General features: G+C 42.7%; 1 protein-coding gene across 1 annotated transcript; it reads left to right on the forward strand.

Moving 5' to 3' along the window:
- Positions 1-2,989: 2,989 nt before the first annotated feature.
- LOC115658237 (tropomodulin-3-like) lies at positions 2,990-57,601 on the forward strand. The gene is given in 12 exon segments (XM_030576788.1): positions 2,990-3,068; positions 21,442-21,638; positions 22,891-23,047; positions 41,417-41,539; positions 44,193-44,282; positions 44,831-44,852; positions 44,854-44,959; positions 47,041-47,148; positions 49,018-49,161; positions 51,384-51,439; positions 51,441-51,529; positions 54,273-57,601. Coding segments are annotated over 11 exon segments (1,056 nt in total). The 5' UTR covers positions 2,990-3,068; positions 21,442-21,512; the 3' UTR covers positions 54,308-57,601.
- Positions 57,602-72,089: the final 14,488 nt, after the last annotated feature.

Consider the following 72,089-nt stretch of genomic DNA (forward strand, 5'->3'; position numbering starts at 1 on the left):
CCTACTTAAGCCAGCAGCGGGAACAGGAAGTGGTCTACACAAGTGAGCTTCAACCTTTTCTGGGCTGTATGACTTGTGCTTCCTGCTTCTCTGGCTTGATTTCCTGGCATCTATTTGTGGTTCTGATCTCCTGGTATGCTGACTCCTGTCTGTAACTGTGTAAAAAGCTTTACTAAAATCAAGATATCACATCTACTGCCTCTTCTCTATCCACTAGGCCAGTAACCCTGTCAAAGAAGGAAATTAAATTGGTTTGGCATGATGTGTTCTTGACAAAAACATGCTGGTTATTTCTTATAACCCTATCATCCTCTAAGTCAGTGTTTCCCAAACTTGGGAAGCTGCTTGTGTAGAGAAAGCCCCTGTTGGGCCAGGCTGGTTTGTTTACCTGCTGTGTCTGCAGATCCGGCTGATCACAGCTCCCACTGGCCGCAGTTCACTGCTCCAGGCCAGTGGGAGCTGCTGGAAGTGGCACGGGCCGAGGGGTGTACTGGCTGCCATTTCCAATAGCCCCCATTGGCCTGGAGCAGTGAACCGCGGCCAGTGGGAGCTGCAATCGGCCGGACCTGTGGACGCAGCAGGTAAACAAGCCGGCTTGGCCAGACAGGGGCTTTCCCTAAACAAGCAGCGTCCCAAGTTTGGGAAACACTGCTCTAAGTGCTTATAAATTGATTGCTAAATTGTTTGTTACAGTATCTTTCCAGGTACTGAAGTTTGACTGGTCTATAATTCCCTGGGTCCTTTTTATCCCACTTTTCTCCCCTTAACTTTTAAAGATAAGTACCAAGTTTTCCCTTCTCTAGTTCTCTGGGAGCCTCTTGAAGTTAATTGCTAATGGTTCCAAGATTGCTTCAGCCAGTTTCTTAAGTATCCCTAAATATCAAACATAACATTCTGAGAGAATATGGACTGTATATCAAGGGAGCCAGGGCTAAACTGTTTTCAATAGCAGATTCTTCACTAACACATGAAACTGATCTCAGCCTGAGCTTAGCACATTTCAGAAAAGGTTGTAAGGCACATCTATTTGTCCAGCTCTTCTTTCTACAGATACCTAGTCTACTGACAATATTCTTCCTGTCTCTATCCTTGTAAAGCCATGATGCTTACAGGAGTCATTGTGTATAAGTTCCCTATAAATGAAAATTGGTTTTGCCTTAGTCTCAACTATATACATTGAACCCAGATAGTATAGATCAGTTCCACACAAACGACTGTAATAAATAAATAAATAACATATTTAGCTCAGGCTTTGCATATTCCTTTTATTTCTATAGGCTGTATAATGCTATGAATGAAAGTGTGACTGTATTGTACAGTATTTGCTGTTTGTCTTTGTGTGCATACAAATCATTTCAGAGAGGGTACAAATCCCAGTACTGCACAGACCTCCCCGTGCTACACTTTCCACACAGACGTATAATAGTCTTTAAAATATTGTTTATTTCAACCATTGAAAAAGAAATTACACTAATCCCTTTGAGGACGTTATATTTGACTTCTGACACATGCACTAGGCTGTCAGCTTGGAAGAGGCCTGCATTCTAAGGACTGAAGGATTATAATCTATTGCTAAATATTTGTGGGAGTACTCTTGTGATTATAAAAGTCTCTTGACTCACCCTTTGGCTGGGTGCCAGAACTACTGAGCTTTGCTTTGTGGGTCTCTCAGCCTGAGCATTCACAAGTGAAACTCCCAGCTATTATAAAATCCAGTCAGATCACTAGCTGAACACTCTTAACCTCATAGTTATCTACACAAAGGGTGTTTCATACTGTGAAACAAAGCACCCTTAGATTGTTCCATTTTACATATTCAAGTGTTCCATTTTAAGTTCACACCAAAGAGAAGAAACATTCTTAATTTTAATAACATGCAGTGGGTAAAATTCAGCTCTTATTAAAGTCCATGTGAGTTTTGACATTGATTTCAACAGATCTAGGTTTCCATCCCCTATATCACATTAATTTAATGATTATTTTAGCTATTTAAAGTCAAGTAATTTATAATAAACTATTACATATGCCCTTTTACACTGGATATGTCTTATGAAGCTGGAAGATCAGAGGTTAATCCTGATCCTGTTGAAGTCAACAGCAAAACTCCCATTAACTTCGGTAAGGCCAGGATTTCACCCCTTGTTTCTATTGCTGGAATTGCAACAAATTTCCTATGGCAACTTGTGCAAATCATGTAAGAACTTGGTTCCTCAGTCTCCTCATCCATAAAATGGAGATAATACTGCTGTATCCTCTAGGCAGAAAAGAAGACAAATAATTTTGTTAGAAAGATTATCAGAGAGAAGTCAGTATTTCTGTCAGAAATCAACCATGTCCAAGGAAACTAGAAAGATAAAATTCAGGGCCTTAACATGTCATTTACCAGTCTAGTATACACCAGGCCTTCAGGACAATAAATAAACAGAATAAGATCAGTATCTATAATCACCCTATACAAAACACCTTTATACCAGAATAAAGCTTGGTCAATGTCTAAAAAAAATTAGCCCTCAACCAACATAACCATGCTAACAAAACCATCAGGATAGATGCAGTTATACTGACAACACAGTTCTTTTACCAGCATAGCTTACTTTATTCAGGGAACTGGTATAAAGTATGCTGGCAAGAAGGCTCTTTTGCAGTAGGATTGCTGATATTGTTTGGACATATTCCTGCAGGTTTCATCACAGAACATAACCTTCCATTCCTGGAGACTCCAGGACTATCCTGGAGGGTTGGCAACCGTAATTTTTCAGGTATGTGTGGCATCTCCACTGTGAAAGTTGCCGGGTATGGCTATCGTAGGAAACGCTTTTTAGTGTAGACAAGGCATGAGCGTCTCCACACAGAGGAGGCTGCACCGCTTTAACTGTACCAGTAGAATCAAAACGGGACAACTTCTGGGTATCCCGCAAGCTATTCCGCTCACCTAGGACTACAACTCCCACGATGCCTGTGACTGCCCTGGGCTCAGAGAGAGGGTGCGCAGGCGCAGTGACTGGGGAGGGAGAGGAGCCGTTTTGCTGAGGAGAGGTGGAGGACGCTCAGTGCCTGCCGGTGCCGGGGTGAGTCTGTGGGGGCAGGTGGTGGCGGGCGCGCGGGCTGTCTCTGGGCTGGGCCCTGGCGCAGCCCGCGGTGAGGAGAGGCCCGGCTGGGGGCAGCGGGCAGAGCCTCCCCGGAGACGGCGTGGGGCGGGGTGCGCCGAGCCGCGGGTGCGGGTCTCGGGGAGGCGCCGCGCGCCCCGCGCCCCGCAAGGGGGCACGAGGCTCCCCGCTGGGCGCGAGGCTGCTCTGCTCCAGGTGTCCCCAGGAGCAGGGGGAGGTTTGGTCCAAGGGGCTCTGGCAGCGTCACAGCTCCACGCCCCGGGAAACTTCCTCCTTCCTTTGTCGCTGCGCTCAGGGCCCCCCCCCCGCTCCCGCCCTCGGGATTCCCTGCCGCGCTGCCTTATCTGCCCCTGGCGTGAACAGCTCATTGGCGTCTCACCAAGGGAACCCCCTCCTGAAACTCGCTGTCCTCTGGCTCTGGGAACAGCAACTTTCCCACTCTCTGCTCCCGCCCCCACCCCTGCCCATCGCTCTGCGGCTTGCATAGTAATTTGCTCTGTTAGAACATGCAGCCTTCAAGAGCCTTGGGGTGGTTTCTCATTTCTTAAGCCATTCGGCCCATCTCCCGGCCCCAGATATGTTCTGGCTTGGGGCCTTGGTCTGTTGCTTTGAGATCTCCAGCCGAGTTTTGTTAACTACCGGAAAATAAATGCCCTGTCTGAAAACTTTCTTCATTCATGTTGATTAAGTATTCGATAATCAAGATATTTGCAAACAAAGGTTTGGTGTTACAGAAATTATGATCAGGTCTCACCCACACCTGCATTGTAAATCAACAGATTGGAAGTGTACTGCTTTTCTTTGTTAGTCTTGGAAGCATATGTTTGTAAAACAGCTGTACTTAAAATGTAATAGAATAATCATCACGGATTACCTACAAAAAGGAGAAAAAAATAGTCGTGACCTGTTGAGCATTTTTCTGAGGTATAAAGAAGGCTTTGAAATGGCTTTCGCCTCCCCACCAAAAAAAAAGGCTGTGGGGTGACTTTTTTTTAATGTGTGTGGTTTTTTTTTAACATTAGAAGTGTTTGACTCCTTCTTTATGTTCTGAAATTCTTGATTTTTTTAAAATAACATCTATTTAGCTTAGTAACATTTTGGAGAAAGGAAGCCTTTGTTAAAAATTCAGCTCCCCCCATCCCTTCAAGTGAAGCATGCAAACTAACAATGTATGTCTTCTGAAACCCAGAGCCTCTCCTCCACCAAAACCCTGGAAAGGACACATCACATTTTTTTAATAATCTTCTTCAGGTCATCTTTAATATATGTGAGTACCAGTATTGCACTTAGCTTTCTTATGGTTTTGAAGACATGAATTCAAGCATTTATTTTTCTATCTTCCCAAGTAGTAGATATGTGTTAACCTTTCTATCATCAGTCTGACTGATCATATAAAATAGCTACAATTTATACTTTAAAAACTTGGCCTGCAGAATCAGAGCTCTCTCTTTCTCTCCTCAGCTTTGACACAACTCTCTAAATTTGTTTTGTACGTGTTCTACAACTTAAAAACTGCTTATAAATAATTTTTAGAAGGCTACTTGCCAAGGAATGCTTTTCTGGCATACCTATGTTTAACAAAAGGATTTGTACTATATGGAGTGTTAATGTAGAAATCTTCCGGTAATGAAAACTGCATGTCTCGTGAGGCTGTGTTCAAACAGGAAATAGGCCCATTATAAAGAGATGTTTACGTCAAGACATGTAACTTGAATGACAAGGTTCAGTGGGCCCCTTTGCACTGTAAATGTGCATATACTTGTCTGTTTCCGTGTGCTCTGAGGGCTTGTCTACATCAGAAAGTTGCAGCGCTGGTGAGGGAGTTACAGCGCTGCAACTTAGGAGGTGTACACATCTGCAGGGCACCACCAGCGCTGCAACTCCCTGTTTGCAGCGCTGGCCGTACTCCCGTTTTGTCTCGGGTGTAGAGGATCCAGCGCTGGTGATCCAGCGCTGGTAATCAAGTATAGACACTTACCAGCGCTTTTCTTGACCTCCGTGGAATAAGCAGGTATCCCAGCATACCTGAGGAAGCCTCTGGTAATCAAGCTGGTCTCCTTCCCCGGTTTGCTCTCTCGTTCCCCGAACCCCCGAGCAAGCAGGTCTCCTTCCCTGCGGTTTGCAGGGTGGTTCGGGGAACGCGAGAGCAAACCGCAGCGAAGCTGGTCTCCTTTCCCGGTTTGCTCTCTCGTTCCCCGAACCCCCAAGCAAGCAGGTCTCCTTCCCTGCGGTTTGCAGGGTGGTTCGGGGAACTCGAGAGCAAACCGCGGCGAAGCTGGTCTCCTTTCCCGGTTTGCTCTCTCGTTCCCCGAACCCCCGAGCAAGCAGGTCTCCTTCCCTGCGGTTTGCAGGGTGGTTCGGGGAACGCGAGAGCAAACCGCAGCGAAGCTGGTCTCCTTTCCCGGTTTGCTCTCGCGTTCCCCGAACCCCCCTTGAAGCCGCCTAACAGCGCTGCAGTGTGGCCACATCTAACACCACTTGCAGCGCTGGTTGCTGTAAGTGTGGCCACTCTGCAGCGCTGGCCCTATACAGCTGTACTAATACAGCTGTAACAACCAGCGCTGCAAAATTTTAGATGTAGACATGGCCTGAGATTCTCATGAACAAGCTTGCTGTGTTGGCCTCTGAAAGGTAAACTCTGACCTAATGTATTCTAAAACATGGTGTTGTGTTCTTTAATCTAGAAAAAATAACTCTAGAGGAAGGCAGAAACAAATATTTTACAAATATATGTTTTTAAATAATTGCCATGTTATCAGCAGTTGCAAAATTAGAAGATAGTTGGGTAATCCTGGAATGTAATTTAAAACAGGAAAATAGAGAGCAGGCTATTTCAGTAAAAAAAATTCCTCTCGTAGATATTCAAACAGCTATGTTTACAATACCCTGTTGCAGTAGACAAGAAAAGAAATAGTATCTGTGGAAACAATTATTCTAGCTGGGGTAATTTCATGTTAATATGCCTTAAAGCAAATTTACTTTAACACAGTTAATGTATCCTATACAATTACATTTTGCTAACTGATTGTGTATATAGATTTTTAATACACAGAAGCTTTAATGGGGTGAATGATTTGGCATGGACTAGTCCTTTAGAACTTGGAAACGTTTAGTCTTTTGCTTTTCTTTCCATTGTTAGACTACCAAGTATGTGGGATGAATTTAAAATGGTTTGGTAACTGCTAAAACTTGTTTTGATATTCTAGATGAAAAGATAAAAGGGGAGCATCTTAAAGTGAAGTTTTCCTTTCTCCTTTTTGTTTCAGGCCATTAGTGGGTTGTCGCTGCTAAATAAGCAAAAAAGAGAATGCAACATAATTTCTCCATCTGGAGAATTATAACTAAAGCATACTTTGGCTTTTCTGTTTTTGTTAGAGGATAACAAATCACTTTTGAAAATGCTACATGTGTGCAGTGTATGTCCTTAAGTGTGCGCACACCTGTAACCTTAGCAAGGAATTTCTGCCACAGGCGCTCTCACCTCCCCAGGCCACCTGATAACTGCAGGGTTGTAGCTAGTTTGAATTAGTGTGTGTTATGGCTTTATTATTATTCTGGTATGCTTATCTTTCTGTTCTCCAGTTCAAGGTCAGGCATTTATCTATGATCGTAATACCTACCCTTCAGCTAGCAAGGCTTACAAATCTGGAAATGCCTTTAAGCTGTTGTGCTGAAGAGCACAGCTCATTCACGTGCTGTCCGCTGAAGCTCTGTGTCATTGCTACAGTGCTTTCAGCCCAATAAATGAAAAACCCAGTGTTCTTGAATCAGTCTCCTGTGGGAAATTTCATAATGTTATCTACTAGGTTATTTTGCTGTTCAGTCCTATTTGTATGATTCTATGGAATGAGTGATTGCATTTTTAAGAAATAAGCATCCAGGTATAGGATCTTATTGGACAAGATTATCTGGAATAATGTAACCATCTCGTAAAACAACCCAGTACTGTACTCACTCTGCATCTTTATTAATGCTATGTATTTATGGACTAAAAGTATAAGCACAAAAAGTAAACATGGCTAAGCTGAAAAGAATCAGTGGCTCTTACTGATGTAGTGGGAAAAAATAGCAGGTATTGGGCAATGTAGGTGCTTCCAAATGTAATCTTTGGTGGAAATGTTTTTTTCTTTGCAGGTATGTGGAGGTGCAAAACTGTAACATCTGAGTTTGTGATTACGTGTTAGGGATTCCAGTTGCCCACACAGACATCTGTTAGTTTGATCAGAAAAGGGCTCATGGTTGATTGTGGTCATTTGACAGAACAATTGGCATAATGTATGTAAGTTTCATTATAAGGTGAACTGCATTTTCTCCAACTATATCAAAATTTACAGTGAGAAAAATCTACAACTTTTCACTGTAGAAAAACTAGAGTGGTGTAACCCAAGATGGGAATCCATCTAATGGATATATAACTCTTTAGGACTGGATTGGTTATGAAGAGAAAACGGTTGCCCTTTTGGGGCCAAGCACATGAAACAAATTGGTGGGGTCATGTTAGTTCTTAGTAGTAGGTGGCCCTATCACAAAATTACCATAACTCTCCAAAACTGGTACTCTGATTGGATGATTCAGCAGAAATGCCAAGGATTGAATGGCTGTAAATCAGTGGTCACCAACTGGTACATCGTGATCAACTGGTCGATCTTGGAGTCTCTGCCAGTCAATCATGATCTCTGTCTGCTTAAAGTCCAGCGAGGCTAAGGCAGGGACCCCACGCTGCCCTGGGAAGTGGCCAGCACACCCCTGAGGCCCTGGGGGAAGGGCAGGGGTCACTACACACTGCTCCCACCTGCAAGCACCACCCCCGCAACTCCTGTTGGCCGGGAATGGGGAACTGGGGCCAATGGGAGCTGTGGGGATGGTACTTGCAGAGAGGGGCAACATGCAGAGCCATGTGTAACCTCCTCCCTCTCCCAGGCTGCTTCTGGGAGTGGTGTGGGGCCAGGGCAGGCAGGAAGCTTGCCTTAGCCCTGCTGTGCCGCCACCTGAGGTAAGCACCACCTGGCGGATGCCCGCATCCCGCCTGGACCCCAGCCCTGAGCCCCCTCCCGGAACCAGCACCCCAAATCCCCTCCTGCTCCCCAACCCCCTCTCGCACCCCAGCCCTGAACCCCATCCTGGAGCCAGCACCCCATACCCCTCCTGCACCCCAACACTCTGCCCCAGCTTGAAGCCCTCACCCCCTCCTGCACCCATGCCCCAGGCTCAGCCCAGAGCCCCCTTCCACATGTCAAACCCCTCAGCCCCAGCCTAGCGCCCACAGCCCTTCCCACACCACAACCACCTGCCCCAGCCTGGTGGGAGAGGGTGAGCGATGGAGGGAGGGGAGCAGGGTCTTGGGGAAGGAGTGGGGTAGATCCTGGGTTGCATTTAAATTCAAAGAGTGATCTTGTGCTTAAAAAGTTTGGGGACCACTGCTCTAAGTAGTAGTGCATAGTACTATTAATGAGGGATCCCACAACGAGAATCTTAAACTAAGAATGTGCTGGTATTCATATTGCCTTTGTGTCTCTTTAAAATGGAGTTCTTATTTCTTCTAGTTTTGATAAATGAAGATACTTTAATAAGTCTTGTTTAAAGAGAATGTGGAGTTCACAAATGGTGACATGTATTCTTGTACATTGAGGGTTAAAGTTGCTGGCATTGTAAGACTTCCTTTGGGGAAAACTTCAGATTAGCTCCATTAAGCAGCTGGAACTGTTTCAGTCTCTAATTGATGGTGGAATGCTGATAAAATCTGCCCGTAGACCCTCCTCTCCCTGCCAATTTAGATTCATCCAGGGGCTGATTGGAAGAAGACTCTGGAGTAACAAATGAGGGTATAGTGAACTCTGTAAGCTTGCTGGCCAAAAACAGCTCCATTTGTTTTTATGATGTCACTTCTATTTTAAAATCTGAACTAAAAAAAAACAAATAACAGTTTAGTGACTTCAGTAAAGCTTAAGATTTCAGTTTCAACTCTCCCCCCACAAAACTATGATTAAAGAAATATTAAGGCCCTGAGAAACTGTCCTTAAAGGTACTGGAGGTAAATTTCTCAGAGATGTCTTTGAAGGAAAAAAAAATAGGTCTTGTTAAACATTCAGTTCCAATCCACACTTTAAGAGAATACACTTACAGAATAATTCAGGTGTTGGGGTGAGATGTATGAATGTAGCTGAGGTTGATGACTCACTCAGCTAATATAAGCAGCATAACATAAGAATATTTATCTCCAGTGCTTTTATTTCTGTTGTTGCTCATCATTTTCCCAGGCAGCAGCAGAGTGACCTGATTCTTGTTTTTTTCACTCTTGTCCACAGTGTTCTAACCAGTCTCATGTTTTAACTCTCCTGATGCTTACTAAACCTAGGACTAGCAGAGGAGACATTGAAGTTGTTTGAATGCAGACTGGGACAGCACTGCATTAATTCATATTTGGAATGCAATACTTTAGTGATGATGACAACTAAAAACTATTTTTAAATGAAAGGTCAAATTTATCAAAAAATCATGGCTTTGTCCTCCTCCCTCCCTTGCGCCCCCCCCCCCCTTAGTACAGTTTTCTATTTGACTGGCAAATAGGAGAATAAATTCCTCAAGTCCAGCTATATTTGTTCTAGTATCTTAGTTATATATACTCTGAAGATAGTGACCTTTCAGACTTCTACGTGCAAAGTTTAAGCTATAAACTATAAAGTTAGATCAGTGGAAAACACTGGATCCTAGATTGACAGGGGAACTTTGAGATGTGGTTTGGAATGATTAATTCAAATAACAATGGCATTAACATGGCTGTAATGAAAGCTTCTGTGAAAATGAATTGTTTAGCGTAGTAAATTGGATGCTGCTTTGCAGAAAGGGCACTATGTGCCCCAAACAGCGTACAATCTAAATACCTTTCTGCCTCCTGTGATGGAGTGGGAATTTTCTGTAATATTTTGTATGAATATTATGTGTACCTCAGTTTCCCCTATATGCTATATTGCTAACTAGGTAGCGTGAAAAGATTGTTTACGCTCTGCAGAGGCCCAGAGATACAGGTGTGATTCACGCCTACTATCTGGGGCCTGGGCCACATGTGACAATGGTTGCCTGGGAACAAGAACAAAGGACTGGGGAGGGACAAGGTAGGGGGTTGTTAAGTGTAAGCTACTGGAAGCGGGACACTCTCCTAAACTAGCACAAAAGAGAGGCTCTGGGCTGACCAAGATGGACCATGCTGTAACTTTCTGTTCTATATGCTAACTAAGGACTTTCTGTGCTGTGTTCCAGACAGCTAATAAACTTTTCTGCTTTTACGATGCTAGCTGAGAGTCACTGCAGTGGCCGAAGTTGAGGGTGCATTGCTCCCTTTGGATGTTCAGTTCTCTCTCAGGTGGATTAGCTGAAGGGAGCTCATGGTGTGAAGCAGGGGTGCTGAAGGCTCTGAGGTTTGGTCTAAGAAGGCAGTGAAGCCCAGTGTCTTATCCTAGTGAAAGAGTGAGACCCTAAGGGGGCCTGGCACACTAAAGGGGTTCTCCAGAGACTGTTCCAGAGCACTGGACCTGTGGATCTGTGGCACCAATATTTTGTAGTGAATCAAATAGGGCACAAACACATTTTTAAAAACTAGTTGTTTGTACTGAATGATGGAAAGCAAATAAGTGCCAAATTTAACAGTAAATTATAGCACCTTAGTATGGTTAATGGGAGGTGAAGGCTTCTAGCTTAGCAGGAATAACTGTATAGAACTGCTATTTGCCCTATACTAAGAGTACTGGAAACCCTGACAGCTTTTGGAGCTGGGTATGTTTCATATAAATCTTAATCTTCTTTTGCAGACCACATTCTGCAGATAGTCCGCATGGTCAGGGACTCTTTGTTCTGTTTGTACAGCGCCTAACACAATGGAGCCCTGTTTCATGACTAGGGCTAAGAACATAAGAACGGCTGTACCGGGTCAGACCAAAGGTCCATCTAGCCCAGTATCTGTCTACCGACAGTGGCCAATGCCAGATGCCCCAGAGGGAGTGAAGCTAACAGGCAATGATCAAGTGATCTCTCTCCTGCCATCCATCTCCATCCTCTGATGAACAGAGGCTAGGGACATCATTCTTTATCCTTCCTGGCTAATAGCCATTTATGGACTTAGCCACCGTGAATTTATCCAGTTCCCTTTTAAACATTGTTATAGTCTCAGCCTTCACAACCTCCTCAGGTAAGGAGTTCCACAAGTTGACTGTGCGCTGTGTGAAGAACTTCCTTTTATTTGTTTTAAATCTGCTACCTATTAATTTCATTTGGTGACCCCTAGTTCTCGTATTATTGGAATAAGTAAATAACTTCTTCATATCCACTTCCTCCACATCTCTCATGATTTTATATACCTCTATCATATCCCCCCTTAGTCTCCTCTTTTCCAAGCTGAAGAGGCCTAGCCTCTTTAGTCTTTCCTCATATGGGACCCTCTCCAACCCCCTAATCATTTTAGTTGCCCTTTTCTGAACCTTTTCTAGTGCTAAAATATCTTTTTTGTACTATCTGTACATAGTATTCGAGATGTATCCCCTTTTTATTGATTCCTAACATCCTGTTTGCTTTTTTGACCGCCTCTGCACACTGCGTGGACATCTTCAGAGAACTATCCACGATGACGCCAAGATCTTTTCCCTGACTCGTTGTAGCTAAATTAGCCCCCATCATATTGTATGTATAGTTGGGGTTATTTTTTCCAATGTACATTACTTTACATTTATCCACAGTAAATTTAATTTGCCATTTTGTTGCCCAATCACTTAGTTTTGTGAGATCTTTTTGAAGTTCTTCACAATCTGCTTTGGTCTTAACAGTCTTGAGCAGTTCAATGTTGTCTGCAAACTTGGCCAACTCACTGTTTACCCCTTTCTCCAGATCATTTATGAATAAATTGAATAGGATTGGTCCTAGGACTGACCCTTGGGAAACACCACTAGTTACCCCTCTCCATTCTGAGAATTTACCATTAATTTCTACCCTTTGTTCCCTGTCTTTTAACCAGTTCTCAGTCCATGAAAGGACCTTCCTTTTTATCCCATGACAGCTTAATTTACATAAGAACCTTTGGTGAGGGACCTTGTCAAAGGCTTTCTGGAAATCTAAGTACACTATGTCCACTGGATCCCCTTTGTCCACATGTTTGTTGACCCCTTCAGAGAACTCTAATAGATTAGCAAAACACGATTTCCCTTTACAGAAACCATGTTGACTATTGCTCAACAGTTTGTTTTTCTATGTGTCTGACAATTTTATTCTTAACTATTGTTTCGACTAATTTGCCCGGTACTGACGTTAGACTTACCGGTCTGTAATTGCTGGGATCACCTCTAGAGCCCTTTTTAAATATTGGCGTTACATTAGCTAACTTCCAGTCATTGGGTACCGAAGCTGATTTAAAGGACTGGTTACAAACCTTAGTTAATAGTTCTGCAACTTCACATTTGAATTCTTTCAGAACTCTTGGGTGAATGCCATCTGGTCCCAGTGATTTCTTAATGTTGAGTTTATCAATTAATTCCAAAACCTCCTCTAGTGACACTTCAATCTGTGACAGTTCCTCAGATTTGTCACCTACAAAAGCCAGTTCAGGCTGGGAATCTCCCTAACATCCTCAGCCGTTAAGACTGAAGCAAAGAATCCATTTAGTTTCTCGCAATGACTTTATCGTCTTTAAGTGCTCCTTTTGTATTTTGATCGTCAAGGGGCCCCACTGGTTGTTTAGCAGGCTTCCTGCTTCTGATGTACTTAAAAAACATTTTGTTATTGCCTTTGGAGTTTTTGGCTAGCCGTTCTTCAAACTCCTCTTTGGCTTTTCTTCTTAGGCCATGTCTACATCTAAAATTTTGCAGCGCTGGTTGTTACAGCTGTATTAGTACAGCTGTATAGGGCCAGCGCTGCAGAGTGGCCACACTTACAGCAACCAGCGCTGCAAGTGGTGTTAGATGTGGCCACACTGCAGCGCTGTTAGGCGGCTTCAAGGGGGGTTCGGGGAACGCGAGAGCAAACCGGGAAAGGAGACCAGCTTCGCCGCGGTTTGCTCTCGCGTTCCCGGAGCCACCCAGCAAACCGCAGGGAAGGAGACCTGCTTGCTCGGGGTTCCGGGAACGAGAGAGCAAACTGGGAAAGGAGACCAGCTTCGCCGCGGTTTGCTCTCGCGTTCCCGGAGCCACCCAGCAAACCGCAGGGAAGGAGACCTGCTTGCTCGGGGTTCCGGGAACGAGAGAGCAAACCGGGAAAGGAGACCAGCTTCGCCGCGGTTTGCTCTCGCGTTCCCCGAACCACCCTGCAAACCGCAGGGAAGGAGACCTGCTTGCTCGGGGTTCCGGGAACGAGAGAGCAAACCGGGAAAGGAGACCAGCTTCGCCGCGGTTTGCTCTCGCGTTCCCCGAACCACCCTGCAAACCGCAGGGAAGGAGACCTGCTTGCTCGGGGTTCCGGGAACGCGAGAGCAAACTGGGAAAGGAGACCAGCTTGATTACCAGAGGCTTCCTCCTTCCATGGAGGTTAAGAAAAGTGCTGGTAAGTGTCTACATTGGATTACCAGCGCTGGATCACCAGCGCTGGATCCTCTACACCCGAGACAAAACGGGAGTACGGCCAGCGCTGCAAACAGGGAGTTGCAGCGCTGGTGGTGCCCTGCAGATGTGTACACCTTCAAAGTTGCAGCGCTGTAACTCCCTCACCAGCGCTGCAACTTTCTGATGTAGACAAGCCCTTACACTCTTGCACTTAAGCTGGCAGTGTTTGTGCTCCTTTCTATTGCCTCACTAGGATTTGACTTCCACTTTTTAAAGGAAGTCTTTTTATCTCTCACTGCTTCTTTTACAAGGTTGTTAAGCCACTGTGGCTCTTTTTTAGTTTTTACTGTGTTTCTTAATTTGGGGTATACATTATGGTGTCTTTTAAAAAGGGCCCATGCAACTTGCAGGGATTTCACTTTAGTCACTGTACCTTTTAACTTTTGTTTAACTAACTCCCTCATTTTTGTATAGTTCCCCCTTTTGAAATTAAATGCCACAGTGTTGAGCTGTTGAGGTGTTCTTCCCCCCCCAGGGATGTTGAATGCTATTGTATTATGGTCACTATTTCCAAGCAGTCTTGCTATAGTTACCTCTTGGACAAGCTCCTGCGCTCCACTCAGGATTAAATCTAGAGTTGCCTCTCCCCTTGTGGGTTCCTGTACCAGCTGCTCCATGAAGCAGTCATTTAAAGTATCGAGAAATTTTATCTCTGCATTTTGTCCTGAAGTGAAATGTTCTCAGTCAATATGGGGATAATTGAAATCCCCCACTATTATTGGGTTCTTAATTTTGATATCCTCTCTAATTTCCCTTAGCATTTCATCATCACTATTACTGTCCTGGTCAGGTGGTTGATAATAGATTCCTAATGTTATACTTTTATTCAAGCATGAAATTTCTAAACATAGCGATTCTATGGAACATGTGGATTCGCTTAAGATTTTTACTTCATTTGAATCTACATTCTCTTTCACATATAGTGCCGCTCCTCCCCCTGCACGACCTGTTCTATCCTTCCGATATATTTTGTACCCCGGAATGATTGTGTCCCCTTGATTGCTCTCAGTCCACCAGGTTTCTGTGATGCCTATTATATCAATATTCTCCTTTATCACAAGGCACTCTAGTTCACCCATCTTATTATTTAGACTTCTAGCATTTGTGTACAAGCACTTTAAAAACTTGTCCCTGTTTATTTGTCTTCCCTTTTCTGATGTGCCAGATTCTTTTTTATGTGACTGTTTATCATCTGATCCGGCCCTTACATTATCCTCTTCTGTCCTATGTTCCTTACTATAACCTGGAGATTCCCTATCATCAGACTCTACCCTAAGAGAAGTCTGTGTCTGATCCAAATGCTCCGCTGCAGCAGTCGGCTTTCCCCTATCTCCTAGTTTAAAAACTACTCTACAACCTTTTTAATGTTTAGTGCCAGCAGTCTGGTTCCCCTTTGGTTTAGGTGGAGCCCATCTCTCCTGTACAGGCTCCCCCCATCCCAAAAGTTTCCCCAATTCCTAATGAACGTAAATCCCTCCTCTCTACACCATCGTTTTATCCACGCATTGAGACTCTGAAACTCTATCTGCCTACCTGGCCCTGCGCGTGGAACTGGGAACATTTCTGAGAATGCCACCATAGAGGTCCTGGATTTCAGTCTCTTCCCTAGCAGCTTAAATTTGGCTTCCAGGACATCTCTCCTACTCTTCCCTATGTCATTGGTACCTACATGTACCGTGACCACCGGCTCCTCCCCAGCACTACACATAAGTCTGTCTAGATGCCTCCAGAGATCCGCAACCTTCATACCAGGCAGGCAAGTCACTCCTAGACATTACAGTAGTACATATAATTGTCACAACAATCAATGTTACATGGTAATCTTTTTTGGAAGATACCTTTTATTAAAAATGAAAAGTGTACTTTTAAAACTAGTCTAATACTGATCCGTAGGTATTTACACAGTGAACCCCAGAACGATTTTAAATGGTAGGTTCATCTCAAATCTTGAAAGGTGACTCTCACTTGTTTTAAGTAAGAGTGTGTGTCGGGGATGCTTAACTTGCTAAGGAGAAGATTCAGGATATTACTCAAGTGTCCTGTTATAGTTTCCAATTTTATTTTAGTAAGCTTTAAAAAAAATAAAAAAGTATTCTATCCCACATCCTGTACACCCGAAATTGCAACTGTGTCACTAAGCCCACGTCCAGACTAACCCGCGGCATCGGCGGGTTAAAATCGATTGCTCGGGGATCGATATATCGCGTCTAGTCTGGACGCGATGTATCGATCCCCGAGCATGCTTACATCGATTCCGGAACTCCATCAACCCGAATGGAGTTCCGGAATCGACACGGAGAGCTGCGGACATCGATGCCGCGCCATCCAGACGGGTGAGTACCTCGATTTTAGAAATTCGACTTCAGCTACATTATTCCCGTAGCTGAAGTTGCGTATCTAAAATCGATTTTAATACCTAGTCTGGACGTGGCCTAAGTCCGCAGTGAGTAGGGCTGCTGGTTTCCCACTGTATTCTCTAACAGGTGTCTGTAGGTTTTGCAAATGGATGGGAAGCTTAACATTTCTTCTATACCCTGGAAACCTGCAGGCTTCTCTGATGACCTAATAATTTGGGAGCCTTGATTGGTTTATGATGTGCTATCAGTAGATCCATCAGGCCAGCTAGAACAGCTTCTGAGATCAATATAGTGACTATATGGCATCATATATAAGACAAATGAGGTCCATGGACTGCAAGTGGAATCTTAATATATTACCAATATTTATCTTGTGTAACTTCCAGATTATTTTCTCAAGGCAGAAGTGCTAAAGACAGTAAGTGGAAGGGAGTTGTGGGAGACTGTGTTGTTTGAGAAGTAGCACAAAGCCTGGTTGAAGAAGGCATATGGTACTGAAGCTGATAATATTGTTTTGGTGGAGGGGTTAGTTACTGAGCCACATCAGGGCATTTTTTTATAGATTCGAATCACTGACAGCATTGCAGATTGTTTGAAATTATAAATCGCTTTGTGATATTTGAATGCAAACACTCTCGCAAAGTTGAAAAACAGCTTAACTTGGCACTCAGAGTATGCAGCTTGGTGGCTGACAATGCTGTGTAATTAGCTGCAGGAAATGTTTTCCTTTAAGATACGATACTGAATGGCTTCAATTGAAAGGAAGGGGAAAATCTTCTCTGTTCTAGTGTCAGAAGTTAGTTTGTATACATATTGTGTGGGATGCACTGTAGTTACGTTAATTACTATGCAGATAGTGTGAATCCTTAACAAACATTTCAGAAATACCATAAGGTAGTCGAGCACAGACTGTAGCAGTCTGTGCTAGACTATAAGGTACAGAATTTAAGTTGATGATCTTTGTTAATTTTGAGTCACCAATTTTAAGCACATACTTAAGTAAATCTGTACATTCATAGAATCATAGAAATGTAGGGCTGGAAGAGACCTCAAGAAATCAAGTTCATCCCCCTGCTCTGAGGCTTGACCAAGTAAACTTAGATCATCCCTGACAGGTGTTTGTCCAACCTGCTCTTAAAAACACTCCACAACCTCCATTGGAAGCTTACTGCAGAGTTTAACTACCCTTATAGTTAGAATTTTTTTCCTAATATATAACCTAAATCTCTTTTGTGGTAGATTAAGCCCATTACTTCTTGACCTACCTTCAGTGGACATGGAAAACAATTGATCACAGTCCTCTTTAGAACAGCGCTTAATGCAGGGGTGGGCAAACTTTTTGGCCTGAAGGCTGCATCGGGATATGGAAATATGAATGCTCACAAAATTGGGAGTAGGGGTGCGGGCTCCAACTGGAGGTGCAGGCTCTGGGGTGGGGCCAGAAATGAGTTCAGGGTGCAGGAGAGGACTCCAGGTTGGGGTCCGGGGTGTGTGTGCAGGGCTGGCTCCAGGGTTTTTGCTGCCCCAAATAGCCCCCCCCCCCCCAAAAGCTGCAGTCTGCAGCTCTACCACTGCCGCTTCAGTCTTCGGCGGCAATTTCATGGCTGGTCCTCTGCTCCGAGAGGGAGTGAGGGACCTGCAGCCGAATTTCCGCTGAAGACCCAGAAGTGCTGCCCCTCTCTGTTGGCTGCCTCAAGCAGCTGCTTGCTGGCCTAGTGCCTGGAACTGGTCCTATGTGTGTGAGAGGGCTCTGGGGTGGGGCTGGAGTACAGAAGAGGGCTCCAGGCTGGGACCGAGAGGTTCAGAGGGCGGGGGAGGGGGATCAGGTCTGGGGCAGAGGGTTGGGATATGGGGGAGGGGTGTGAGGGCTCCGATTGGAGGTGTGGGCTCTGGGGTGGGGCTGGGGATGTTGGAGTGGGGCAACCCCCTGATCCCACTCCCAGCGAGAGCTGAGGGCTGGATTAAATGGTCTAATGGGCAGGATGTGGTTCATGGGCTGTACTTTGTCCACCCCTGCCTTAATGCATTTGAAGACTGTTATCAGGTTCTCTCCCCGCCCCCGTTCCGCAGTCATCTTTTGTCAAGACTAAACATTCCCAGTTTTTTTAATCTCTCCTCATAGGTCAGAATTTCTAAACCCTTTATTATTGTTGCTGCTCTCCTGTTTGTCCACATCTTTTCTAAAGTTTGGCGCCCCGAATTGGGTACAGTATTCCAGCTGGTACCTTACCAGTGCCAAGTAGAATGGTCTTTTAAGCTTGTGGGAGATCTGGAAGAAGCCACTTAATTTAACTTTACTGACACTGGTTCTGTGACATTTTTGCAGTCTCTTGAGAATTTAGCTTGTGTTTGGTCATAGTAGCTCAGCATCTGGATGTCCTAGTAATACCAAACATGCAGTCACAGAAGTAACCGTGTTACAACTGGTAATAGTTTTCTTTAGTAAAATGGAATAGTTGTAACTATTTGAAGCATTATGTACCTGTACACTTTGTTTGTCTCTTCTAGGTTGGCAGACATAAAAAACTGTCATTGTTAGAGCAATTGAAGAGAAAATCTGGCTTAACAGAACTTGCTTGTAGTACTGTTGTGAACTGTTATCTATAACAATGGTTCTCAACCAGGAGTCTGGGGTCCCATGGTGAGCTGCTAGCAGGTTTCAGGGGGTTAGACTCATTACATCTCAGGGCAGAAAGCCAAAGCCCTGCAGCACAGTACTGCAGCCTGGGGCCCTGAGCCCTACCTTTGGGGCTGAAGCGAAGCCTGAGCATGGGACCCCAGGCAGTTGCTCTGCTTACTACCTTTTAATGCCGGCCCAGCAGGAGAAAAACAGTTGTGGCACAGCAGGGCCATGGAGCTTTTATAGATGTTGTGGGGTCCTCAAAAAGAAAATGGTTGAGAACCTCTGATCTATAAAGTATATGAAGTGTGCACCATAGAAATCTTAGCCTACATTCCCACTGTTTGCTCAGTCTCTGAGTGCAAAACAACACGCTGACTAACAGTGACACATTCAGTGAACAAATAATCACCATGAGACTTCCATTACTGTACACAACTGAGATGAAGGAATTCAGTAAACAGAGCTGTAGACTAGCCAGGAGATAGGGTTGTTTTTTCTAATTTATTTTTAATTTTGTTTGGGGTGTGTGTGTGGGGAAACAATGACATTTTTGGCCTGCCAAAGATCACGTGGCCTGGAATTGACTATAATTTCAGAAATGAAAAAATGAATGCAGTGTGTTATGTAAGCACCTGCAATGGCACTTTGTGCATGCATCGGACATAAAACCAACATTGACAGGTTGACTCTGGCTGCATGCACAGCCTCTCTGTAGATTATTCCTGCTGGAAGTAGTAGTGGGGTTCAAGTCAGGCCAGTGGTCTTGGCCCTGTTTCCAAAGTCTACTATGGATACATCTCTATGACTTTACTCCTTTGGAAAAAATCAAGTACTGTGTCCTTCTCTCCTTCCACCTTCAGCTGTTGTGTTTTGCATATGTATGTGTGCACAGCGTGAGCCAAGAATTTGGCCAAAAGACAGCAGCATCTCAGGCCATCCAATTTTTTTTTTTTAAAGAGAAGGAAATAAACAAGCCTGTCCCCTTTTATATTCCTTAATGCACTAAAAAATGTGGTCACTAGAATGTGTGTGTGTCTACTTTTGAATGCTACATTGACATGGCTGCTGCACTGCTGTAATATAGACACTTGCTACAGGCCTGGTCTACACTACAGCTGCCAGTCAATCTAAGCTTCGCAATTCAATCTACTTATCGCGGGGCCCAAACTACGCTATGTCGGTGGGAGACACTCTCCTGCCAACAGTGCTTCTGCCACTTGTTGAGGGGGAGTACAGAAATCGATGGGAGAGCGCTCTTCCATCAATTGAGCGTGTCTTCAGTAGACCCGCTAAATCGAGCCGCTGCAGCACAGATTTAGCTCCGTAGTGAAGACAAGCCCACAGTGATGTAAGAGGTTCTTCTGTCACTGCAGTAACTCCACCTCTGCAAAAGGCAATAGCTCCCACCCAACCTAGCAATGTCTACACCAGGGATTATATTGGCTTTATATTGCACAGTGCATGAAATTTTTCACAGTCTTGAGTGATGTAGTTAAGATGACCTAACTTTGTCATGTAGACCAGTCCTGTATCTCATACCCAAGCTTTGTTTATATTTCATGAGAAACAGTAGCTCCTTATTATATGAGGTAGTAAGTAACTCTCGTTAGTTATAATGGAAAGTTCTGCAGCTTGCTCAAAAAATCTCTTGTTTTCAGAGTATGAAATTGAGATTAAATTCTGTCTGTGGTATGCAATTTGTTCAACTGTCAGATTATGTAGTATATTCTTGACCATTTTTACTGTTGTGCTAGGCAGATGCTTTTTTATAACTACTTGCTCTATTTAAACTTTTTACATTAATTTTGAGCTAGGGCTTGTTGTATTAAGTCAGTCCATGGGATTTTTTAAATTCACAACTAACACATACTTGAGTCAAAATGAAGTGAGAGAGATTGCAATGTTAGTCACTGGGTGTAAATTGGCCTCTTTTAAGTTATAGGAAGGAAAAAGCCTGACCTGGGGAATGTTTAATTCCTGATTTTCTATATATTTGGCCTCCAGCTGGCATCTAGGAAGTAAAAATTGAATAGGCATCTCTTGATCATCTGTCTACTAATATTTAGGAAACGTAAAAAGAAAAAGTTGTTAAGCATTTTGACTATGCATTTATCTTTAATTTGATAGAGTCAAATGTTACTTATCAGTATATAACTCACTCCAGCAGAAGTAGATGGCTAACTTCCTTTGCAATTATTGCTGACTCATGTCCTTGTTTATTACCTAATTAGTTTGTCTCTACTGTGCCTCTTCTAATCAAGCTGTAAATATGACCTCGAACAAGAAAAATATAAAAGATCATTCTCAACTACCTACAGAACACTTTTGACGTCAGTTGCTTGCGGAAACTAATGGCACTAGGAGGGCTTAGACTAGAGAAATACTGATCATAACTATTTTTGCTTTTTTCCAATCCTTTAATATTGTAGCTTTGAGCATCCTATTGATGTCAATAGAATAAGTAAAATTGGCACTATCAACATTATAAGCCAAAACTTGACTTTTCTGTGATGCAGAATGATTTGGTCTGGGGGTTGGAGAGTCTTTTAAATTGCTACTAGGAGCCTAGCAGTGCTTAGATAGCATGGCGATGGACCCTTTATAAAAACCAGAGGGCACTTACGATATGTGCTACTGTAGAACAGCAAAAATTGATGTGTACATGTGATGGAGGGGAAGACTTTCCCTGGGAAAATGTACTTGTATGCTTGGAAGCTTGAAAACACAGTGATTTTGAGAAAATGTCCTTAATTGTGCTCCTTTTTTGTTCTTTCTAGAGCTTCATTTAAGAACAGAAATCAGTCTCTATTGGAAGTTTGAAAACTTAGTGACTTTCTGCTACTAAGATATGACGCTTCCATTCCGAAAAGATTTGGACAAGTACAAGGATCTTGATGAGGATGAAATTCTTGGCAAGCTGTCAGAAGAAGAACTGAAACAACTGGAAACTGTTCTGGATGACCTTGACCCTGAGGTGGGAATTGGGCCGCAAACAGCCCTCTTTGGTGGCACTGGTTCAGCAACTATACTGACAAACTCATGCAGCTTTCTTTAATTTATTTTATATGCACAGAACACGTATTCTAATCTGCTAAAGAAACAATACAAAAAATAAGACTCGTATCTCAAAGCTGTTTATTTCCTGTTTGCAACAGGAAAACAACCCATTTAAAGTTAAATGACCATGAAGACCTTTTTGGGAATGATTTATAATTAGAGAGAGGAAAAATTACAGTTGATGCTGTTCCTGAAGGAAATTTTTTGTTTGAAAATGTTTCTAGCTTTATTATCCTGTTTCCAACATGTATTGATCACTGTCCTTTTGTACTCCTGGTGGCCTTCTCTGTTGCATGTACTGATATATTATGATGAGGGGAAGGGTAGACTTCTTCTGCCTCCCTGTTCTTTAGCTAGATTTGGGTTCTAGTCCCAGCTGTCAATTTAGGCTTAAATTTGATATAATCTCTGTAGACTTGTGACATTGTCAGTCATATTGTAATATATTATTCAGTTCTGAATAACTTGACCTGTAGCAGAGTATTCTTGTGGGATACCATTAGTTATGTATGGTTGCTTACTTCTCATGTTGGTGACATGCATAATTTTTAACTGTGTGAAAACTGTCAAAATACATTTCTTAAAAAGACCTTCAGAAATCTCCCCCCTTTCTTATGTACTGCTCCCTCCTTTCTATCCACATTTCTTCCTCCATTTTTTCTATGACTTTCTCCTTTAATTCACATTATACCAGCAGTTGCAGAAGGCCTTGAATAAAATCAGGTCTCCTGTACAAAAGTGCTTCTCCATGTTGCTGGTTGCTGACTGAGTTGGCTAGAATAGACAGTTGTCTTGTGAATTTGGAAAGGTGTAGATAGCCTCCTGACTGAGCATCCAATGTGCAAATGGGATGAGTCGTTTTTATTCACTCCTCCCCATGCAAGTGAAGGAGGCATTCATATTGAAAAGGAAATGTGAAGTAACTACTGTGTGAGTCTAGAAGCTCTGGTACTCGTCAAGCATAACTTTTTTTTAAACACTAATAATGCACAATATGCAATCCATTGTATGTAGACCTAGCCTCCAAAAAAAATATTGGAGGGAGGTTCAAGATTTTCTGAAAAGTAGAATAGAATGAATTTGATTTTCAAAAAGACTGAATTGAAGCTGACAACTTTGTATACCAGGACTTTTTAAGCTTGGTCATAATACTTCCTTTTGTTTTGTAGAATGCACTTTTGCCGGCAGGCTTCCGACAGAAAGACCAGACTACTAAAAAGGCCTCAGGCGCTTTTGACCGAGAGAGACTCCTTGCTTATTTGGAGAAGGAAGCACTAGAACAGGAAGACAGGGAAGATTTTGTGCCTTTTACAGGGGAAAAGAAAGGTAAGAATGTCCTTAGTCAGCCTGTTGGTACTCATTCAGGAATGCACTTGACTGGTGTGATGCATGGCTGTTTTGACATCCCTCTTTGTGTGGCATAGCCAGCAATTCGCCTCAGCCAGTTCATTAGAAGTGTCATTCTCCCTGTCAGTAGTTGGAAGTGCTCCATTAGCGTGCACCACCAGTGCTCCAGAGAATTGTTTATGGATGATTCCATTAATAATTTGATATTACATTAAAATATATCAAGAAAATTCCATTGAAACGACATGATCTAGTGGACTAAGCCCAGTATCAGGAACCAGGAAGTCCTGAATTCAGGTTCTAGGTCTCCCACTGATCTGTTGGGAACTGCTCTCTGCTTCCCCTATCTCTAAGACAGGAATGCTTACCAGCCTCAGAAGGGTGTCATTATCATTAGTTATTGTTTTATAGTGGTTTCAAAGTGTACATGTATTGCAGAGTGTAAAACAAACTGTATATATTACAAATAAAGCCACCCTTATAAAACTGGAGAAGAAGTAGGGGGTCCAACATGGTGGTGGGGAAAGAGAAGAGAGGCTATAAAGAGGAGGGCAACTAGTGGTCTTATTAAAAGCAACGTGGCACTGAAGAAATTGGATAGTAATAAAAATGAGGGATGGCTGTGACTGATTTAAAAGGCAAAGCTTTTCTGCAGCTTGGGGCCCAGTAAAGCAAAAGGCATTATTGCCTGCCAACCCCAGATGAGGTGGTAGGATTCCTAGCAGAAAAATGGCCCAGAGCAAATTTAAATGTCACCCATGAAATTTATATTATGAGAAGCTTCATGTCTCATTTGGGCTTTATTAGTGATTCAGGTTTCTGGTTTAAAAATATGTTTAGTGCTTACTGTTACTCTGCATTTTAGGAAAGTGTGTTGGGTTGGAATTTTATTGTGAATGCTTTAAAAAAAGACACAACACAAGACATGCTTTCACCCCCCCAAAATGTTGAAGATGAAAACGCATATCTGGAGTGTGTATAATAAGAATGTATATGATTATATATGTGCATACACATGCTCAGAGTTGATTCTTGTATCTAACAATTCCTATTGGCATAATTATGTGTACACAGCTCAAATAGGATATAGCACTTGGAGATAGTGAAGAAAATTTCACTATCTCCAACTTTGCTTCCCAATAATTTAAGAAAATGTCCAAGTGTCCTTGTCCTGGATTATGATTTAGAATCAAAGTAAGTCTTCAAGTGTTTATGACACTTCTAAAGCTTGGCTACAAATCACTATTGTCAAACAAATGTAAGTGTAGAAGAAACATAATGGCTAATGTGAAAGTATATTCAGAAATGCTACTAACTCATAAAGCCTCTGGAATTGAAATAATTAATCAAAATCTTAACAGCTCTGTGGTTCTGTCCTTATGGAACAGTTTCTTTCCTGACCCAGATTTAAAATTAAGCCTGTCAATCTGTCCTCACTCACCCCATTATAAATTATGATTATGTTGGAAGGAATCAATGGACTTCAATTAATTCAATATTTTCCTTTTTTCGGGGGAAAAAAGTTCCTGTCTTCTTACTATTTGGTGTCTTCAGGCTCTGCTTTTCAACTGTACCTTGTACTCATTGGTTCAAAACACTAGATTCTAGCTTATCTAATGATGAAAGAACACCTGATTCTGGATTTTCAGACTTTTGTGTACATTAGCCAGCTTAATTTGCATATGCAATTATTGATTGCGCATAGCAATTAGATGCAGAAGTTTGGGTGAATATTTTCATATATAATACTTGCAACTATAACGATCACAACCTCTTCTGCTTCTCCTGGCTTGTATTTGGCTCTTTAATATGCTATTTAACCTATCTTGTTCTGTGTTTCTAATCTTGGTCAGATTTTCCAGCATATAGTGTAAACAGCTTAAGGGTAAAAGGTGACTGTGAGAGAAGTCCTCTGGGTTTCCTCACCTTAAAGGCTTTGTTTCTAGTCTAGCCAAGAAAGGTTAGACATGGCTCCCTTTGGACCTCGTGGAAGCAGTCCTTAGATTGGCTGGAAGGCTCTAAGAGAGTAATAAAAGCAATGCTTGATTCTCTGTACTCCACTTACCACCCAGCCTGATAACTCTGCCACCTCAGATTTCCCAGCTCTTGCTGGCCTGGAGAAGGAGAAGATGTTTTTAATATGGTTTCACTCAGCTAGACGAATGCCTTCTGAAGTTCCTCTGGCTTTCTTGTTATCAGCTTTGTAGACCAAAGCCATGGTCATTCCTTCTGGAAAATAGAAGGATCCAGCTGTAGTATAAATCATAGTGAATAAAGATCAAATGTCACTTCCTTTATGTAGTGAAGTATTACTAATGACAACAAGCTGTTCAGATATAGCAGTGTCATGCCAGCATAGCCATTAAAGATTCCTTCTCTCCTAAAAAGAGGGTTCTTATTTAATAACCTTCCCTATCTTTTTCCTTCAACACTAAAGGAAAAGATAGTTTAATTTAAAAAAGGAGTAAATGGAAAGAATATATTAAAAATATTGTAAAAAGTGAAACTAGGCACTCTTCACATCAGAGCTATAGAACAGAATGTTTGCAGTGTATAGTGGTGAGGAATTTCATGCACATTTTAGACAGCATAATTCTTTGTTACTCCTTTCTCCAGCCCCCCACCCTGCTCTGGTTTTATGATAGCCACCCCTGCCCCCCATCGCCTTTCATTGGATTTAATTGGTTTTTTTTTTCTTGCATGGGAGAGTGATGCTGACTGTTAAAATTCAACCTTAGCTTGCTGCCACAATTAGATTAAGATTTGCAAAAAGTTAGCTGACTTTGGATACTTCAATTTTTGGGTGCACAGCCTGAGACTTTAAGGGGACCTGATCTTCAGAACGTTCTGAAACCTCTAAAAAATCAGGGCACTCGAGCCCTACACTAAGTTTGACCCATTATATTGCATAAGGTTACATCCTATGTGGTGAAGAATCATAGAAAAAAGTCAGTTAAGGTATTCGGTATTTGAGACTCCTGGGTTTAGGATAGAAAGATTTACTGTACTTTTGGATTGAATATAAACTTCCTTTCACTTTCTAAAGTTCCTCTCTTTAACAATAAAACCTGATCAGAGAACTTCAGCAAATATTCATCATTCTGAGGAATTTCCATTGTAACTTTCCAGGACTCACTTAAATAGAGAATAGTGACGTAAATCAAACTAACATCTTGTGCCTTGACATTCTGTGCTTAGTCTGAACGTTTTATTCTTGTGTGGGCAGTTGTTAGGGAAAGTAGGGAATTTAGTTTATTTTTGTGTCTGGATTATTATTATATGCTGGGGGTTGCTGCTTTTTACTTTTTTGTAAGTATTTGTAAGACATGTCTATAGTGTCAGGTGCTTCTTGTTTCAGAAATAAAAATGAAAATTTTAAATTATCTCATTAGTTCAGGAGAAGGTAGAGAAATGAAATTCAATATAAAAATTGTGTGCTAGAGGATGGGCCTACACAGAGCCTGAGCGTGCTTTTAATTTATTCATAGCTTTTTGTTCTAAGCTCCACTAGTACAGTTCAGTCCAATTCATTCATTTACTTTTTACCCAGGGAAATAATTTGATTGTTTTAGTGTCATGCCATGATTTGTATTGGTTTTATTGCTATCTCCTCTATGACAGATGCCAAAAAGGCCATGAATGGGAGGTAGTGACTGCATTTCTGAATGAATAAGTCTGACCTAGCTACAAACAATAGACACATGAACAGCACAGTACTTCACACTTGCTCTTAATGCTTTTCATCCCTAGGTATCTCAGGACTAGTCTACACTGGCAACGCCAAAGTGATGCCTCAGTAGTGCTTTAACATGCCTTGTGTGGTTGCGGCGCAGCTCTGGGAGAGAGCTCTCCCAGTGCTCTTTAAAAAATTAGGTGCGGCCCCCAGTGCTAGGACACTGTTTACACTGGTGCTTTACAGTGCTGCAACTTGCTGCGCTCAGGGGGGTGTCTTTTCAGCCTCCTGAGCGAGACAGTTGCAGTGCTGTTAATTGCCAGTGTAAACAAGCCCTCAGGCTTGGTCTCCTAATTTATGTCAGTATAACTAGATTGCTTTGGGGGTGGAAAAATCCATACCCCTGAGCCACGTAGTTGTATCAGCCTAATCCCTGGTGTAGACAGCTCTCTTGTCTTCACTATGTGTACTGTAAGTGTAGACAAGCCCTCAGAATAACAAACAAACTTAAAGTTTCAGTGAACTCAGTCTGAATAGATGGAAATGAGATGTGGAGTGGTGAGGAATGGGAATCTTGTTTCAGGGTTGAGTTAACTTAGCGTGACAGTGTTTCCCACTCATCTTGTGACAAACCATTCATGTCTAATGTGAGTTCTAGCGTATATTTTTACCAGGCATCTAAACTAGCTAGAATAAATTCTGGTCTGGGCTGCTTTTGCTTCCCTTATGTGCTATTTTGTTGGGACAGAGACTTTACTACCAAATGCAATAGAATAGTCTGAGTCTTATGTCTAACTCTTTTAATTTTTACTTAATTAGGTGGGAAGTCTACCCAGTTCTCTCTCCTCCCAAAAATACAAACTACATCTATCCTATTTTATATAAATCTCCTTTACCTTTGCCAATAAGCTATCTTGATCATAGGAAGTTTTACAAAAAGCCTATTTTCTATGGGATGCTTATTTTAATGATCCCACCTTGTGCTGTAATCCTAGTGGATCTCGTAGGCTAAGCAGGACTGGGCAGGGAACGTGTCCACTCAGTGAAATGGTATTGGTGAACCAATCTTGAGTCAGTTCTGAACTGATGTTCAGCATGACACTAGGGGCTTCTGTGGTGGTCCTGAGCACTTGAGATTATTCAAATAGTACATGAGGGGAGATGTTAAATACAATGGCCTCGCCATGCACAAACTCCGATAACTTGCACTTTTCCTGCCTAAATTCCCCTGCTGTTTGAATTGAATATGAATATGGTGTCGTCCTTCACTTGTGTCAGAAATAATTTAGGGTTGACGTGCACTGTTACACAACTGCATGATTAACCCTTGGGTTGTTACATGTCACTAGCGTCATGATTCCTCTACATCTTAGGACCTTTAGCTACCTCACTGTCTTGTGAAACTTGATTAGCTTGAAATCGTACTGTAAAGCACTTTGAGGTAATGGAAGAAACAGGACTATAGAAGTGTGAAGCATAACAAATCATATGTAAAATGAGTACGTTATACTCTTTCCAGTGCTTGGCTTTGTTTCTAAAAGCATACTGTCAAACACCCACCCCTTCTAAAAAACCAACTTTGTTTTCAACTAGTTTTAAGAACTTGAAAGTCACATACTGTTCTGATTAAGTTTTGAAAGTACAATAAGCCATTGTTGCCTGAAGAAATAATTCAGGCAAAAGATTGATGTAACACATTTTTCTTCCATGAAGTGTCACTTTAAAAAGCTGCAGTAACTTCAGAACAAGTAGCTGTGTGTCCCGGGTCTGTGTCTCCCTGCAAAAAGGGTCTTTTGGCACAAACACAAGGCTGGTAGTGAGAAGATCAGGGTTTTGTTCCTGGCTGTGAAACCAGTGTGTCTTTTGGGCAAGTCACTTAACCTCTCATTGCCTGCTTCCCTAACTGTGAAATGTTACACTTGCTTACCTCATGGGGTGATGTGAAGATTAATTTATTAATGCTTGTATTCCCTCTGAAATCATCATGTGGAAGATGCTATGGTCTTACAAAATATTAGCTAAATATTAAGTAAACTAGGCTTTGCATTTCAAAGCTCTACACTTTTCTAGTCCTTCCCTCCCATCACCTCCCTGCACACTCCATTCTTACTATGGCTTCTTCACCTCATGGATTGGCTGGTCATAAAACATTGTTTCTGCTTTAACATAACAGTAAATGGGTTGGACTAAAAACTCTAACGGTATGTATTATTTATCTGGATTGACCCCGGTCACTTGGCTTAAGTTGATTTAAATTTACTGTTGGCCTTTTTAGCATCAAGAACTTTTCTGCAGGAAAATCAATTGCAATTATACCCAATTTTGTCTTTCAGACAATGGCTGGTCTTTAAAGGAAATTTTAGGGAATTTGTATGTGAAATGATAGATTAAAGGGGGATGGTGGGGGACAGTGGTGGTGTGAGGTGTGATGAAGTTACATGCCTAAAGGTGCTTTGAGTTTAAGAGGAGGTGAAAGTTTAACAAATTGACACTCGGGTTTATGTAGTTGTGAATTGAAAACTACATAAGTGCCTTTCAGAATTTTATTCTAATGAAGAATAAGTAGTAAATATTATTTCTGAATGCCCCAGGGCTCTGTCAGGAAGAGACTTGTCACCTGTATTTTACGAAGCTGGCATTCTTTTGTGTTCAAAAGATGAGTACAAGAGAGGGTTGACAAGCCAAAGCTTTCTCCATTATGGAAATAAAAGAAAATGGTGGATACAATCTTGAATGTTGATTTGATGAAATATTTAGTCTTGAAGAGCATGAAGATATGTTCAGTGTTATTGCCCTTATTTTTATTTATTCTGCAAGGACTCGTTAGGGCAGAGAGTAAATACTCTTCAGTTGTCCTCAGTTCCCAACAGATGCTTTGTTCCTAGGATTAGTAAACAATTAAATTGATTTGGAGCCCAGTCTTCTTGAAGTGCAGTTTATTGTCAATTACCACTAACTTCAATAAATTGATGGTGTTTGGCACCTTTCAGAATTGGCCCTTAATGAGTGCACAAATGGTAACAATGGTATAAACTGCTTTAATATGGTGGACACGTGAGTACTGATCAATACACTACCGTTTTTTTTAAAAGCCAGAGGAAGTATAGCATGTCTGTTGAAACCTAGGCTAGTTGCCATCATGCATAGAATCATAGTACATAAAATGAGATTAGAAGGCTTGAGAAGTCGAAGTATATTCTGTAGCCTGGAAAATTTGGCTTACAACTGTTCCTAAATGCAACAGTAGGAAGCAAACAAAATAGTTTGATAAAGATAAATAACTATTTCAGTGGTGTTCAAATACTAACCATTTGTATAATCTGCCTTTTTTATATCATGTTGTTTATTAAATACTGAAGTATCTCGTGGTTTCCAAATAAGCAAAGTCTGTCACATTTCATCATGTGACTTTAAAAAATGGAATGTTTCCAGATAGTCAAATAAATGGTTTTCATAGCCCTCATGGACTGATGTGCAGATGTCTTTTTAAAAGTGCTTGTGTTAGTGTGCGTGTATGAAGAAAAAAGCTCTCTTGGCAGCGGTCCTCTAGTTAGATCATAGTTTCCTAAGACACAGAGGTCTTATCCTTGAAGTAACTGAATAATACACTAAATCATCTTGAAGTATTTGCTCATTACCTGAAAAAAAAATTAAGCTGATTTATGTGCAATGTACATGTGAACAGACATGATTACTGGTTTTAGCTAGATGAGGTTTGTTGGAAATATTCTCACAAAGGTTCCGTCTACACAAGGCCTTTACCTGGTTCACACCCAGAACTGCTTCTAGCACTTAAGCCAGATGGATTGGACTGGGCCTAACACTGTTAGAACAGCTTTAAAAACTGTTCCCTGCTGCCTCAGCAAGTGCTGAAGAGTAAGGAAGAAACCTGCGCCAGCAAGTAAAGGGTGCGTGCAGTAGTCCTCACTCTCTGACCTCTTAATTTTTTTTTTTTTATCAGACCAGCCAGGCACATTTAATTTATAAAAACAGATTTTGTTTTCACAGTAATTTCTCTACTTTTCTATTCCTCCCTCACTATTATTGCAGGTTACCCTAAGGGGCTCAAGTGAGGCACAGGAGGCATGGAGGATCTTCAGCAGGCCCTCTGCTAGAGTGAATTTCATCCTGAGAGAGACAGAACCCTCTTATTCCTTCCTCTCTGACATTCCCCTCCTCTTAAACCAGGGGTTCCTAGACTGTGGTCCACAAAGCACTTCCAGGGGATCTTCCAGGAAAGGTAGCTGGTCACCTGGTGCTGGACCCCCTCCTTCTCTGCCTTTAGCTATGAGAAGCAGAAAGGGAGATGAAATGAAGAGCCAAAGCTTGGGAGTTGAGGGCATGGGGGTGGGAATCACAACACTTACTGCACTAAAGGCAGCTAAACATCCATTCCTTATATTACTTTCCATGGCAACCTTTGCTGTAGTTGCAACAAGGATGTTAATGCATTCATGAATGCGCCATAAAACCAGCTCTATTAAGAAGTGGTCTAAACTATAAATTTGAGAAACTGTGACTTAAATGATAAACTAACCAAAGGTTGATCACACACAGGGGAAATAGGGGAATAAGGAGGCTATGACCCCCACACACTTTTTACCAGCTGTAAGAGCGAGTGATGGGGGAAGGGGCGCAGTCTTGGGAAGGGAAGCCCAGGGGTGGGGCCTCAGGAGAGACGCAGAGCGGGTAGAGGGGAAGGGGCGGGTCCATGGTTTGGGCACCTGTGGGCCCTCCCCTCCCTTTTATGGTGCTTCCACTGCGCCTGCACATGGGTACAATTTCTAGCTTTGCTCTTAAGACCTACTAACAAAAATATATCCAGCAGAAGCCAATGTCTGACACCTTCTTTTAAAAACTTTATTAAACCACACTTTCTGAACTTACTAGACGGAGAAATGTACACTCATCCCCGCAAAGCGGCACCATCTCATAAATCTCTGCTCACCTTTCTTCCATTTAGCTCAAATCACTGCCTCCCTATCTTAAAAAGTAGATGAGAGCGTAGACTTCAAGAGTCTTGTGGTAGAGTCCAATGGAAAGACTGTCAGAGGAACAGTCTGTACTGGCAGTTTCAGAATATGCAGAATTAAAACTTAAATAGTTGTATAAGCTTGTTTCATATCACCTGTTATAGCTATACAAATATGGACTTTCGTGCTGGTAAAATTGGTTCAAAAATTGCATGAAGTCCTGAGATGCCCTGGGGATTGTGGGGTTTTAGTAGGAAGTCATACAGTTCGCAGGATAATATTAAGTGTGTTTATCCTATTTGTATGAATCTATCATTCTTGTAGCTAAAACTAGAAATATGAACTATAACTCTGAGGGCCTACTGTAATTATGCAACTTGTGGGCTGTTAATGGTGGTTTGGAATCTTGATGGCTCCCATCAACTAGGAAAATTGACTGTGTATGCAGGCAGACTTTCCTATGAGTCAGGCTGGGAGGAATGAAGGCTTGGAGTCTTACAGTGATGTGTGATCATGTCACCTGAACTGGAATCCATCTAAAACCTGGTGTTTTTTCATGAGAAGGAGGGATGGGAACCAAGAGGGACAAAGTATTCCCGCCTTATGCAAAAGATATATAAATGGGTGCTGGAACAGAATAAGGGGGCGGCCATCATGAGAAATCCCCTAGCTACCAACTGAGATAGAACAAGGGCTGTACCAGGGGAAAGGATTGTGCCCAAACTAGGAAGGTGTCCAGTCTGTGAAAGAAACTTATTGAAACATCTGAGGGTGAGATTTTATCTGAATTCAGTTTTCTTACTGTATTAGGCATAGGCTTGCAGGTTTTATTTTATTTTGCTTGGTAAGTCACTTTGTTCTGTGTGTTACTACTTGGAACCACTTAAATCCTACTTTCTGTATTTAATAAAATTACTTTTTACTCATTTTTTTTAACCCAGAGTATGTATTAATACCTGGGGATGCAGGCGGGCGGGCGGGGGGGGGGGACAGCTGTGCATTATAGAGGGCGAACAATTTATGAGTTTACCCTGTATAAGCCTTATACAGGATAAAATGGATTTATTGGGGGTTTGGACCCCATTGGGAATTGGGCATCTAGTGTTAAGGGTGGGAACACCTCTTAAGCTGCTTTCAGTTTAAGCCTACAGCTGTTAGGGGGAAATGATTCAGACCTGGGTCTGGGTTTGCAGCAGGCTAGCGGGTCTGGCTCAAACCAGGCAGGGAACTGAGGTCCCAAGGTGGGAGGGCAGGGAAAGCAGGGGCAGAAGTAGTCTTGGCACATCAGTTGGTGGCCCCAAGGGGGTTTCTGAGATCCAACCCATCACATCCCCCTTCTGTGTTCTGAAGTTCTGAGACTTATTTGCCAATCTGTAAATGTTATGAAGTGCCTCATCTTAATTAAAATGATTTATACAAAATAACTGAAACAATAAATATAAAATACTCTGTAAAATCCTGCATATCCTGCTGTGGATGATTCAGAGGTTACTTAAAATGTGACCAAGTAAAAAGTGACACGTTTTCCTATATATTAACATTTATTAGTAGATAGGGTATTAACAATCATTTTGGGTCTCAGCATGTGATGCTGACAAAAATCAAATCAGCGCTTTTACAACATCAGATATCACTTAATCCCCATTCATTCAAAGGTTCTGTTCAGCATGAATCACAACTGTAACGTCACTTTTTCTTGATTGCTCTTTGGTCATCAAGGATCATATGGCATCTGTGAAGGAGCCCTGAGGAGTACATTACCAACTACTATATCTTGACTATATTCAGTACAGTAATGTAAGAAAATAGGTTTGCTTTCTACTTTCAGATGTGCACAGGACATCCCCTGAGTTAATGTGCCCTGTTGTACAACTCCCCAAAATGAGAATACTTAGAAATGAAAATGCTTCATGATGCTGGCACTGGTTTGTTTGTGTCTTGTTATACCAACTCCATATATGTGGAGGAAAACCAAAAATCAATAGACTGCTCTTTAATGTGTTGCTGTGGTGGTGCATCAGTGCATTATAGAGAGGACAACAAACAACCATAATTGTTTGTGGGGATTTTATTGCTGCCTGTGTTCACTGTAGCATATGTATTCTGTCTTCATGCATTAATCTGAATTTTAAAACCAAAGTTGTTTAAACATCCCAAAATTAAAGCAAAAACATGCCAATAAAGTCCCATGTCACTGAGATATTTAAAAATTCTAAACTTAGTCTCAATCCAAACAGCAAGTTACAAATATTTATATTCAAAATGAGGAAAATATCTCAGATGACTGGTTTGTGACCTAGCTAGCCTGCCCCTGTGCATGATGGTCTGTCGCAGTGGAGCTTGGACTAACTAGCATAACTGAGGAATCTGAAAAAAAGAATGTTTTAGATGAGAATATTGAATAGGCACATATTGTAGATGTGGAATTGAGATTTTATGGTGGGTTTATCTAAAACAGTATGGAAATGGTCATAATTACGTTCTAAGTTTGGAAGTTAATGTGAATAGTATTGTAGTAGTTGCAAAGGACCTAATGTCCTTTGCAGTAAGAGTGACTAGAAAATTAGCAGCTGTGAGTTTTTATTTAATAGAGGACTAGTGTTTTGGACACCACAGAGCTACGTAATCAGTCTGTTTGCAGAAAGGAGATTTAGAGTGTGCAGAATCATAAAATACTTTGCTTTTGCACTTTTCATCCTGAAGAATCCCTAAAGCAATGTAGATAAACCTTCTAGGATGGTCTGGGGCTCCAGCCGAGGATTGGGGTTGGGGGCCGCTCCACATGCACATGCTGCAACTCTGCATCGCTCCTGGAAGCAGTGGCATGTCCCCTGTCTGGTGCCTACATTAAGTGCCGCTCTCGCATCTCCCATTGACCGGGAACTGCTGCCAATGGGAGCTGCGGGGGCAGTGCCTGCAGAGCCACCTGGCCACGCCTCTGCATAGGAGCTGGAGAGGAAACATGCTGCTGCTTCCGGGAGCTGCTTAAGGTAAGCACTGCCTGGAGCCCGACCCCCTCCCATGCCCCAACCCCCTGCCCCAGCCCTGATCCCCCTCCTGCCCTCCAAACCCCTCGATCCCAGGCTGGAGCAGCTTCCTGTATCCCCCAGCCAGAGCCCTCACCCCCCCCATCCCAACCCCCTGCCCCAACCTGGAGCCCCTCCCGCACCCTGAACTCCTAATTTCTGGCCCCACCCTAGAGCCTGCATCCCCAGTTAGAGCCCTCACTCGCTTCTGCACCTCAGCCTCAATTTTGTGAGCATTTATGGCCCGCCATACAATTTCAATACCCAGATGTGGCCCTTGGGCCAAAAGTTTGCCCACCCCTGCACTACCAACTCCTCCTCCCTCAAAATTCTTTTTTTCCCCCCTCCCCTTCCTTTTCTGCCTGTGACTGGAGGTGTTAATGAGCCACTTCACCTTGAATGGTCCCTTGAAATATGTGTTAACTACTTCTACTAAACAATCTGTTCCACCTTGTAGTTAGCAGTGATTTAAGGGCTATTCTAAGAGCTTTAATGTGGGTTGTGTGGTTGCAGCAGAGAGAACTTTCTCCTAGGGCTCTTAAAAAAAACAAAAACACCCCACCTGCACCAGGGGCATAGTTATCAGTGCTGGTGCACTGTCTACACTGGTGCTTTACAGCGCTGAAACTTGCTGCGCTCAGGGGAGTGAGAAAGTTGCAGTGCTGTAAATTGCTAGTGTAGACAAGCCTGAAGGTTAAGATTTTTTCACAGTTTTTTTTAGTAAAAGTCAGGGACAAGCAATAAACCAAAATTCACAGAGCTGTGACCTGTCCCTGACTTTACTAAAAATACCGGGGAGGAGGGCTGCGGGGGGGAGGGGGGTGTAGGAGGAGGAAGGAATGCCAGCCCGAGACCCATGGAAGGGGACTGACGGCCCCAACCCCACTGTGGGGGTGCAGGATGGGTATGAACATGTACTGCTAAAGTGGCAGGGGGGGCACACAGCCACTGTGCTGGCTGAAGCTGTGGGACGAGGGTGCACAGCCCAGCTCTGGCTGAAGCTGTGGGGCAGGGGACAGGCAGGGGGGCACATGGTTCTGGCCTCTGGCCAAAGCCATGGGGACAGGGTGCATGGCCCCAGCATTGTTGCACCTGCTGACAGCTGAATCCAAAGTCACGAAGGTCCAGTAAAGTCACAGAATCCATGACTAAACCATATCCTTAAGCATAAATAAGCAGTCCCACACAATGAAACCTTCCCTTGGGCTGAAAGAGGGGGAATGGATGGTCAGAACTTGCCATATTGTACCGATATTAATTCCCCTCATGTTTTTTCCATAATTGTTTCAGTAGTAAGGAAATATGCTCTTAAGTTTTAAAAGTAAATTATATACATTTTAACGATATCTATTCTAGTACTAGTTTTTAATAGTGATTTCAGGTTTGTTAGAAGGAGAAAAATGTCACTGAAGGCACGTAACAAGTCACTATTCTGTTTTAAAGTATGTTTGTTTCCTTTTTCACATAACTCCAGGAAATTAAATGAATGTCTATTTTAAATAGTGGTGAGTCATATTAGGCATATTAATGAGAGCTTTAGCCTCTGCAGCCTCAAATGTCATGTTCCCAAGGCTCTCATTGCTTTTGAGTGTATATTTTTTTCATGAACAGTGATTCATTCAGTGAAAAGCAATTCAGGCTTAACTTAAAAAACGAACAGGTTTATTTGTTTTTGTTTGTTTTTTGGTAAAGGGTAGAAACAAACATCCAACATTTTAAGGAACATTTTGTTTTAAGTCTGTGAAAGTATTAAGCGGTGTAACTGGCCTCTAGAGATGTACAGTGACCATTAGTCTTTCCTGGCATATTTGTAGGTGGGAGCAGGGCCGGTGCAACTATTTAGGCAGACTATGCGGTTCCCTAGGGCGCCGAGATTTGAGGGCGCCAAAAAACGCCCTCAAATTTTTTTTTAAATGGTTGAGCAGCCGTTGCTGCTGGGACAGAGAGGGAGTCTGAGGGCTTGTCTACATCAGAAAGTTGCAGCGCTGGTGAGGGAGTTACAGCGCTGCAACTTTGAGAGTGTCCACATCTGCAGGGCATCACCAGCGCTGCAACTCCCTGTTTGCAGCGCTGGCCGTACTCCCGTTTTGTCTCGGGTGTAGAGGATCCAGCGCTGGTGATCCAGCGCTGGTAATGCAATGTAGACACTCACCAGCGCTTTTCTTGACCTCCGTGGAAGGAGGAAGCCTCTGGTAATCAAGCTGGTTTCCTTTCCCGGTTTGCTCTCTCGGTCCCGGAGCCAGCCAGCAAACCGCAGGGAAGGAGACCTGCTTGCTCGGGGTTCCGGGACGAGAGAGCAAACCGGGAACGCCGCGGTTTGCTCTCTCGGTCCCGGAGCCAGCCAGCAAACCGCGGGGAAGGAGACCTGCTTGCTCGGGGTTCCGGGACCGAGAGAGCAAACCGGGAACGCCGCGGTTTGCTCTCTCGGTCCCGGAGCCAGCCAGCAAACCGCGGGGAAGGAGACCTGCTTGCTCGGGGTTCCGGGACCGAGAGAGCAAACCGGGAACGCCGCGGTTTGCTCTCTCGGTCCCGGAGCCAGCCAGCAAACCGCGGGGAAGGAGACCTGCTTGCTCGGGGTTCCGGGACCGAGAGAGCAAACCGGGAAAGGAAACCAGCTTCGCCGCGGTTTGCTCTCTCGGTCCCGGAACCCCGAGCAAGCAGGTCTCCTTCCCCGCGGTTTGCTGGCTGGCTCCGGGACCGAGAGAGCAAACCGCGGCGTTCCCGGTTTGCTCTCTCGGTCCCGGAACCCCGAGCAAGCAGGTCTCCTTCCCCGCGGTTTGCTGGCTGGCTCCGGGACCGAGAGAGCAAACCGCGGCGTTCCCGGTTTGCTCTCTCGGTCCCGGAACCCCGAGCAAGCAGGTCTCCTTCCCTGCGGTTTGCTGGCTGGCTCCGGGACCGAGAGAGCAAACCGCGGCGAAGCTGGTTTCCTTTCCCGGTTTGCTCTCTCGGTCCCGGAACCCCCCTTGAAGCCGCCCAACAGCGCTGCAGTGTGGCCACATCTAACACCACTTGCAGCGCTGGTTGCTGTAAGTGTGGCCACTCTGCAGCGCTGGCCCTATACAGCTGTACTAATACAGCTGTAACAACCAGCGCTGCAAAATTTTAGATGTAGACATGGCCTGAGCTGCCACAGTCATGCCTGCACGACCGCCCGCAGGCACCACTTATCACTGTTTGGAATGTTCAGTGTCCCCCTTAGAAATGCTAACAAGCTTATTCAGCGAAGTTTTGATGTACTTGATGCATGCTATTAGATCGTCAATTAGGCATCAATGAGATAATTTAAGAGTAAATGTCTTTTTGTTTGAAGTACCACTGAACACTAATCTGTCCATTGCCCTCTCCCTCCTGTGTTACTGCTTGAAGCAGAATCCTGGGTAACAGTAATGGGGATGCTGGATAAACCTTTTAAAATATTTCCTCTTTATAATGCCACATTTTTAATACAATTTTAAAATTAGATCCCATAATTTCAAGGCATCGATTTCCCCGTTTAGACAATTAAATTGCAATTGCCGGCATGAACATCATTTTAAAGCTGGGTTTTGAAAATCTAATTTAACTTAAAAAATTAATGACCAAAAGATAGGCACGTGAAGTAAGGTAAAAGTAATTAACCGAGGGTCTAGCATTCACTCCCAACACCGCAAAAGAGCTGAGGGATTTCCAAAGAACGCCGACACCACTACAGTGTATCATTCAAACATGAGAACATAGTTACTACAGATAATAAATAATGTTACCTGGGTTGGAAATAGATCTTTGTGGAAGGGAAAGCAGGAAACTTGTCTTTTTGATTACAGAATTATTTTGCTTCTGGATCCATTAAAATCATAACCGATTTTTTGGAGGAGGGGATGTGGGGAAGAAACCCTTTTCTCTACTAGGTTTGTTTATAGGCAGCTGAAAAGAAAAGTTAACTGGCTTTGCACAGAACTGAAACCTAAAGGTCTCTCCTCCCTCCTTCTCTACTCTGACCCCTCTGGGCTATTCCAAGTTAATTGTCATCTAATTGCCCAGCAAAGAAAGAGATAGTGGCAGCAATTAGGCATAGCCCCCACCAGTTCAGGAGTCGTTAACATAGTACAAAGATATGCTGCATGCTTTCCGTGCACCCAGACCTAATGAGGGACTGAGGGCAAGAGGAGCAGGGCTGAGTCCCTAGGGAGTGAGCCGCAGAGAGCCAGTGCCCAGGAGGCTGAGAGGGCAAGGGGCTGCAGGGGCGTCCCCACTGCTATTTAAAATGCAGATCCCGCAGTGGTACCTCTCCATGGGACAGAGCCGGTTCCTCACAGAAGCTTCTGTCCAACAGCTCTTCCTTCTGCAGCTGCTCTTTGTGCTCCAGCTCCATCCATGGCAGCTGAACCCCTGTCCTGACTGCAGCCAACCCCTCATCCCCTGGCCTGCCTCCAGTCAGCCCCACACCCCTTGCCCTACCCACAGCCAGCCTCACACCCCCTGCCCTGTCTCTAGCCAGCCCCACACCCCTGTATCCAGCCAGCCCCTCACCCCCTGCCCGCAGCCAGCCCCTGCTGCACCGCCTGCCCTGCCCGCAGCCAGCCCCTGCTGCACCCCCTGCCCTGCCCGCAGCCAGCCCCACACCTCCTGTCTCCAGCCACCCCTCACTCCCTGCCCTGCCCACAGCCAGCCCCTCACTCCCTGACCTGCATGCAGCCAGCCCCTGCTGCACTCCTTGCCCTGTCCATAGCCAGCCCCACACCACCTGTCTCCAGCCAGCCCCTGCTGCAGCCCCTGCTGCAGCCCCTGCCCTGCCTGCAGCCAGCCCCACACCCCCTGACCTGCACGCAGCCAGTCCCGCACCCCCTGTCTCCAGCCAACCCCACACCCCGTCTCCAACCAGCTTCGCATCGCCTGCCCTGCCCAGAGCCAGCCAGCCCCACACCCTGTCAGGTTATTCAATTATTTTCATTAAATATGTAGGCTAAATAATGAAATTAATAAATTTTCAAGCCAAATATGTATTAATTCTAATGAACAATGCCACATTATGCAGTATTCATTTTTGAAAGTTTATAATAAGCAGTGTTCTGGGGGGAGGGGTGGGGGCAGAGGGCGCAAGGTGGAAGTTTCGCCTAGGGCGCAAAATATCCTTGCACCAGCCCTGGGTGGGAGCTAACTTTCTGACAGCCAAAAAAGGCTTTTAGTTATTATCTTAGCTAATACAAATGAAAGCTTCAAGTTATAGGTAACTTTGTTCAGCACGATCCTATCTTATTTTTCTTCCCTCTTGCTTTGTGAAAGACCCATATATACAGGAAACAGTGGGAATTGACCATATTCTGCTGTTGACTGTACAAAGTAAACAGACTGAAAAAATGAGACACTTTTCTCTAGTCTCTTTTGCAATTAGTCATTTTAGGTGTAATTTGAACAGGAGTAGAGAAGTTCAAGTATAAATTCCTTTTTTTATTTAAAGTTGACTGCCTCTTTAAGCTTGAACTCTTAGCATACATTGCGCTTTGCAACAGTGGAGTATTCATCACTTACACAGTAAAGAAACTTTATGACTGTTGAGGAATATCAGCGTTTGCTTACAATATCCATTTGTGCCTAGCAGCCTAGTTTTCCAGGGACTTGAGCCTCCACAGCTCTCATTAACTTCATTTGAAGTGATGGGTACTCAGTGCTTCTGAAAAAGCAAGCCCTAAATCTTTGAATTCTGAAGTTTCTCCAAGATAAATGCTAGAATGAGTTGCTGCATTCTTAGATTTCTTAGATTGACTTGTCAATTACTGATGTATGCAAAGCCCTATGTAAACTACCCAAAAGACTATTTTTACTGCATGTCCTCTGAAAATAACTTCTCCCAGCTTCTGTCTGCAATAACTGAGAAACTTAGAGCGCTATCAGTAGTTGCTTATTCTAACTCCACTGTATTTTCATTGATCCTGCTACAAGGCCTACCACAGTTTAGAAAAGAGCATCCTTGGGTATGCAAATATTTAACAAATTTAGTTTGCCTTTTCAGTTTCTTCAGATGCTATTCACGTATGTTGCCCTTGATTTGGACTGCTCAGGTAGGGGCTTTTTTCATTTTAAAGCCCTTGCGTCCAAAATCAGAAGCAGAATGTGTATCACTAAAAATAAAATGAATACATTTTAATCTGAAACTTCAGACAAGGTTTGCTATCTCTCCTACCTGATGAGTCTAAGTTAAAACTCTTCCAGGTAGTGGTCTTTCCTAGTGCAGTTAGTGATATCAATCACTGTAAATCGTGAAGCACTACTAAGGAAGTGCATGTAGAGAAAACTTAATATAAATGGAAAACAAAATATTTAGCAAATATTTATCTTGCTTTAAAAGATGAATATTGAGGGTTGGGATATCACATTACTTACAAACATGAAGATCTGGCATTGTATTCCCATCATCGCACCCTCTTTCTCACTACCAACTCTCCAAAAACAAATTAGGCAGAAATTAATTCCAGGATACTTGTCAAAATTAGCCCCTTTGCCATTAGCATTCTTGGTTTTGGTGGGCTGATTTCAGTCTTCTAGCTAGTGACAGTTCATGCTTGTTTTTATAAGGCAGTAGTTCAGGCTGGAGAACTAAACTTGTGTGTGTATATATGTACTATAGTGAGATGAGTAAAACTGACTAACCATATAATACAAAGGAATTTCAGACTCTTTATTTCTCCCCTACACACAGGGAAAATATTTATCCCCAAGCAGAAGCCTGTACAGTCTTTCATGGAAGAAAAAGTGTTTCTTGATCCAGAACTGGAGGAAGCTTTGACTAGTGCCACAGATACAGAACTGTGTGACCTTGCAGGTTAGTTTTTAAAGCATGGGTGTGTTTGTGCATATTCATGAATGCCTGATCCTCTATAGTAAATATTACTGTATCTTTGTCACATGAAACCAGGCAAAGACTGAAGGTCTTTATTGCTTCATGAAGTCTAGTTGTCTTAGCTCTGGTCTACACTACGAGTTTAGGTCGAATTTAGCAGCATTAGATCGATTTAACCCTGCACCAGTCCACACAATGAAGCCATTTTTGTTGACTTAAAGCGCTCTTAAAATCTGTTTCTGTACTTCTCCCCGACAAGGGGATTAGCACTGAAGTCAACCCTGCTGGGTTGAATTTGGGGTAGTGTGGACGCAATTTAGCGGTATTGGTCTCCCGGGAGCTATCCCAGAGTGCTCCATTGTGACTGCTCTAGACAGCACTCTCAACTCAGATGCACTGGCCAGGTAGGCAGGAAAAGCCCTGCGAACTTTTGAATTACATTTCCTGTTTGGCCAGTGTAGGGAGCTGATCAGCACAGGTGACCATAGAGTCCCAGAATCACAAAAGAGCTCCAGCATGGACTGAACAGGAGGTACTGCATCTGATCGCTGTATGGGGAGACGAATCTGTGCTATCTGAATTCCATTCCAGAGGACAAAATGCTGGAATATTTGAAAAAATCTCCAAGGGCATGAAAGACAGAGGCTATAACAGGGACGCACAGCAGTGCCGTGTGAAGCCTACCAAAGAACCAGAGAGGCAAATGGCCACTCCAGGTCAGAGCCCCAGACATGCTGCTTCTATGATGAGCTGCATGCCATTCTAGGGGGTGCCCCTACAACTACCCCACCCCTGTGCTTCCCTCCTCCCCCACCTCTCCCAGCTTACGTTGGCAGTTATCCCCCATTTGTGTGACGAATTAAAAATACTGCATGAATTTGAAGCAACGACTTCATTGCCTCTGCAAGCGGAGATCAAAGAGGGGAGGGGAGGGCGGTTGGCTTACAGGGAAGTAGAGTGAACCAAAGGGGGCGAGTTTTCATCAAGGAGAATCAAACAGAACTTTCACACTGTAGCCTGGCCAGTCATGAAGCTGGTTTTCAAAGCTTCTCTGATGCACAGCGCACCCTGCTGTGCTCTTCTAACTGCCCTGGTATCTGGCTGCACGTAATCAGCGGCCAGGCGATTTGCCTTAACCTCCCAGCCTGCCACAGACATCTCCCCCTTACTCTCTCAGATATTGTGGAGCACACAGCAAGTGGTAATAACGATGGGAATATTGGTTTCGCTGAGGTCTAACAGAGTCAGTATATTGCTCCAGTGAGCTTTTAAACGTCCAAAGGCACATTCTACCACCATTCTGCACTTGCTTAGCCTATAGTTGAACTCCTTTCTACTGTCCAGGCTTCATGAGCCATGGGAGAAAGGGGTAGGCAGAGGTAGGTGCGACTGCACAGTGCTGCCAACTGGGAGAGCAGCCTGAGGCAGAAGCCTCCTGCTATCATGATATTCCAGGCAGGACTGAATCTCCATTAGACGAAACTTAAAGAAGAGAATGACCTGGAGTCATTCCCATTTTTGTCCCGACTGACCTCACTGAGGCTGGCCAGTATCACCCATGTCTGCCCAGGCGCCCCAACCAATCTAACCGAGGTCAGCCAGGAGCTCCCATGGGGGGACGACGACAGCTAGCAGTCATATTGTACCATCTGCCGTCCTCAAGGCAAGACAAGGGGATGCTGCTGTGTAGCACTGTAGTACAGCATCTGCCAGCAGCACCCAGGAGACATATGGTGACAATGAGCTTAGTGGGCTCTCTGCTTGCCGTGGTATGTCGTTTGCATGGGTAACCCAGGAGAAAAAGACGAGAAACGATTTTTTGCCATTGCTTTCACGGAGGGAGGGAGGCCCAACGACATGTACCCAGAACCACCTGCAACAATGTTTTTGCCCCATCAGGCATTGGGAGCTCAACCCAGAAATACAGTGGGTGGCGGAGACTGCAGGAACTGTGGGATAGCTACCACAGTGCAACGCTCCGAAAATCGACTCTAGCCTTGGTACTGTGGACACACACCGCCAACCTAGTGCGCTTAGAGGGGACACACACAGTCGACTGTCAAATGGATTTCTAAAAAATCGACTTCTATTAAATCTCCCTAATTTCATGTGTAGACATACCCTTAGAAAGGTTTGTAGAAAAAGCATTGCACAAATTATCTCCCCCCCCCCCCCGGCCCAATATTTCACCATTTTACTGTTTTTGGATCTGAAGAAGTAAGAAATGGGTTAAGCAAGATCTCCCCAAAACTGGCAGCTTTTTTGGGGTAAATGTGCGCTACATCCCTTCTTCAAATGTGGAAACGTGGTGCAATATGCCTTGTAAAACTAGCTTTAGACAAAGCGGCAAACAATGTAATTATGTGCATCTCTTATATGTGGGTTGAACTGCACACTTGACTGTGGTGTATGGTGTCCATTAGTAGGATTATGATGGCTGTTTTGAAAAGAGGCAGGCCAAATAGAAGTCAGAAACGTCTTAATGGCTTTAAATTATTAGAATTAGTAATAAAATGGCAAACACTTTTCACTGAACAGCTAACATTTTCCAACCAAATGTAATTATCAATCTCTCAAATATTCTTCAGCTTCTGAATTTAAACATCAGGGAACACTAAAAATTCTTTTCTTACAGCTATCCTGGGAATGCACAACTTGATAACAAACACTCAGTTCTGTGACATAGTAGGAAGTAGTAATGGTGTCAGCAATGAAAGCTTCACAGGTGAGTATTTATAGTCAAGATCTAAATTAAAAACCTGTGTGCAATACCAAGTATCCAGTCATTTTGCTACTGCGGCATAAGCTATGTAATATGTTACACTTGTATTCTTGATACAGAAAAAGCATTTCATTTCCAGGTCAAAAGTAAGCTTGTACATAAATATTAAATTGTTAGATGAGCTGTGGAAAGGGTAGAAATAAAAAGAGATAAAATGTACTCACTTTTTGTAAAAGTGGAATGAATGAACATGTATTTTATTTGTGATTGAGTCTGGGTTTTAATATTTTCTTTTGTAATCCAGTTCCTATTTGTATTTCAAAAAAACTGTTGTGGATGTGACACAAGGACTTATTGGGGAAAAAAAAAGTTACTGTGTGAAAGTATGGCCAAAAGAGGACAGCGTGGTGTGATGTTGCTTGGTTTTTGGCAGGATGGGCAGAGGATAAGAGTTTTTGGCAGATGACTAGCTGACTAAATGTAATAACTAGTATGTGTACCGTTTATTACACTTAAGGTGTCCAATTCATGTTCCTTGTCTTACATTTCAGACATAGTAAAAGGTGAAGGACGATACCATTTTAGATGAACCACCAAATCCCACACATGTAGAGGAGAGTTTGCAAAGGATTAAAGATAATGACTCTCGTCTTGTTGAAGTTAATCTGAACAATATAAAGGTAATTGTTGGGAGGCTACAATAACTGCATTGTTTTTCTCACCTAAAAATAACTTTTCAATGTGGCTTTTATAGGTACCTAGATTCCAAGGCCATTGTGATCATCTTGACTGACCTCCTGGTATAACACAAGACATAGGGCTTCCCCATAATAATTTCTTTTGATCTAGAGCAGTGGTCCACCAACGGGTCAATCGCAATCGACTGGTTGATCCTGGATCCTCTGCTAGTCGATCGTGATCTCTGGCTACTAAGTCTGGCAGTGCAGTGGGGCTCAGGCAGGCTGCCTGCCTGCCCTGGCCCCACACCCTCCCTGAAGCAGCTGGCTGCTGGCACCTCTCTGCTGCCCCTGGGAGGGACGGCAGGGCGAGGCAGCTCTGCACGCTGCTCCTGCCCCCAGCACCGTCCCCGTAGCTCCCATTGGTTGGGAAACGGCCAATGGGAGCTGCAAGGGCGGCGTGGGCAGTGCATGGAGACCTGCTGCCACCCACTCCCCAAGGGCCCACAAAGACATGCCAGCAGCCAGCCACTTCCGGGAGTGGGGTGAAGCCAGGGCAGGCAGGTAGCCTGCCTGAGCCCTGCTGCGCTGCCCTCTGAGAGCCGCCTGTGGTAAGTGCCTCCCAGCTGGAGCCTGCACCTCGCACCTCAGCCCGGAGCCCCCTCCTGCACCCAAACTCCCTCCCAGAGCTTTCACCCCTCACCTCCTGCACCCCAGCCCTCTGGCCCTAGGCTCACTCCGGAGCTCCCTCCCACATTCTGAACCCCTCAACCCCAGCCCAGAGCCTGCAGCTCCTCCTGCACCGAACTCCTGTCCCAGCCCGGTGAAAGTGAGTAAGGGTGGGGGAGAGGGAGTGACGGAGGGAGTGGGGAATGGAGTGAGTGGGGTGGGGCCTCGGGGAAGGCAGGGTAGATCCTGAGTTGATCTTAAATTCAAAAAGTGATATTGTGCGTAAAAAGGTTGGAGACCACTGATCTAGAGCATCTCTCTAAAAATAAATAATCTAATCTTTGTCTTGAGCTGTGTACTTCTAAAACTATCTTTGATAGGCTAATTTGTAAATGCAGCAACTTTTCCAATAACGTATGGTATATGTGATGTCAAATCAGAAACTTTGAGTTAAAATTTTTATTTAGTTTTGTTCATGGAGGAGTGTTATCAATTATGGTTATTACAAACCGAGTGATGTTTGTATATAGTATCTTACTGTGTTGTCATATAAAAGATGCTGGTGGTAGTTATGGTTAGTTTCTAGTCATAAATTTGGCTGTCAACTTTAAAGAAGATTAAAATAGAATCGGTTTTTTTCCCCCACTTACTCAGATAACTCAGAACAGAATCATAACATTTTTGGCGAGCAAAAAATAACCCAGGTTTCTTATTGCTTCCACTAAGAGCAGAAAATTGGATGGGGATTTTGTACACTAAAGCAGACATAACCCCCTGCTATTATACACACCTGTAAAAATGTACAAATATATTGTACACAAAATGAGTTGCAAATTTCTTAGCAGTGTCGGACCAAAATCATTCCATTCAGTTTTAGTACACCAAACCATACTTCTAACTCTAAATTAGCAGTTGTTCCTGAATTGGTGTAACAGAATAGAGTTAACTACACTTCAGTAATTGGATCTACTTTGTGTTCAGAAGTAATTTCTATTTATTATTCCATTTCTCATTAGTGTTTCTCAAATTGTGAAATATGAAGAACTTATGAGATACTGATTAATATGCAGACAGGCATTTAGTAGAATATTCAATTTGTACACTTTTTCTTGTTCTGGTAGCTTTTACAGATCAAGATATTCCTAGTCTAATTCTAATGTGGTACTGGCTTGAGTACAGTAAAGATAGCATATAGGCCATTTTAAAAGGCAAAGAGTCAAGCATATAATTTTGCCCTTCATCCGCATCCAAGCCTGTGCTGTGGGACTTGGTTATTATACCAGTAAGGGAGAAGTGGTTAGCCCAGTATATTCTCTGTAGAAAGAAGATGATAATGGGGAGGAGCTGAGTAGAAAATATTCATTGTAATGGATATAATGTAATGTACAAAACATATATTTTATTTTTAATTCAAGAACATCCCAATTCCAACATTGAAAGAATTTGCGAAGGCTTTGGAAACCAACACCCATGTGAAGAGTTTCAGCCTTGCAGCCACTCGAAGCAATGACCCTGTTGCTGTTGTAAGTAGGCTCTTGTTGTGGGTTGGGAAGTGGGGTTGATTTGTACTGCAAGCTGTTTAAACCTCCTGGTATTCCAGAGGATGGAAAACAATTTTTTTCCTTTACCACCCTGAAGTTAAAGAAGCTTTCTGAAAGCACCTACTAGAGACACAAGGTGGAGGAGATAATATCTTTTATTGGACCAACTTCTCCAGTAAAAGATTACTGCCTCGCTCACCTTGTCTCTCTGAAAGCCTGGGACTGGACACGCTACAGCAACACTGCGTTAAACTTATAGGTGAACAGGAAGTGGTTTTTCAACTCTTTCATTCTAGACCACTTTGTGAGAGAGCCTCGTGTGGACCTACTCCCCTCCCAACACAGTTCATCACTGCTTAGTGTCAGTTTCATTCCTGAACCTGTGGTGTATGGAGGCCTCAGTTTGAAGAACTGTTGTGTAAGATGTCACAGTTCAGGGCATTCCTCCTCTTTGGTCCAGCAAAACCCTCCACTTTAGGCTTCAGGCTCCCCTGGCTGTCATCTCTCTTGAGAGGAGACACACATTGGTATTCCTTTTTAACCAGAGTATTTCCAAGCTGCATACATCTGACTATACTGGGATATCCCAGCAAGAGACTCTGGCTAAGCAGGCCTGCTTTCTTTCTCTTCAGGGACAGTTATAAGGTACCTACAGCACTTCCAATGCAAGCCTATTTTATCCTTAAGGTAAAAGCACTACAGAGAAGATGTATTAAAAACAATAAAGAATCTACATGCATGCTAATAAGCTTACCAAGATCACCCCTTCCAACATGGACTATTGCAGGAGCAGTCCTTCAGAACCTCACCCAAGTGGTTTCCTTGTCGTTCAACATTCATCACAGCTTCAACTCAGAATAAGCACACAGTCTTATGGGGCCTTAGCAGGACTTCCAGCTCTCACTAAGGATTTGGGACCCCATGGGCCAGCAGTCCTGTCCTTTGCTGGGTTAGGAAGAAGGCCTTTCCATGCTATTTGTCCAAAAAAACATTTATTTGTCTGTCTGGTCCCTGGAGAATCCAGTTGAACTAGTATATGCCTACCTTCTGGGAGACGTGGCTTCCAAGGGCTGATACTGGAGGATTAATCAGCACCCCTTTTCCTAGAGGACTTGCACACTATTCCACAATACACATACACAACTCTATTTGTAATACATGGACCCTGAAGGTCCTAATTCACTACAGTTTAACTTTATGTAATAAAATGTTTGACCTTATTGAAATTCTGTTTCAATTTTTTCTACTTGAAATGTTGTCAAAATAAATGCATTCCCGTGGAGAAGTTTAATTTTGACAAATGGCATTTCAACCAGTTCTAATTACATGTACTTTATTCGGTATGGTGACTAAAAGCAGGTCTCTTGTATTTTATATGATCAAATGGGCAAGATTATTAGATTTTGGAAATCAAATCTCATGGCTCTACATCACTCAAATCTAATTCACCTGCTAGCGAACAAGAAGTCAGTTATTTTTTAATCTTTAGCAGGTGTGCCGAGAGGGTTTTCTGCAAAGGCTTATGAAGTGGCTTTGGGCCATGTGCTAATTAGAGACAATTTATTCAGTGAAGGTTTTTAGTTTGCAACAAGGTAAGATGCAGGCTCTTTCCTAATTGTGTAGTATGCAAATGAAAACTTGTTTGCATTGGAAAAGGCTGATTAAAGATTCTCTCCCCAGTCTCAAATGAACGGTGAAAGGCTTGTGAAATTACATTAAGAACCTATAAGTGTTGCCGATTTGGACCATGTCCGCAGATGGTGTAAATAGTATAGCTCCATTGGTCCTGTATGTTAATTTACTGTAGTACAATTTGCTATTTAATTTTCATTATTTTTTCCTGCTTTTCAGGCTTTTGAGATATGCTGAGATGTGAACAAAAAATTGAAAAGTCTAAATATAGAATCAAATTTCATCACTGGGGTTGGCATTATGGCACTGGTTGATGCACTAAAAGAGAATGAAACCCTGTCAGAGGTCAGAATCGATAACCAGGTGAGCAAAGCTATAATAGGATTATAGCTGAATTGTGCTCTCTCTCACTCTATCTACTTAACAGACTGATCTATCCACCTTTGAGAAAACAGCTGCTGATTCATGACATTTTCAAAAATATTTTAATTAAAAACAAAACAGTTTTGTATCTAAGTAAATGTAAATGTTAGTCTCTTCCTATGCTTTCCTCTTTTGGACACTTCCATCCATTGAAGAAGGCAGACTAAATGCCTCTTGGGAAATGATGGGCTGCTTGTTTCATCACTTATTCATTAATTTTTATCATTCAGATTGTTTCCCAAGCAAGTAGTGGGGATATTGAAAATGAAGAATTAGGATTTAAAATAGAGCAAGAAGAGATGAACCCATGAAAAATAAATGTTCTATTTCTATGTAGTTTATATGGTGATTAAGGATGGGGGAAGAGAAAAATAGTATGTATACATTAATTTATGTACAATATTTTAAAAACCTTAACTGTCTGGTGGAGATCACAGCTGGCTAGGTGGAAATCCTCCTGACCACCCAAAATGAAAAAATTAAAAGGAGGGATGAAAAAAATCAGCAATATTTAAAGTAGCTGAGAGATGCCTTTAAAAACACAGGATGAAATAGAAGAAGGCTGGGCTGGACAAATATTATTATGTCACACAGCTTCCTCTCTACCTTCCAGTAGGGTGGGTCGGATACTTAGAGAGCCATCCCCTGCATAGGATGTAGAGCGCACGAGTCAAAGCCTGTTTTTAACATGTGTTAGCTGGTCAGGGTGAACACTGGCAGGAAGGGAGAGGAAATCTGTGGTTCACTCTGACCAGCTAAGACATATTAAAATACAACATGCCATGTCTAGCCTACGGTTTTTAAATGTTTGCTAACGTGTTTTGAACCAGACCTTTTTAATCCTTGTCTAGAGAGATTCCTCAGATGTCAGAGCAAGAGATGTGGCTTATTCCCATTCTGAGGGAGAATCCCTAGGACTCTAAGCCTCTCCAGAACAGGTTACCTAAGGAGGTTCTGGAATCCCTCTCATTTGAGGTTTTTAAGAACAGGTTAGACAAGCTCCTATCAGGGATTGGTCTGTGTATGGCAGGGCATTGGACTGATGACCTGTTGAGGTCCCTTCCAGCCGTACATTTCTGTGATTTTTATATAGTTATAGTTCTATCATTTAGAATAGACTTCCTTTTGGGTACTGCTGGCTTGACATTCTCAAGTGAGGAGCATGGAAAATTTAGGTTAACTGCTCTGTAGATTCCATTGCTTGGAATAAAAAAAACGAAATATTCTTAATATTTAGTTTAAGATGCTGCTGATGTATTTAAAATGAGTAAACTAGCTGTTTAACTAATAGCAGTATAAAGACTTAAACTGTAGGTATATTCTGCAGTTTCTATGTGAAAAGAGTCCATGTCCTAGGCAGTCTTGTAATTGAAAACATGTGTACTACAACAGAAAAACATAATTTGATAGGTGCATCTTTTTTGATCTTAATGGAAGTAGTCAGTCTTTTTACTTCTTAAAATTTTGTTGACATATGTTTGCCAGATTCACTTAGTGTTCTAACTAAACACTGAGAGATTCGGTTATTACACAGAATTTGTTAAACAACTGATTGCTCTTACTCTGTGGGGCAGAGGGGGAGAACTTGCTTTAATGGTTGAGTCTACATAAACCCCTTTAAACTGAACCTCATGCTGGGTTGAGTAAATTTTTTCTGCTCCATTTTACCTTTACAATGTTAGTTCTAGCAGGTCCAGAAATGTCTCTCTAGCTACTAGTATCTTACTAGATGCTACAGACTTGAAAGCCCAGAATGCTACCCTGTTTGCTGTGCTCCAGGATGCCCAGTACCTTTTAGGAAACCCAAGAGTGTGGGGAAACTTGCAAGAGTGCCATCATTAGGCCAGCAGATAGGCCTCAGACAATAAAATATAGAGGGAGCCAACATTGGAAGGAGAAGAAAGGTGTATAACTAACTGAGGGGTATGAGGATGGGGAGCTCATAAGTTGGATTTAAAATTCAAATAGGTATCCACTTGAAATTGATGCCAAGTTAATTGGGTGATTGTGCTTAAATAGAGACCGACCAGTAGTCTGAACTTGTCATGTCTTTCAATCATTAGATGTGAAGAGGACTACTTGTCACCTAAGGATACTAAAATAGTCTAGATTTTTTAGTAAATGAATATGAATATATTGAAGTTGTAATGTATTATTAACAGAGGCAGCAGTTGGGAACACCTGTAGAAATGGAAATTGCAAAATGCTTGAGGAGAACCCAATATCCTTAAATTTGGATACCATTTCACAAACAACAGGGGACCCACGAACCAAAGCAGCTGCAGCTATCACAAAAATAATGGTTTGGGTAAGATCTCTCTGGTAGACTGTTGGCATGAGCTAATGGCACAGATAGGGTGTTTGTTTGTGTTTTTAATTATGACATGTCCCTGATACACACATAACTCTATTCCATTTTTCTCCTTTACTTTGAGTCCTCTGTCCTACTTTTTTCCCCCTCTCTTAATTCCCCCTTTTATTCAGTTTTCAGACTCTCAGGCTGCAGGCTAGAGTCCTAGATTCTTCAGTATTCTCTAAAACTAGAAAAATTAAGATTCCAGACAAGGACATAAGCAGAACATGCCTTATAGTTTCATATGCATTTGGCTTTGCCTGGATAAGATTCAGTATTTCTTTAAAGGATACTTGAAATTACTAATTTTAAAAAAATCAACTTTCCTTGTCTCTTCTGGAAGGTGTTAGCTCCTGGATTCCAAAAGGATGAAGAGTACTTCTGATGGTGGCTTATTCTGACATGCAAAATAGGAAAAATGAATAAGACCCTATACTTGATCATCCAAACCCCATGGACTTGGGATAGTGGATAGTTGCCTAATTTCAAGTAAAGGGCATATCCCCTATCTTGCAGCTACTGTGAACTAGGAGGCCAGTGCAGAGACTAAATTAATCCCTGTTGCCAGGGTTCCAGGATTCATCACCACAGATTGCTGACTGAATGAGGCAGCTTAGTTATGACATAATGTAAGAACTCAGGTAATGCATTTTATATACCTACACTAAAGCCTCTAGCTCAATAACAATAACTAAATTTCCCACATTAAATAGATACCTTTTTACTTTTTTTTTTTCTCCGTACTAAGTGGTTCCCTCTTTCTGGTTACGCACCCACACTCCTATAGTTCAGGAGGGGTATCTCTTCAGGACAGGAAGGGGGAAGGTGCTGCCAGAATAGTTTCCAAGGGTCCAAAAAAACTTAGTGGGACCTATTGAGAGCAGAGCCTGAGGTTTCAGAGGCTGGTGATAGGATCCAGGGGCTCCCATTTGAGGAAAGCTGTCTGGAGAAGATGAGCAGCTGTGAAAGGCCAAGGAGAGAGGAACAGTAGGAAAGATATCATTTGAAGGGAGCATGAAGGCACGTGACAGACTACCTAGCTACCTCTGAAATGGCCTACATTGGAGAACAATTGATTTGATCTTTCTCTTGTATCATCATATTTCAAGTGCTTCTCTGCTAGTTGGGAACTTTCCTGTTTTTTTCACCAGTTGTGATTTTAGCATTTAATTGCTGAAAATCTATTTCTATGTTTTCTATTGATATCTTGCCTTTTTTCCTTGCTTTCTTAGTCTGGAGTATACGAGTAAAATTTTCTGCAAAAGCCTTTTCATCTCTCCCAGCCCTGAAGCTACAGAGACAGGTTATTGTGATACCCAGTGGGTATTGAGCACTGAAACTGAAATGTTTAGTCTCACATCACTGTCTTTGTACGTTTCGTTCTGACAAATTTTCTACACCTTTTCTCCTCTGTTTCTCTCATGCTGTCCTGCACCCCTGTTCTTGTTTCTTGAAACCCTGTGCCAGTTTATTTCTAACTGCAGGATTGGACTACAGTGAGAAGGCCAGCAGTATGAACCCCTTCATCTACTTTTTGCGATCAAACTAAAAAAAATGGAGATGAATGTGAGGAAGCCTAAGAATGCAACAGTTTTAAATTACTTTTTTTACAGTTTAAAAGTTATTTTTTAATGAGTAGTACATTTAGACTTTGATGGTAGGGTCTCTGTAAGTACTAAAACTTGTAAACTCCATATTCGAGCATCAGTGGAGTATCTTTTCTAGCAGTGAAAAATGATTTATCTCACTCTGATTTTACAATATAGCATTAAAACTTTTCAGTTCATTAATTGTGAACTGAAGCGGAAGACAGACACTTGATTATATAAAACTGTAACAGTACATTTATATTTTTTAATATCATGTGATTAAGTATTTAAACCACTGTTAATATTTGGTTTGTTTTCTGCAAATATATATTAACTTCTAATTTAAAAAAAATAATGTGGAAACATCCCATCTAACCTGAGGCTTTTAAAACTTTTAATCTACTTTCAAATCCACTGTATCTGCTCAAAAAAGGAGAAGTTAATTTGATCAGGAAAGAGAAAATGCAAGACAAACTGATTATTTCACTTATACGCTACATAGAACATTAAGCGTACTCCAATCATTCAGTCAGTACTGTGTAATCTTTAACTGTAAATAGCATGTGAGTTTTAGTAACTTTATTCACCAATCTTTTGTTCTTGTGTAATTTATTGTTTTAAGAGATCTGAAAATTTATTTGCTCTGATAATGGATTGAAGATTATCAGATTACTGAACATGTGTTAATATTGTAAAGTTTTTTTACCAAGTCTTAGAGTGTTCTGAAGTTTTTGTATATTCCTAATTAGAACTATAATTAAGCACAGTGCTAGAGAATGGTACATATGAAGTCAAGAATAACTGTTGAATCTGCTCATCAAATTTCAAGTGATGTGACATTATTATACTCTAATTCTTACCATATAAATCTTAAATTGTTCATGAGTATTGAAATAACGTACTCAGAGTTGCTAATAAGCAAATTTGAAATGATGAATAGTGCTAAATATTAATCAACTGTTTGGCATGAAATTTTCCATAGCTGAAAGAATTGTAGTTTAAAAGGTTAACTACTACTAATTGTCCTGTTAGCTGTTGAGATATTGTGGAGATCTTTAGACAATTATTACAGAGTTATAATTGTATTTTCTCTTTTCTTATGGACACAGTTCGCAAGAGAAGGGTTGAAGGAGACAACCAGTAAACCTTGCTGCTGCTAGAATTGCATTGTGTGGAGATTTCAAAGGTCCTCAAGGCGCATCTGCTCATCATGGGTGTTGGCAATCTCAGACTTCATTTACTTGGGTAGAAGGGAAAAGACTGGAAACCCCATTCCTTTTTAGTAAAGTTATATTTAGATCTGTGTGGAATGCATCACCTATTTCAATTTGAGACATAGTAACTGCACCAGACTTTGCAAGGTCAGATTTTTTAGAACGTTTTTGTATTCAAGACTTTAGCTATACTTTCCACTAAAGTAATGTAAATTTTGAAATCAGTGGAGTAGTTGTCTGTATTCAAAGGATGATACATGAAGGGATCAGTGGGCAAACAATGGAGTATGTTTCTGATAGGAAAGCTGGAGATGGTTATTTAAATAGAGGGATTTGTATATTTTTGAGAACAATGTTTTAGAGAAAAGGGATTCTTCACACAGAACGATTGGACTCTTATTTTGTAGCTATTAGTTCAGCCTTCTTGTTCATATACACTGAACATAAATCTTTCACAGCTGTCAAAGTTGCAGTTCTTCCTTTTTATCTTGATTGGCTAATATGCTTTCCTGATACTTTGATAAAGCTCAAAAGTCATCCCTTTTCTGATGAAAACGTGAATTGAATAAGGGCTGTTTCTGTCCTCCAGTACATTTGGAGGAGAACTAATTAAAAGATGAGGGTGGGTGTCTTGAAAAATCAACATCTGTACTTAACAAAAAAAAAAAAAGCTTCCAAAGTAGCTTACATTTCTGAATATTCTAAAAGACTGTACTTTGTTCTGATGTGTTTAAACTGGACATCTTTAGATTGATTTAGTATGTTCATCAGCATTGTTTTAGATTATATTCTTGTATAAAAATGTATATCTAAATATCTTAAATGACATAGGAATTTTCTAGCAGTAGTGAACATGCATTCTTTAAGAAATGCTGGTAGTGTGTATAGGAAAAGCAGCCTTGTGCAGCTCTGAAATGATATACGTAATCTTCTGTGGCAGATTGCAACTGAGAAATTCTGTTAAACTAAAAACAGCAGTCAACCTATGCTTCCTGTGAAATAGTGACCACTGTACTAGACGGGATCTTTACCTTCCACTCTGACAAGGGTCCTTCGTTCCATCATCACAACATGTTATGCAGAACTTAACAAATGTAGTGTCTAATCTGCATTGGGTAGTAGATTCATGCTGTTATTCTAAGCCATTTATTTTAAAGAGAAATATTTAGAGCTCTGTAGCTAGGAAAACAAATTAACGAACAAGTCACTTCAGTTTCTGTACATAACAGCTGTGGACTCTTTTGTAATATTGCGAAGCTTTAGGTTTTATTTTCATTGTGCTGTTTTTGAATTGCACGATACTTGATTGCGCAGTGCTCACCATTAGACCATAACAGAAGTAAAAGCATGTTCTAAGGAATTGGACAGTCTATTTACAGTGACTTATATAATTTAACTGACTTAACTGTCCAGTGTCCATAAAATGAACATAAATACTGTAAGTTTTTTTTAAAAGCCATATATAGGTGATGTGGAGAAAAATGAGATTTTTGCATCATGCTGTTCATAGAGTTTTACAATGTACAAATTTTTCTTAGAATAATTCCCTGTTATTGTGCCCACTTCTACGCTACCACAATCATGTTTTAGGTCTTAAAAAATCCAGACTTCATTCTTAAATGAATTAAAATTTTATGGCAAGTACACAACCAACTTTTTAAACTATAGTACCTTCAATGAAGATATAAATAATTAGGTTTTACAAGGGTGAAAGAGGGAATTATCATTTAAAAATTGGGACTGTAGTGGTTAATTCTGAATAAACATCAGTGTGTTATGGCCTAAAAGGCATTGATATAACCATGTAAAAATGAAAGGAAGTTGGAAAACCAAAGATTTCCTGCACTGCACATTTTTGAATGAACAGAGATATGATATTGTTAGTCATAAAGACTCTTTTTGCCTTTGGTTTACAATATTTAAATTTTTTACATAATTTAAGCAGACTTTGTTGTGAGAATGCTATCCTAAAGTTTAAGTTCTTATATATTTGCATGCAAAAATACATTAAAAGCTAAGCATCTTTTCAAGAGATGGTGCTATACGTGTGTGGCCAAAGCATGGTATACATGTATGAAGAGTCGAAACTATTTTACGGTGCCTAATGTTAAAACACCAAGGAATCAGTTTGTGTCAAATAAGCAGGCTGTAAAACCTTCTCTTCCTTCTGTTGTCAAAGGGTTGCATATTTATAAAATCTAATTTTGTCATATCTGATCAGCCTCTAGACAAATTAGCCAGTTACTTTTATATTTGTAATTGAAGATAGAGGAGGAAAATGAAAGGCAATGAGGTGGGGGGAAAATTGATAAGGAAAAGCATTTTTTCTTCTCTATGCTAATTGTTTGAATTATGTCTGGCCCATCAGTGGCATAAGTGGAAATCAATGGTTGGTTGAAGACGTGTAGCGGTCAGGAGTCCTGTCACAGTTGAAAGTAATGGGCATCTTTGCTCCAGATTCTTAATAGCATAGCCCCAGTGAAGTAAATTAGATAGCTATGTTGTGGATGGCTGAGGCTAGACACATGGTGGCAAACTTAGCAGAGAAATTAGACAGATTGGACGTGGAGAATTAACCATAGATACTTGTCCCTCCAGGTTAGGTTTGAGGCACATTTGGCAGGGCAGTATGAAGACATGTTAATAATTGCTGCCTGTGATTTACCTTGTGTGGATAAATGAAGGAATCCAGAGCTGTCAAATACCATAATCAAACTCAGCAAGCAAAGCTGACATTTTGATTTACTGGCTTCAAATATATAGTAAGGTCTTGGATATGATGAGCTCATATTTTATGGGTGGTATTACTTTAGCAATAAATTACTATAAAAACCAGGCTGCTTTCCCAAAAGAGGTGGTGATTATGTGCTTTTTTTAGTCTGTAATTGATTCGTGGTTAATTCACTTTTTTTTTTAAATATGCACTAAATCTGGAAAATCAAGTAACCACACATTTTGTTGATAGTTTTGGGTTCCATTCTTAATACACAGAATCATAGATTGAATATGTTTCCCAAACATTCTGTAAATTATCTATTTACAGTTATACTCTAGAGAAATGTCATCATCTCCACAGCTTTTTGTATGAATATGCTGTTTGTAAGCTATGAATTACAGAGTCTATTAAGTTTAAGTTTCCGTTGAGGAAACATGAATTGAGTATTTTAGCATATCAGCACTGTATGCTGTCAAGTTGTATTACATTAAAAATTCTGAAACCTCAAAATATTATTTGTTTGGTTTTTTTAACAGAACACTAATTTAGTAGAAAGGTGAAGCTGGCGTATATTTCAGGCTCCTGCTTGTACCTTTGCCATTGGGAATGCTTGTGCCTAAACGGCTCTTCTGGGAGTCAGCACCTGTCATTGGCTATAATTTGATTTTCACATGGGAAAAATGTTAGCTTAGCATATGGCAGAAAATAACAAATAGTGGCAAACTGTTGTTGTCAGCTCAGTTCCATGCTCGCAGCCATTTAAGCCTATGGACTAGATTTGTTTTAGCTTCTGCTGGGATAATGTAGACTGCAGGTTCCTGGCAACACAAATCTGCAGCCTTGCTTGGGGAACAAACTGTTTTTACTCTCCCTCTGCCTTGGGGATCTTTAGAACTGTGGGCTGTGCTAGCCAACAAATGGAGCTTGGCCTGGGACGATACAGGATCTAGGAACCCAAGATATGCAGTATTTTCGGTACATCCCCTAGGAATCTGTACTGGCAGGCTTCTGTGGATCTGTGTCCCTCTCCAGGACAGCTGCCTCTTAGACATGATGGAATCAGAATTTCCAATCCTGCACCAACAGGGGTAACTCTAACCCAGGAGTATCTGCTAAAATATAATCTATGAAAGTCCAAATAATTAAAAAGCAGTCTGTTCCATAAACCTGTAGTCTTGTATAGAACTCATGGGAACGCTTCGGCAGTCTTTGTTGGGGTCATTTCATAAAAGCAAAATTGGGGTAATAGGTACATTAAATATGGTCTCAAGAGACGCTACTTATGTTCCAAATTAATACTTGGAAATATCTGTCTGTTTTCCAATCAAATTTCCTTTGAACTCTTGAGAGTCATATTAATAGACCTATTACATAATTTTGCCCATTAAAAGGACATGGTGTCTTTGAATTTCTCCTCATATGCAGTAGTGGGTAATACCTCTCATGAGTTACATTTCTAATACTTTCCACTTCATCAGTGCTCAGGCCTTGAAGTATACCAGACACCTAGCCAGGAATAGATTGGAAAAATTTGTGAGAAAAAGGGCGCTATCAACAAATACTCTGGTGACCCAGTCTCCCTCCCCATCTCCATCCTTAAACAGCTGCTGGAGTCCTACCACAGGCCTGTCCTAGGCCCTACTTGTGAGGGGGAATTCTCTCACATCAACTACTTAATACATTCAACAGCTGGGGATGGTGGCTTTCAAAGTGAAAAACACCACTTGCTGCCTGTCCCAGGAGTGCCCAATCTTTATTGTCTGAGTGATGGAAGTAGGTAGGTGGTCTCTTCCACACCTCGCCCCATCCTCATCCTCAAGTGTTTGTATCCTTCTGCCTCCTGAATAGCTCCTGCTTTATGCTGCTGCCACACGTGATTTCAAAGCAGCAATGGGTTGAAACAGATTGAAATCTATTGCTTCATGTCAGTTTCACTAGCACCCAGAGGCTACTGAATAATAGTAGTGAAGGGAACCTGAGGCCAGGTCTTAACATAGTAAATCATTCTAAGTTATGCTGCTTCAGTTACGTGAATATGCTCTCCCGCTGACTTCCCTTACTCTTCTCGGAGACGTGGAGTACAGAAATCAACAGGACAGCACTCTCCTATCTATTTAGCATGTCTCCACCACACCTGCTAAAGAAGTGCTGATTTAGCTCCGTAGTGAAGACATGGCCGGAATCTCATCAGTTTCATGCTTGGGAAAAACTACGAGCTTATAGAGACACACACTGGGCTGTCTGCAGGCTTGGGGCAGACAGCACTATAGCAGGTCCCTTTTGGAAAATTATCTTTATTACAATGGGGGGTTAGAAATTTAACTTTTTTTAATGAAAGCTTAAATTGTGCAAGAAATTCTGCCTGGCCCCTCACCCAGTTTGCCAAGGAAAATGTGTGGCGTGAATGAACTGTTTCCAAGCTTTTACCATACAATATTAAAAAGGGCCGTGTTATGCATTACAACTGAGATAGTTAGTTAAATTTCTAATAGCTCCTACAGCACTTTTTATCAGTAGATCTCAAAGCACTTTGCAAAGGAGGTGTACATGATTATCTCCATTTTAGATGTGTAAATCTTTTAAATGTCCGCGTGAACTTGAAGCCACATCTCCCCTGGCCTCTGATTTTCCTTGTACAAATGTGATTGTACAGAGGCAGTTGTAAGAGAGGCTGAAAACTTAATCCCCTATATGAATCATCCATTCCTGTTCTTTTCCACCATCATTTTTAATTTTCTGAAGAGATTTTGTATTAGCAGTGTAGGGAGGAGAGGGTAGGAGAAAAATTGGACACTAAATGCTTACTTGGTGTTTTCTGTTTGTAAACTGAATCTAAAGCAGAGTTTCTCATGATAAATTTTTTGGTGGCCTCAAAGTGCAGCCACCAACTTTTGCTGGTGGCTGTTGACAGTTGTTCCTAAAATACTTAACTTTATAGAAAAACAATTCCATACAGACACATACATGTCCAAATCATTGTAATTTGTTTATTTAGCATGAAGATGGTAAGAAGTAGAGCTCTCCATTCAGCGCACATGGACTTTGCTCCTATTCTTGTGCTCAGAGTGTGTTATGGTGGGGTGGCCTTTGACACTGTCAGGGAGCTGCCAAGCCCTGCAGCAGCCCAGAGCTGCTGCAGTAGCTACATCATCTGTAAACAGCAAGTGTGGCCCCAGGTAGGAAAGCGCCAACCCAACTTTCTGTCCCTTACACTCATGGACCTTCAGTGAGAGCCCGCCCTGGGGAAGGTGGGTTGGGAACTCACCAGCTGCCTACGGAGTCCCCAGCTCTCTCTGCCCCGGCTGGGCAGGAGTGAGGGAGGTGCCACAGGGAATGTCCTGACAACCAAACACTGCACCTGCTTCCACTGATAAGAGCTGCCTCCAGCGCCACCCGTCTCCAGAGGTGCTGCCTGGAGCCCCTGGGGAGGCTGAGCACTGCAGGGCACCAATCCTTGCTGGCAGCACCAGCATAAACAGCAAGGCAGTGCATCTCACTGCCCTTGGTAACAGCTATTCAGGAGGAACAGCTGGGCACTGCAGGGAGGGACTCACTCCCCCCCATCTCTGCCCATGCTTTGGAGACTCGTGGATGCAAAAAAATCCACTGGTGGCCACATGTGAGAAACGCTGATTTAAAGTGTTTTAAAATGTAGTTAGAGGCTAAACTCTTTCACTATTGATTCACTGTGGTGTAAATGAGAGCAAAACTTCCCCCATTGTTACCTAGCAAAGTTTATACATTGTGAAGCAAAATTTGGATTTTATTTAATATTTGCGCATTTTAAACTTCGCATTTTAAACTGCCCATTTACCTGGAGACAAAGGGAAAGACAAGTCACCCTTCTGGTAGAACACTTAAGAATGTAGGTTCCTGCTTGACATGGGTGAGTCATGATTAGACTTACCGGTACATTGTTTACCAGCTCCGATGGTGCCTATTTCTGCCACACTAGTGAAGGGCTGTAACCGGTTCTCCCCAAACCCAGCATCTGAGCTTGCCTCTGCCCTGGTTTCTCTTGGTTAAGCTGATATGTCAGCTCACAGGCTAGTGTGTCAAAGCAGCTCCCTCCCCTATCAGTATTTCAGTCCCTTTTCTCAGCGCTGCATTTATTGTTCAAACACACACACAGTTCAGCATCCATCAAAATAGGAAAACCAGGTCCTGCTGCCTGGTTCCTCCTAAGACCACTACCTCAAAGGGCTTCTGCTGCTGTCTGTTCCCAGCCAGCTCTTTCACCCAGCTGCTGTGGCAAGTCCTCTTCCCTCCAGCTCCTTTTTCCTAACCCAGAACCTCCTGCAGAAGCCTCTTTGCAGCTCTTATCCGTATGTGAGCTGCTTGTTGGCCTTTTATTGCACTAATCTGGGAGGCAGCTGATCAGTTACAGGTGGAGACTAAAGCCCAGTCTGTAGGTACTACATGAGGAACAAATACACCTCTACCTTGATATACCGTGACCTGATATAACACAAATTCGGATACAACGCGGTAAAGCAGCGCTCCTGGGGGGCAGGGCTGCGCGCTCCAGCGGATCAAAGCAAGTTTAATATAACAATATTTCCCCTATAATGCGGGAAGATTTTTTGGCTCCTGAGGACAGCATTACATCGGGGTAGAGGTGTATTTAATAATGGCTTTTCAATCTAGCAGAGAAAGGTCCTGCAAGATCCAAGTGCTGGAAATTGAAACCAGACAAATTCAGAGTGGAAATAAAGCACACGTTTTTAAAGGGAGCAGGGGAAAGAGCAATTAATCCCTAGAACAATTTACCAGTGTGTCTGACCATTTTAAATCAAGATTGGCTGTTTTTCTAAAAGATCTGATCTAGAGATTATTGTGGGGAAGTTCTATGGCCTGTGTTATACAGGAGGTCAGACTAGATCATCACAGTATTCCTTCCAGGGTTGGAATGTTTGAGCATGTGAAAAGGCCATCCCATCCTGTGGCAAGGGCTCATTGAAAATGTTCTGTTTCAGTTTCCATTTTTTCCGGGTCCAAAGCATAACATAGCATAAAATCAATGGCAAAGAATTGAGCTTTTGTAATATTTTTTTGAAAGTTATTGGAAATACCAAAAAGCAATGACTAACAGCAAGTGTAAGAGCATGAATTGCTAAGGTGGACTGGTTAGAGTGGATAGCAGGGAAAAAAAGTAATTCTTCAGTACTCCTTTTTTCTGTCCCTTCCTTTTTGCACATTTTGGGTATGTCTTCAATAACAGGTTTTCAAATAGTGCCTAAACTCTAACCTTGCTTGTGCTGTGATGCCAGAGAAGTTTTCTTACCCAGACGACTATGGGAGAAATTGCAGCATAGTTGTTTGCAGTTACTATTGCTCCTGATTTGCCTGGGTCAAAATTTGAAAATCATTTTAGCCGGGGATTAAAACACAACAAGCTGTTTACTATTCTGACCTGCTGTGATGAACTAGGTAATATTGATGATATTTGTATGACGATGGTACATGCCTCTCCATGTCTATAGTGGGTTACTTGCTATGAAGTTAGATCAAAAGGGATTGTTAAAGAAACCAAACAGGAAAAGTAAAACAATGTCATGGTGAGGAGCATCCCCTCAAACACTAGTCATATACACCGCTGTGATGGGAAGAAAGAGATCAAAGGTAGTGATAAACTATTGTGGGTCTGAAGGCCTAGAAGAAAAGGGTTGATAGGGGCTGCCTAGTACTAATTGAGAGGCACAGAGCGAGGCTTGCTGTAAGCATGCCAGCTGCCTTCCAGGCCAGGGCAGAGAGCTGATGAGCTAAGCAAAGACAAGATGACAAGTTAGAGCTGTGTTTAGGCTTTACTTCACCTTTTTAACCCAATGTACCTAAAGATGATGGTATTCTTGTTGTCTAATAAATAGCCTGTTTTGAAAAGGCTGTCTAGTGTCACTGCAAACATCTGCTGGTTGCAGACTTCCCAAGATGGTATGTTTCCAACAGGTGCACAAGCTCATTTGGACTTGCAGAAGGAGTCACAATGAGAAACAGAAGTACTGACACCAGGGTCCTAATTACTTCCTCTTGAGCAGAATGGAGGCCCAAGGCCTACCACAAAGAGGGGGGCACTTGTAGGAAGAGATTGTATACAGGTCAGAGGCATAGCACGCCCTGGAGATCTGTCATCTGCCAAAAGCTATTCAGAGTTAACATTCTGCTTTATCCTTAACTCACCCAATAGTTCAATCACAAATATGTTATTGCTGCTGTAAATAACAGGCACTGCTTTATTCTGAAGTGGTAGAACAAGTTTTTCATGTTTGCATGATAGAATTATACGGCTGTCCTATCAGTGTTGAACAACATGTAGGTAATTCCAAAAAAGAAAATGTTAGACATCTTAACAGAAATCTCACATTACCTTAGGGCTCTCCCCTTCAGTTTCAGAAGTCCATATTTGATTCCAAGCATTTTTCAAACCCAATTATTGAACTCTTCAAGTGGTCCTTGTATTGAAAATAATTATTGCAGGGAGTTTTCTTATTTTGGAGTCCACAGTTGTCATAAACAGATAGCTAAGGGTTAATGTCTCTTTCACCTGAAACACCTGACCAGAGAACCAATCAGGAAACCGGATTTTTTCAACCTTGGGTGGAGGGAAGTGTGTCTCTGAGTCTTTTGTCTGTCTGCCTGTTTCCTCTGAGCTTTGGAGAAGTACTTTCTACTTTCTAGTCTTCTGTTTCTAAGAGTAAGGACAAAGAGATCAGATGTTATAACCTTATTCCCAGATTTGGACCTTAGCGTCCAAAATATGGGGGTTAGCATGAAAACCTCCAAGCTTAGTTACCAGCTTGGACCTGGTACCTGCTGCCACCACCCAAAAAATTAGAATGTTTTGGGGCACTCTGGTCCCCCTGAAAAACCTTCCCTGGGGACCACAAGACCCAAATCCCTTGAGTCTCACAACAAAGGGAAATAATCCTGATTCCCTTCCCCCCTCCAGGTGCTCCTGGAGAGATACACAGACACAAGCTCTGTGAAACTACGCAGAGTGAGTCCCCCTCTCCGTTCCCAATCCTGGAACAAAAGCACTTTCCTCTTCACCCAGAGGAAATGCAAAATCAGGCTAGCAATCCAACACACAGCTTTCCCCTGATTTCTTCCTCCCACCAATTCCCTGGTGAGTACAGACTTAATTTCCCTGAAGTAAAGAAAAACTCCAACAGGTCTTAAAAGAAAACTTTATATAAAAAAGAAAGAAAAAATACAAATGTTCTCTCTGTATTAAGATGATACAACACAGGGTCAATTGCTTAAAAGAATATTGAATAAACAGCCTTATTCAAAAGAATACAAATCAAAGCACCCAGCACTTATATTCATGCAAATACCAAGAAAGAAACCATATAACTTACTATCTGATCTCTTTGTCCTTACTCTTAGAAACAGAAGACTAGAAAGTAGAAAGTACTTCTCCAAAGCTCAGAGGAAACAGGCAGACAGACAAAAGACTCAGAGACACACTTCCCTCCACCCAAGGTTGAAAAAATCCGGTTTCCTGATTGGTTCTCTGGTCAGGTGTTTCAGGTGAAAGAGACATTAACCCTTAGCTATCTGTTTATGACACGCCCCCCCAAATTGCAGACAGTGGGGAAGCTCACTGGCGGCAATTTCCTTCTAGAACTTGAAAATAAACAGATTAATACAACACATGCACCTTTACGTATACTACTAAGTATATAACTAACAGACTTTTACATGTTAAGAACACTTTTTAACTACTGGATTCTGGGAAACTCTCACGGGAGAGTGCATCAGCAACTTTGTTAGAAGCTCCTGTGATGTGTTGAATTTCAAAATCAAAATCTTGGAGAGCTAAACTCCACCGAAGAAGTTTCTTGTTGTTCCCCTTGGCAGTATGAAGCCACTTTAGTGCAGCATGGTCAGTTTGTAGTTGGAACCGCCGTCCCCAAACATATGGGCGTAGCTTTTCCAGGGCGTACACAATGGCATAGCATTGCTTTTCACTGACTGACCAGTGACTTTCCCTCTCAGACAGTTTCTTGCTGAGAAACACGACAGGATGGAAGTTGTGATCTGTTGCTTCCTGCATGAGCACTGCTCCTATACCACGCTCAGATGCATCTGTGGTTACTAGGAATGGCTTGTTAAAGTCCGGGGCCCTGAGCACAGGGTCAGACATGAGCATCGCCTTAAGGTGGGTAAAGGCCTCTTGACACTCATTAGTCCACTTAACGGCATTTGGCTGGGTCTTTTTGGTTAGGTCGGTTAATGGGGCAGCGATTTGGCTGTAGTGTGGTACAAATCGCCTGTAGTATCCGGCCAAGCCTAAGAAGGATTGGACCTGTTTCTTTGACCTTGGGACAGGCCACTTTTGGATAGCATCCACCTTGGCCTGTAGGGGGTTTATGGTTCCTCGACCCACCTGGTGCCCCAGGTAAGTCACTCTGTTTTGGCCTATTTGACACTTTTTGGCCTTAACAGTTAGTCCTGCCTGCCTGATGCGCTCAAAGACCTTTTCCAGGTGTAGTAGGTGTTCGGGCCAGGAGTCTGAAAAAATGGCCACATCATCGAGGTAGGCAACTGCGAATTCTCCCAGTCCAGCTAGTAGACCATCTACCAGCCTCTGGAAGGTGGCGGGTGCATTTCGAAGGCCGAAAGGAAGGACATTGAATTCATACACCCCCGCATGGGTGACGAATGCTGACCTCTCCTTGGCAGGTTCATCTAGCGGTACTTGCCAGTACCCCTTGGTTAAGTCTATTGTAGAGATGAACTGGGCACGTCCCAACTTTTCCAATAGCTCATCGGTACGTGGCATTGGATAGTTGTCCGGACGAGTTACAGCATTTAGCTTACGGTAGTCCACGCAAAAGCGTATTTCCCCATCTGGTTTGGGTACCAGAACCACTGGAGATGCCCATGCACTGGTAGATGGGCGGATTATACCCATCTGTAGCATGTTCTGGATCTCCCGTTCTATAGCAGCTTGGGCATGAGGAGACACCCGGTAGGGTGGGGTTCTGATTGGGTGAGCATTACCTGTATCAATGGAGTGGTATGCCCGTTCAGTCCGTCCTGGGGTGGCTGAGAACAATGGGCGAAGCTAGTGCACAGCTCCTTGATTTGTTGCCGCTGCAGACGTTCCAGGGTGGTTGAGAGGTTCACCTCTTCCACGCCACCGTCTTTTTTCCCGTCGTAGTAGACACCGTCAGGCCACTCAGCATCATCTCCCTGGACTGTAAACTGACAAACCTGTAAGTCTCTGGAATAGAAAGGCTTGAGAGAATTAACATGGTACACTTTAGGCTTTAGTGAGGAATTGGGAAATGCTATGAGGTAGTTTACAGCTCCCAGGCGCTCTTGGACCGTGAATGGCCCTTCCCATGATGCTTCCATCTTATGGGCCTGTTGCGCCTTCAAGACCATAACCTGGTCTCCTACCTTGAAGGAACGTTCTCTGGCATGTCTGTCATACCAGGCCTTTTGCTCTTCTTGAGCATCCTTTAGGTTCTCTCTAGCAAGGGCTAAAGAGTGTCGGAGGGTGCTTTGTAGGTTGCTTACAAAGTCCAGAATGTTAGTTCCTGGAGAAGGCGTAAACCCCTCCCATTGCTGCTTCACCAACTGTAATGGCCCCTTAACCTCGTGACCATACACAAGTTCAAATGGTGAAAACCCTAAACTGGGATGTGGTACAGCCCTGTAGGCAAACAGCAACTGCTGCAACACTAGGTCCCAATTATTGGAGAATTCGTTGATGAATTTTCTTATCATGGCCCCCAAAGTTCCATTGAACCTTTCCACCAGGCCATTGGTTTGATGGTGGTACGGGGTGGCAACCAAGTGATTCACCCCATGAGTTTTCCACAGTTTTTCCATGGTCCCTGCCAGGAAATTAGACCCTGAATCTGTAAGGATGTCGGAGGGCCAACCTACCCTGGCAAAGATGTCTGTTAGGGCCAGGCATACAGTGTTAGCCCTGGTGTTGCCTAGAGCTACTGCTTCTGGCCATCGGGTAGCAAAGTCCACTAAAGTCAGTACGTACTGCTTTCCTCTGGGCGTCTTTTTTGGAAACGGGCCCAGAATATCCACAGCTACTCGCTGAAATGGGACCTCAATTATGGGGAGTGGCTGGAGAGGGGCCTTGACCTGATCTTGAGGCTTACCCACTCTTTGGCATACCTCACAAGACCGGACATACTTGGCAACATCCTTGCCCATCCCCTCCCAGTGGAAGGACTTCCCCAACCGGTCCTTGGTTCTGTTCACCCCAGCATGGCCACTGGGATGATCATGGGCTAAGCTTAAGAGCTTCTCCCGGTACTTAGTTGGAACCACCAACTGTTTTTGCGGCTGCCATTCTTCCCGGTGTCCACCAGAAAGAATTTCCTTGTATAGAAGTCCTTGGTCTATAACAAACCGGGATCGATTTGAAGAGCTGAGAGGCGGTGGGGTGCTCCGTGCCGCCGCCCAAGCTTTCTGAAGGCTGTCATCTGCTTCCTGCTCAGTCTGGAACTGTTCCCTTGAGGCTGGGGTCACCAGTTCTTTCTCAGACTGTGGACTTGGGCTTGGTCCCTCTGGAAGCGATGTAGGTGATGGGGTTGTTTCCGTTGCTGGTGAACCGCTCTCCGCTGGTGCACCTGAGGGTATTTCAGGCTCTGGCTGAGCCTTTTGGGTATGGCTGTCTTTTGCTTCTGCCAGTTCTGGCTTGCTGGCGCCCTCTGGCGTTGAGTTTGAAGATGTGGTTGCACTTGTTGGTGCTGGTTGCTGTTCCAGTTCCGGGCCTGGGACTGGAGATGCTGTGGCTGTTTCAGTGGTAGGCATGGAATCCGGGTCCACTACCTCTGTCTGGGTCTCTGGTAACACAGACGGGGCCTCTGTGGACGGCTCAGGAACAGGAATGGGTCTGGAAGCTTGCCTGGTTTGGCTACGGGTAACCATTCCCACTCTCTTGGCCCGCCTCACCTGGTTGGCCAAGTCTTCCCCTAGTAGCATGGGGATAGGATAATTGTCATAGACTGCAAAAGTCCACATTCCTGACCAGCCTTTGTACTGGACAGGCAGTTGAGCTGTAGGCAAGTCTACAGCTTGTGACATGAAGGGGTAAATTGTAACTTTGGCCTTTGGATTGATGAATTTGGGGTCAACGAAGGATTGGTGGATAGCTGACACTTGTGCCCCCGTGTCTCTCCACGCAGTAACCTTCTTTCCGCCCACTCTCAAATTTTCCCTTCGCTCCAAGGGTATTTGAGAGGCATCCGGGCCTGGGGATCTTTGGTGTGATGGTAGTGTAATGAATTGCACTCGCATGGTGTTCTTGGGACAGTTGGCCTTGATATGTCCCGGTTCATTACACTTAAAGCATCTTCCATCTGATGGGTCACTGGGCCGAGGTGAGTTACTGGAGACTGGTGAGGTTGAAGAGTAGGGTATCTGTGGCTTTACTTGGGTGGTATGTAGGTTCTTTGGCTGTCCTCGGTTGTAGGGTTTATGGTCTGTGTGCCCCCTGGGGTAATCGTTCCCCTTGACAGTAGCTTTTTTGCTTTCTGCCAGTTCCATCCATTTGGCTCCAATCTCCCCCGCCTCAGCGATAGTTTGGGATTTCTATCTTGTATGTACCGTGTGATGTCTTCAGGAACACCATCCAAGAACTGCTCCATTTGTATGAGGAGGTTCACTTCTTCCAAGGTTTGAATGTTGTTTCCTGTTAACCAGGCCTCATAGTTTTTTGCAATGTAGTAGGCGTGTTTGGGAAATGACACCTCTGGTTTCCATTTTTGGGTTCTGAAGCGCCGACGGGCATGATCTGGGGTTATCCCCATCCTGTATCTGGCCTTGGTTTGAAAAAGTTTATAGTCATTCATTTGCGGCTTGGGCATTTCAGCTGCCACCTCTGCTAAAGGTCCACTGAGGTGTGGCCTTAATTCTACCATGTACTGGTCTTCGGGGATGCTGTACCCAAGACAGGCTCTTTCAAAATTTTCCAAGAAGGCCTCGGTGTCATCACCTGCCTTGTAGGTGGGAAATTTTCTGTGCTGTGGAGCAATAATTGGCGCCGGGTTGTTAGGGTTGGCTGGCACATGCAGCCCAGCTTTTGCCATCTCCAGTTCATGTTTTCTCTGTTTTTCCTTCTCTTTATTCTCTTTTTGTTGTTTTTCCATTTCTTTTTGGTGCTTTTCCATTTCTCGGCGGTGGGCCAACTCTTCTTCTTCTTGCTTCCTTCTGTGGGCCAACTCATCTTCTTCTAGTTTTCTTTTGTGTGCTGCCTCTTGGGCTGCCTGTTCTCTTTGGAAGGCTGCCAGTTTGATGCTTTCTTCCTTTTCTTTTATCTCCATCTCTTTTTGTTTTATTTCCAGTTGTCGCCTGTGTTCAGCTTCTTTTAATTGGTCTTCGGCCTCCATTTTTGTCCTGGTAGACATGGTTCCTGTTTTCTTGTGTTGGGGTGCCCTCCGGTGTTTCTCTTTTGAACTGCAGGCTCTGTTGCCTCCTGAAGTCTGCCTAGCAACAGTGCTTTTTTCCCTTTCTCTCTCTAGCTAATGTTTAATGAAGGGAAACCAGAAAAACCACTTTATTTGCATGCATATAGAGTGCTGGTATGACTCTCAATGGGAGTGCTATTGCATGACAAAAGACCCTTAACAGTCTTCTCGCTTAACATGCAAACCACAAACTGCTAGAGAGAGCAGAAAAAAAAATTCTCTCTGGTTCCCTTTTAAAACCAAACTGTTTCTCTCTGCTAAAAAGCCCTTAGCAGAGAAAAGAAAAATATAATATTCCTACTGGCTTCTGGATTCTGTCTATCTCCCGCCACTGCCACCATGTTATAACCTTATTCCCAGATTTGGACCTTAGCGTCCAAAATATGGGGGTTAGCATGAAAACCTCCAAGCTTAGTTACCAGCTTGGACCTGGTACCTGCTGCCACCACCCAAAAAATTAGAGTGTTTTGGGGCACTCTGGTCCCCCTGAAAAACCTTCCCTGGGGACCACAAGACCCAAATCCCTTGAGTCTCACAACAAAGGGAAATAATCCTGATTCCCTTCCCCCCTCCAGGTGCTCCTGGAGAGATACACAGACACAAGCTCTGTGAAACTACGCAGAGTGAGTCCCCCTCTCCGTTCCCAATCCTGGAACAAAAGCACTTTCCTCTTCACCCAGAGGAAATGCAAATCAGGCTAGCAATCCAACACACAGCTTTCCCCTGATTTCTTCCTCCCACCAATTCCCTGGTGAATACAGACTTAATTTCCCTGAAGTAAAGAAAAACTCCAACAGGTCTTAAAAGAAAACTTTATATAAAAAAGAAAGAAAAAATACAAATGTTCTCTCTGTATTAAGATGATACAACACAGGGTCAATTGCTTAAAAGAATATTGAATAAACAGCCTTATTCAAAAAGAATACAAATCAAAGCACCCAGCACTTATATTCATGCAAATACCAAAGAAAAGAAACCATATAACTTACTATCTGATCTCTTTGTCCTTACTCTTAGAAACAGAAGACTAGAAAGTAGAAAGTACTTCTCCAAAGCTCAGAGGAAACAGGCAGACAGACAAAAGACTCAGAGACACACTTCCCTCCACCCAAGGTTGAAAAAATCCGGTTTCCTGATTGGTTCTCTGGTCAGGTGTTTCAGGTGAAAGAGACATTAACCCTTAGCTATCTGTTTATGACAACAGTACTTTCCCTCTCTGATGGTAGCATAGTGCTGCAGGCTTCGGCCATATGGCACAAACTGACTGACCAGTATATATTTTAACACAGCAGTGTTTTATGTCAAGTGTCTGCTTTAAGTTAGAGCACTTTTACCTCTGGCACAAAAGTTTGTGTTTAATTCTTATGCCAGAACTATGGCTTAATAAAATGGTGATACAGCATTGTCCTTTGGGAAAGGGGTGTTATGATGTTTCCTTTGCCTCTTAAAACACAACTTAGCTCAGTGAGACAAGTCCTCCCAGGGGTCCAATCCTATGCACACTTACTACAGTGGACAGTTCTTACGAATGTTTTTGTTGACATTATTTGAGCTACCTTATTGCTAAGCACAAAAGGATAGCCATATTTGCCTGATTACTCACTGCTCTAAGGGCTTAAAGAAAGACACTGTTGTAAATTGCTTTGTTGTGTACTACTTCTAATGGAAGATATTCAAAACCAAATTTGACTTATAAATTAATGAAAATGTGGCAAAGAGAATGAGCCCATAAATATTCACTCCAAAAATTGAGGTTGCTATGTAACATTACGGAATGATTTTATAATCTTCACAAGTGGTAGATGTGCTCACCAATCTACCTGGACAGATTGGCTAATAAACATTAGAGAGAGAAGAGACCTATTCTGCTGTTGATGCAAAATTGTTTTTTATATGTGAAGTTCTGTGTACTCCATGATTCAGCGGCTTAGAATTTGATCCCTTACCACACTTATGATTGAGAATCTCCACTTTCATTATAAAAAATAAATTTGTTTCTAGCCCTCAGGCTGTGAAGAAAAAGCTGAAAAACATGCATTGAATGTGAACTGATGCTGGACTATCTGCCTGAGCTTGCAGACTTGCTGAACCAGTTCTGAGAGTGGTCAGCCAACCCCACTCATCTTAATGGATTGTTGGCTCTGAAACTGAAAGCATCTGCAGTATATTGTACAATGAAAATGTGGGATACAATGCAAAATTTAAGGAATTTAATACCAAAGTAAAAAAAATCTGGATGACAGCTGTTCCCTATATTCAATATAATTATTTTATTTACAATTTAAAAAGGTAAATGGAGTAAAATATATGCAAAGCAGAATTTGTTTATACCTTTTCAAAAGGTTGACTGTTTCTGAGAAAAGCATACTGAGGGTATGTCTACATCTACAGTTTTGCAGCGCTGGTTGTTACAGCTGTATTAGTACAGCTGTATAGGGCCAGCGCTGCAGAGTGGCCACACTTACAGCAACCAGCGCTGCAAGTGGTGTTAGACGTGGCCACACTGCAGCGCTGTTGGGCGGTTTGCAGGGAGGTTCGGGGAACGCGAGAGCA

The sequence above is a fragment of the Gopherus evgoodei genome, chromosome 10 (assembly GCF_007399415.2).
Source record: "Gopherus evgoodei ecotype Sinaloan lineage chromosome 10, rGopEvg1_v1.p, whole genome shotgun sequence".
NCBI classification, from domain to species: domain Eukaryota; kingdom Metazoa; phylum Chordata; order Testudines; family Testudinidae; genus Gopherus; species Gopherus evgoodei.